The 70,551-nt window shown below is 51.2% G+C and overlaps 4 protein-coding genes across 6 annotated transcripts in view; all 4 read right to left on the bottom strand.

Moving 5' to 3' along the window:
• Positions 1-5,158, bottom strand: part of tet3 (tet methylcytosine dioxygenase 3) — a 60,046-nt gene extending 54,888 nt beyond the window's left edge. Inside the window, exon 1 of the mRNA XM_035378606.1 lies at positions 4,597-5,158. Coding sequence (XP_035234497.1) covers positions 4,597-5,004 — 408 coding nt within the window. The 5' untranslated portion in view covers positions 5,005-5,158. The remainder of the gene's footprint in view (positions 1-4,596) is intronic.
• Positions 5,159-10,292: 5,134 nt separating this feature from the next.
• Positions 10,293-20,505, bottom strand: ap3m2 (adaptor related protein complex 3 subunit mu 2). Of its 2 annotated transcripts, XM_035378605.1 has the most exons (10): positions 20,372-20,482; positions 19,838-19,892; positions 19,438-19,723; positions 17,237-17,408; positions 16,316-16,453; positions 15,967-16,052; positions 15,493-15,626; positions 14,202-14,409; positions 13,081-13,225; positions 10,293-12,439 (listed from the first exon to the last, which is right to left on the bottom strand). In XM_035378605.1, exons 3-10 carry the CDS (start codon positions 19,708-19,710, stop codon positions 12,339-12,341), a joined length of 1,257 nt encoding a protein of 418 aa, XP_035234496.1. In that variant the 5' UTR covers positions 19,711-19,723; positions 19,838-19,892; positions 20,372-20,482; the 3' UTR covers positions 10,293-12,338. The 2 variants fall into 2 exon arrangements, with proteins under 2 accessions (XP_035234496.1, XP_035234495.1); XM_035378604.1 differs by lacking the exon at positions 19,838-19,892 and having other exon boundaries at positions 20,372-20,505.
• Positions 20,506-22,729: 2,224 nt separating this feature from the next.
• kat6a (K(lysine) acetyltransferase 6A) lies at positions 22,730-60,429 on the bottom strand. 2 transcript variants are annotated; one of them, XM_035378602.1, is made up of 17 exons: positions 60,284-60,429; positions 56,175-57,742; positions 44,835-44,943; positions 44,373-44,488; positions 44,018-44,099; positions 43,332-43,446; positions 42,388-42,752; positions 41,386-41,501; positions 36,500-36,615; positions 35,536-35,677; positions 34,057-34,218; positions 33,144-33,237; positions 32,478-32,709; positions 31,368-31,563; positions 30,136-30,786; positions 29,571-29,826; positions 22,730-28,942 (listed from the first exon to the last, which is right to left on the bottom strand). In XM_035378602.1, the coding sequence occupies exons 2-17, from the start codon at positions 56,877-56,879 to the stop codon at positions 25,416-25,418; spliced, it is 6,984 nt and encodes a 2,327-aa protein (XP_035234493.1). In that variant the 5' UTR covers positions 56,880-57,742; positions 60,284-60,429; the 3' UTR covers positions 22,730-25,415. The 2 variants fall into 2 exon arrangements, with proteins under 2 accessions (XP_035234493.1, XP_035234494.1); XM_035378603.1 differs by lacking the exon at positions 60,284-60,429 and adding an exon at positions 59,676-59,993.
• Positions 60,430-70,057: 9,628 nt separating this feature from the next.
• Positions 70,058-70,551, bottom strand: part of cdca2 (cell division cycle associated 2) — a 23,409-nt gene continuing 22,915 nt past the window's right edge. The window contains exon 16 of the mRNA XM_035379279.1: positions 70,058-70,551. This exon is cut by the window's right edge and continues 1,027 nt beyond it. Within this exon, the coding sequence (XP_035235170.1) occupies positions 70,323-70,551 (229 nt within the window). The 3' untranslated portion in view covers positions 70,058-70,322.

Below are 70,551 nucleotides of genomic sequence, written 5' to 3'. Positions count from 1 at the left end.
CGTATGCAGGGCAGAATTAGGCTGATACCCATTGATAAAAAACATTTAAAAAGAGAACTTAAATTTTGGATGCATCGCAAATCAAGTCCCCAAGACACACTGATTGTCATTTATGCTGTTATTGTTGCTGTTTTTTGTATTGTGACTATGATTGTTGTTATGTCTATGCTTTGGCAATATGTATTTTGAAATATGTCATGGCAATAGAGCATTTGTGTCTGTGTGTGTGTGTGTGTCCAGCGTAAACAGGAAGCAGGGTGGACTGGCAGGGTCAGTGGGTTTCTGTAGTTCAGTTCAGCACAGGAGTGATGCGTTTCCTCCCTGTCACCACCAACATCTACAGCGAAAGCAGTCCCAGTCCCTGAATCAGGTCACTGCACTCACACACACACATTAAACACACATACTGGCTCACACACACACACGCACACACACAGACACACACACATTGCTGCGAGTGTGTGCACAGACACACTCATCACTGCCAGTGTGTGCACAGACACACACACATCACTGCCAGTGTGGGCACAGACACACGCTCACCACTGCCAGTGTGTGCACAGACACACACACACCCACGCGCACACACACATCACTGCCAGTGTGTGAACAGAGAAGCAGACACACAGCTGGTGCTCCCAGGCTTTTCAAAATGGCCTCGAGATACAGCACCTGCTGCTTAAATTATTTAAAGCATCTATGTTGCATACAGCAAACACATACACACACACACACACACACACACATACATGCACACATGCACACACACTCTCACACACAAGCACACGCATACATGCACACACACAAACACACACAAACACACAAGCACACACACATGTACATGTGCACACAAACACACACACAGATACTCAATCTACAGAAAACACTGCTGCATTGCATCTAGAATGCATCGTCTGGCCTGACTACAGTTCCCTCTGTAAAGGATATGACAGATAAACCAATATCCTTCAAAAATGGAGCAAATAATTATCTGCAAGGATGAATTACAGTACACTTGTGAAATTGTTCTACAGCATGTTTGTCATATTGGAAATAACTATTTACCCAGCCAAATCAATACATGACACATATCAGAATAAGAATTGAGAAAATCTATCCATTCTAATCTATCCATCCAAATAATATCCATTCAATAAGCAACAGTCCAAAGTAACTTTCAATATGTGGTAGCTTTTTGGGGGTATTTTTCAAAAAAGTAATGTTCTCTTGTCCAAAATAGTTACAATTGGTAGAAAAACCATAAACCATGCATAGTTTGAAGCTAACCACATTTTATGAGCCTTAGTAGAAACTATGTCCACATTTTTGCATTTTTAAGTCCACGTTTGGGTGTAAAAGTATATTGCAGGCAGTGGTAATTTTTAAAAGTTATAAAGTTATATTTTCCAAATGAACATACAAAAACATTTTTAATTAAATGGCTGTGATTTTTCTTTAAAATATGGAGCTATGGCAACATACCAGCAATGGGAAGCAGTGTGCCCATAGCTAGGAGGCTCTTTAGCTGTGCATCAAGCCAAAATACTTCAGTAAATAACCAGCTAAGCTAATGGATTATGCGTCAAATGTAAGTATCGGTGAGTACATAAGCCTGAAAATATATGTGACGGCAAAGCAAATTAGCAACGGGCATCCAATATATTTCCTGGGAAGAATTTATGAATTGCATTACGTTTGGCTCTGGCAACTGAGATATGCCCGACTGACTACTGGGGAAACACATTTCATTTTTAATGCCCTGAGTGTGTTACCAAATGCACTTTATTGATTCAGGATACAGACCTAACAACTGCCTTATTATGGGACAATAGGGGGGGTTCCACCACAGGTTGGTGGGATAAGAGACATTGGTGGCTCCTCCACAGATCATTACGGTGTTCCTGTCTCCATGCATTCCATGATTACTGGAACGAGGAGTTCTTCTCCTCGAGGACTACAAGGACAGTGACTCATGCCAAGGTGGCCAGATCCACTATCAATAAATAACCAAAGCCAATGGTTACTTGGAACATTAATTGCTTTGGCGGTGAACGGTAACCATGTGTCAACCTAAAATGTATTAGCTATTCACAAAAGTACTAAACAACATCAGACAAAAACTATTTGGCTAATCTGTGGAGCATCCTCGTTATAGCAGACTTAATGCCCAACAGCATTCTCCACATGGAAATGAATTTATCTGAAACAATAAATACTATGAGTCCGCACAAGGCAACATTCTACAGGCATTGTCACATGACGCATATGACATAGTAGAGCATTGCCACGGGAGGACACATCATTCAAATGGCTTTTTCTGTTCAGCAATGCCAATGGAAGTAGTCCCCACAATGCACCTAGAAGAGAGTTCAGTTGGCTATAATTTTGTTTCTGATGCTGATAGTATATTCCATATTCGATATATTACACAACATATAAATTTAATTTCCTTGAGGGTGTGTTGGAAGCAACCGCCTCTATCAATGGCGTTCCAGGCTACACACAACGCATCCTCCACCTGGATGGTATATATACGAGCAGCGCCGAACTTCTCTGGGAATCGGCTGAAGCATGCTGGGAAGTGACAGCACGTCACTGGAGAATCCACCTGGGGAAATCATTTTTCTAGTGGGTGTAGAAACCAGAAACAGTTTTTTTGTGGCTGTTGATGAAAACATGATATCCATCAGGCGGTAACAAGACTGTGCGGCTGGAAACTGAACACAGCCGTCAAACCCTTTCCCGCTCTTTTCCTGCGACAGCGCGCCTTCACAGGAGCGCTCTGGATCTGCTGTGTGAATCTCGGCGGTACCGATTGCTGAACAGCTCAGCCGTAGGTCTGTCATCCAGTGTCAGCGTTCGGCGAGACAAGATGGCGCCCTTTCATTTTTCCTGGAATTCTTTTTGCGCGAGTGCGTCCTTGTGAGACGTGCGCCTCGAGGTTCGAAAACACCACTGCATTTTGCAGTTTTACAACAACTGTGCATTTTATATTCAGCGCTCGATGCACTGCAAAGAAAAGAGCTGCACCAACAAAGTATCAACATGCATAAACTTTAATTACTACCACAGTACTTCTTGGTATCTTGAGTATAGTAACTGTATTGATTAATAAATAAAATGGGACTGATAAATGCAGAATGAATTAGATTGTTGTGTACTGCTCACTTGGTTACAAATACGCACTGATTGCTCTTTTCCATCCATGGTTAGACATAATATTTATTATAATTTCACAGCATTTTTTTGTTTTTTGTGCAAACAACGTCATTTTTGAAACTGTTAGAACACAGTTCTAACAAAGTTTCTGTGTTTACGTTGACGCCCGAGCTTTCCAATAATGGGAAATCATGTCATGAACTGTGCAGAACAGCGAGAAGAAGGGTGCAGCTTATGCACAGAGACCCGGGACTGACACTGTGACTCAGGCCCAAAGCGCCGCGGTGCTCCTGTGATGATTTACTGGGTGATTAACCGCCAGTCTGCCTGGGCACAGCGAGCCCGAGCTTCGCCCAGTCGTTTGGGCCCTGATACCCAGCACACTCCCCACACCCTAACCCTAACCCTAACCCACACCCTAACCCTAACCCTAACCCACACCCTAACCCTAACCCACACCCTAACCCTAACCCACACCCTAACCCTAACCCACACCCTAACCCTAACCCTAACCCACACCCTAACCCTAACCCTAACCCACACCCTAACCCTAACCCTAACCCACACCCTAACCCTAACCCACACCCTAACCCTAACCCACACCCTAACCCTAACCCACACCCTAACCCTAACCCTAACCCTAACCCACACCCTAACCCTAACCCTAACCCACACCCTAACCCTAACCCTAACCCTAACCCACACCCTAACCCTAACCCACACCCTAACCCTAACCCACACCCTAACCCTAACCCTAACCCTAACCCACACCCTAACCCTAACCCACACCCTACGCTGCAAGAGGCCAGTTCCTCCCGATAGGCAAAAAAAAAAAAATATATATATATATATATAAAAAAACGGAAGAAAGGAGGAGGGAGTTAAGGAAGATGGAGGCTGTATATTGTTTGAATTCTGGGTCACACTGGGTACAGTTCGGTGTTCAGTGGACAGTTGGTTGTTAATTTACCTTCAATAGATTTTAAGAGAGTTCAAGAGAAATCAGAAGTGCTGTGTGAGAGTAAAATCAACCCAACGGGGCTAATTTAACACTGAATGTTATACCGTGTAACATTTAAGAGGCAGAAGGCTGCAGGTAAAAGTTTGGTTTGTGAACTCACTTCTCAGAACAGACAGCAGTTTCCAACATGGATGTAGATCCAGAAGGACGGGACAACACCCCCCCCCCCCCCCCCCCAACTTGTGTTTGTGTACGTACATGTGCGTGTATGTGCGTCTGTGTGTGCATGTGATGGTGTATATGTGTTTTGTGTTTGTATGAGCATGTGTGTAAGAGTGTGTAGGTTGTGTGTGTGTGTATGCGTGCATGGGTGTGCACGTGTGTGTGTGTGTCTGTGTGTGTAAGGGTGTGAGTGTGTATGTGCATGTATGTGTGTATGCGTGCATGGGTGTGTGTGTGTGTGTGTATCAGCTCACCTCCTTGCCGCTCTTCTTCTTCAGCACCTCACACTTGCGCAGCTTGCAGATCTGGTGCCCCACCTTGCGGTTCATGCAGTTGCTGCAGCTGCCGCAGTTCTCCACGCGCAGGCAGGGCGTGCACACGCCGCACCTCTTGCGCTTCTTCTTCTGCGCGGCAGCCGCCGCCGCCGCTGCCATGGCGACGGTGGCCATGGCGGCGTCCCCGCTGGGGCGCTCGTAGGGGCCCAGCGGGGGCAGGCTGTAGAGGCCTCCCTGATGGTGCTCGGTCCGAATGTACTCGGCCAAGGGGGACGCCCTCCCCATCGTCCCCCCGCGGAGGAAGATTTTGGGGTCTTCATCGGCCTCCAGAGAAAAGTCGTAGATGTCCTCCTGGGGGGGGCCGTGCCCACCCCTGGGTTTATGCATGGCGGGGAATCCCTCTCTCCTCCACTTAGGAAGGAAAGAGGAAGAACAAGAGGAAGAACAGGAAGGAAGAAGGCAGGGGAGAAGAGGGAGCGCACCGTGAGAGAATTCTGTCTTTGCGCACCTCTGGCTGTTAACAGCCGCGTTGACGTGGTCCTCGAGGGAGGGGGGGGGGGGGGGGGGGTCGCCTCAACACTACACGCGTGTGTGTGTGCGTGCGCGCGTGCGCCGTTTAGTCTGTTAGAGTACTGGCGGGCTCTGTTCCGGGAGGCTAGGCCTGCCCACACCCGTGTTTGTGGCTTCCTGGGAGCCCTGGAGGACAGGGGTGGACGTGGTCACTGGTGTCACGGAGCATGTTCCTCACGCGGTCATCGGGAGCCCAGCAGGAGGGGAGGCCAACGGAGGGGGGGTGCCAGAGAGAGGGCAGGGGGTCAGAAGGGCCATGGCTGCAGCTGCACACCATTCAGGTCCGTGGTCAGCAGGTAGCAACAGTAACTGTGGAAACAGGAGGCCAGGCATTGAGGTAAACACTAGAGTAACAGAACAAAAAATAATTTTTTTTTGAAAAACATCCAAAAGGCTTACATATTACATCTTAATAAATGCAAAAATAATAAATCTGTCAGTACATTGCAGTTCTACTGAACTGCATGCAAAACAATGAAGGTACGTTTAAAGTATTTTTTTTTCACAACAAGAACGTTTTTACACTGTTCCTCGAGAGTGGCTAAAAATGATATTACCCCAATATTACATAATTAGAAAGATGTCTGTATTTACGAGACCCCTTGGTAATAGGCAATAAGCACTAATGCCAGTAATTAATATGTAATAAGTATTGCTATAACAGGTCCCCCCCTACGCCGTTTTGAATGGGAGGACACATCTTACCTTTAGCACCAATTAACAACAGAGACAGCCGGTGCTCGATATGCACTATTAATATTAATGAGCAAGGATTCTTTTTAAAGCACCCTCTTCAGTGTCATACGTTTACGGGTCGTCTTAAAAAGGCGCCATTGAAGTAGTTCAAATTCATTTGGACAGCCGTTCTCCAAAAATCTTTAGACAAAAAAAAAAAGAAACTAAAAAAATATCACAGACTAAACGTATACAGTACGTGCGAAGTGTGAGAAAGTGTTAGGTTAGAATGGCGAGTCCCCAGGAGTAGCGGTCTTTGTTTGCCCCTGTTTGCATGAGAAAGGAGGGCTCGTTCATGCCCGCGACGGCGCCCTTTGTTCGGTCGTTGGAGGCTCCAGTCAACCGTCAATAAACGGACATATTTTAACGCCGTCAGTAAACCCCGTCGCATGTGTCCAGCGTCTACACTGACTCGGCGTTCCCCTCAGAGTTGCCTTTCCGATTTCAACTTACCGTTAGGTTACCTGCTCGAAAGGGAATGTGTTCTTATACCAGTGAGTTTTTCCATACTTATATTAGTATCGTATTGAACGGATAAAGCACACGTCCTCTGTGATGCATTAGCTTTAAAGACTTATTGTAAAGAAGTAGACAGATAAATCAACTGCATTGAAAAAATGGCCAGACTATTTTACTCCGGAAGGCAAAATAATATAACCTAATAAATCAACACATACAAGGAGGAGCACTTGTGCGACGACTTTTAATATCACAGCGGTATGACAATGAGTAGCCCATCGTCTCGTTGTATGCATTCATAACAGAATGTATCCTATATCCAAAATATATAAACTTTTGCGTGAATGAAAATGTACGGAAAACAATTTAAATACAAAGGTGCGTTTTCTCAGAGAAAATAACAATATTATAAGAAAGGCTACAAATAAAATGTATAAGGAGCCAAGCCTATTGTCTAACAGTGAAACATCATAACACCGTAAGATTCAGTTGCTATGAGTTCACACTTTCCAATGAAATTCTGGTAAAAATAGCCTCAGCGTTGTTACCGTAATCAAGCCGTCCAGACAGTGGCATTAATAGCGGAGTCAACGAAAGTTAATTGCTGTCTCATTTATACAGTTGGAGCCACTGCACTTGCACACAAGAACCAGTCATTCGATGATATCACTCTCTGCACTTACGCATAAACGATTTTCATCAGTTTCCCGGCAACGACCAACTTCCTCAAGTTATGAACGTAACTCTAAGTACTGTTAATCCGTTTAAATAGCGTAAGTAGCCCATTCAAGACTTCATCCTGGTGTTTTTACATGTCTTTTTCAACAATACAATTAACAACACGGGCCTGTGCATCGCCAGCCAAAGCACTCCTAGGCGAGCATGAGTTGTCCATACAATAAACAGCCATTTTCTATAGTGTGATGGCTACATCCTAGACAGTTTAGATGCCACGTAGGTATAACTTACAGGCCTGTATGAAGCAAGCCTGAAGTTTTAGTCGGGAGAGCTAAAGTGTGACAGAATAGCAACACGCGCTCACTAGTCTTTTGCACGTGGCTTATTGGACATATTTCAGCCCGGTGAAGACTGTCGGCAATATGAAAAAGAGGGAGACTGATCCATAATAAAGCCCGGTATGTAAATAAGCAGTTACCACTCCCGGGGAAATAAAATGACTGTTTATTGAGAAGTAACACTTTATTTAGCAGAAGAGAGAAATTCGACACATTAGAAAGAACCCCCCGTCCAGTCCCCCCTACTCTGAGAAAACACCACCCCGGGGAGCTCTTAATTCAACAATGCCTTAACGATAACCTCGCTGAGCTAACGTTAGGTTACCTACACAAAGAAAAGGCTAAGTAACATCGATAAGGATCAATTAAAACAATTGAGCATTTGCGCTTGAACAGGATAAACAGTAGTAAAGGTGTGCGTAAACATCAGCGGATTTGTTTTAAAAGCTATAAGTTAACTCCAAATGTGTATTACACTAATTGCTTTACTGGTGAGAAACAATTCACTTTCACCCAGCGCAATACACATCGTTTTCCATTGGCATCAGTTCGCGAGTCGGGGGCTGATGGTCAAAGAACAGAAAATGAAGAGTTAAATCCACATGTAGAAACATGCTATACGTACCGAGTTTAACGGGTGGGTCTTTAAATGTCTGGTTTCTTTCCACTCGAAATGTGTGCAGACTAAATATAGCCCATAAATTCTGAGGAATATAGTTTTTATTAGCCTATATATCTATATTTTTTTAAACCTATATTTCCTACTATCTCCGACCAAGCCGGCCAGCATCAGAGAATGGAAAAAGTTGTTAAAGAATAAAAAAGGAAAAAGTTACACATGGAAATTACCAAAGCAACTCCACTCTTACGGTATTGTACAGTCAGATCTGAACCTTCTGTAAAATTGAGCAAAGCAACTAACAAAATAAAACACGGAAACTTGAAATGTAGCACTTATTTCTTCTACTTGGTCTCGGTAAAAGTCCTTGGTCTTCTTAGAGTTAAAAAAGGAGAAGAGGAGGAAGAAAAAAGGGGGAAAACGTTGTTGAAAAGAGGTTGAAGTGATCAGTAAATTGCGGAGTGGAGTTCGATCAGGGCGCTGGAACGACAGGGTTAAATTCTGTGTGCGGTGACGTCATCAACGTCCGGGTTGACAGCTGTCATTTTGAAAACCAAGTGTCATGTCATGAGTAACATTAAATAGTAGAGAAGCACAAATAAATGCACAATTAAGAAGAAATTACAATAAAAATAGGCTATTTTATATTGATTATATGGTAGAATGTTTTAACAAGACAGATTTTTACACTGTTAATAAAGCTTATATTAACATCCTATTAGCCTGTTTACCAATGTATGGGTAGGCTACACTCATATTTTTAAATGTTAAGAATACATTTTTTTTTTTTTAATTTCTTCTTTACATTATGGTTCATTTCACAGAGTACGACAAATGCATATTTTTATTCAACGCCTAGGCTACATCTTGAAGCTGACTGCTTCTGTAATGCATCAATACATAAAAAAAGATAAAACCTTTAAAAATATAAAACAGCCTAACCCATTTCAATCGTTAGTAGCTAATGACGGGACAGTTGAGGGGCGATTTCAAGAAGCTCGTAAATGTGTGAATCTGTTCAATTACAAGACAATTCTGCAGGATGTGTCATTATTGAACACTATCGCCTGCCTGACGGGCCTTTCTATAGGATGAATATTAGGCTATATGGCAGCCTAAATATTTTGTTCAGGTAAAAAATAATTAGTTTAATTAAGAGTTGGTAATAAGGTTCCTTTATAACTTTATGATTTATGGAGAGTCTATAAAACCTAGAAATCGACATACAGGTTACACAGAATCACCGGGCAGGACTTGCGACAAAACTGGATTTCATGTGATCGTTTAAACGTGCAAGAGGAAATTTCTGGGCGGTAAAAACAAAATGCGAAAGTGGACTGATAGGTACAGCCTGTTGTGATTCAGTAGATTCGCGTGAGAATTAGACAGGCTACGTTTTTAAATAGTAAAAATATTTAACAGCTCGTAGGAAATAACAGACAAAGACAACAACTCTGCATTTGAAAGTAGCCTGTAAAATACAAATATTTTCACATACTAAAACAGGCTACCAAAAATAAAAGAAAACTATTATTATACTTTTGTCGGCTTATCCAGGAAAGATTCACAACCAAATTGAATCGGTTGTCCAAACTCAGAAAAAAATATTTCTTAATTTCAGTTTACTGATATGGACTGAGGTCTGTGAACTCATCTTTTAAAAGACTTAGGCTATATATATTTAATATCTTCGTGTTTTTGTGAATATTGCACCGTCCCTTTGGTGAATTACAAATATTTAAAGGTACCCAATGAATCAGACGGAAATCTTTCAAGGCATTTAGCAAACACAATTACTCCGAGCGACTTAAATTTACACCAGCACATAAGACACAATTCTAGTTACTGTAGATACGCCGCTCTTGGATGTAATAGCAGGACACACTCTACAATCACAGTTCCCGAATCATTTTGCAGCACTGTTATTAGCTGAATTCTAACCTAAATAAATATAATAAATTATGCATTTACTTTTGGCGTTATGACATTTATGATCACAATGTTTGGTGTATAAAAAAGTTTTAAGAAGCCAATAAGACGTGAAAGTTGTGCGTTTAGACTTCAATTCAGTCATAAAGGAGGACTTGACTACATTGCCTGCATGGATTAAATTTAAATTCAGGATATAAATTGTATTTATTAATTGAATTATTCAAATCAATCACTGAATTTTAGTTCTTTTCCTGTATTGGCTGATCTGAAATGGGATTGGTCCTCAACACAGGTTGCTCTAAAACTAAAATTATGCACTCACAACACAAAAGAACACTCTCAAACACACTTATTCTCATGTCTTTATTTCCACATGACAATAAACCTTCATTTAAACTAACCTAGACACACACACAGACACACACACAAAAAACTCAACAACAAAAAATAAAACAAATGCAGACCTATTACACTCTAATCCAGGAACATTCTGTAAATTGTCTTCTGTTCCAGATTTAAAGATGTAATAGAATTCAGCAGCCGTGTCATTGTGACATCACCCAGTGCTAAGGGGCTACACCAAGGCTGTCCAGATAAACCTCTTCAGTCACTGTGACATTTCCTCCATTTTGAAATCAACAATTATCCAGTGTAAACTCAACTGTAACAGAGTACTTATGAGTCTACCAGAGTACCTGTGGTCCCTGTTTGACTCGTATAAACTCTGTCAGAGTTCGTTTAACACTGATCATTTTGTTGTGTACGTTATTGAGAGGTATGCAAAGTGTTTTTGGTCCCGATTAATGCGGCATTCATTTCAAACTTTGGGCGCATGGCAACATAATCCATGTTGTGTTATGGATACAGAAGTTGTGACGAAGCTTTGTAGACCCCACCAGCGAGATGTGGGGTGTACTGGTTGTACCTCTTCAATAAAATAATCCACACAGCAAAAAGGGCTAGTGCTAAAAAAATCTGACATTTTACTTTGATGGAGGACATCTGTGTCCCTTTTTTTTGGACTTGGTTTGACAGTTATTTTTTAATTAACACTGAAAATTGCACTGTATAGCCACATTAAAAGTTACATAAGGAGTGTTGTTTTGGTTGGAGGCAAATACCTAATAAATTTCACTAACCAAAATGTACATTCCCAACAAAAGAGAACATTTGTCCTAAATATTGGTGTGGATAACTGTCAGTGATCTGCAGGAATTGTACTTGTGCATAAAGGGGTTAAAGTTTTACAGTACCATTACTTTTGCTTAAAACCATTTCAGCGAAGGTTCAAGAGAGGATTTTGGGCTGGGGGGCCGAGGTGGAGATTGCACTGAACTAGGTTTCCCCACTTCCCCCTCTGTTCTTCTTAGTCCATCAAAAGCTAAAATTCAAAACTGATCCCAGATTAGTGCCTGTATTTATAAAGTATCAGAGCTGGAATGCTGATCTAGACACGGGTCTATTTCAGCCCCCCCCCCCCCTCCCCCCCCCCGCATCTCCCAAATTTATTCATTATGACTTCAAGTGCAGAACTGACCCCAGCCCACGTTCATGAAGACTTTCAAGAGTAGGAAGACTGATCTAGAATCAGGCTCCCCCTGTCTGCATCCTAACCTTATCCATTATGAGCTAAAACGCAAAAACTCACCCTACATCAGCGACTGCACTCATCAAACCTTTCAAGAGCCTGCAGTGCTGATCTATTTTCTGGTTCCTTTTGTAGTTCAAACTACAAAACTTCTAACTCTTTACAAAATTTCTGAATTGGTCAAAAACGGATCCCAGGTCAGGCCCCCTGGCCCTAGACGGTTCGCGTGGATACGGGCACGGGGGTGGGACGGAAGCAGCGTGGAAGAGAAGAAGAGAAGGCGGCAGGACAAGAAAAGACGAGCAGAAGGGTAGGGGAACGGAGCCAAAATGAAGAAACAACCAGAGAGGCAGCTTTTTAAAAACTAGAAGGAACATGCTTTGGGGTGGGGTGGGGTGGGGGTGGGGGTGGGGGGGTGCAGGGAGTGGGGACACAGCCCTGTAATTCTCCCCCAGGAAAGACGATAATTAGGCAGGAAAGGAGGAGGGGAGGAGGCGTGTCAGGCTGCGGCAGACGGGCGGCCGACACAGATACCAACACAGACATTCTCAGCTTTGAACACGTGACCCTGGAAATATTTACTATACATAGCACGGAGCAGGTGGCGTCCTCCCCTCCTTACCCCCCCCCCCCCCCAGTTTAAAACTCCACAGCCCTGCAGCGTGTGTGTGTGTGTAAAACCTGAAATGCGTGTACACATGTGATTCAATGCTGTCGTTCTCTCTCTCTCTCGCTCGCTCGCTCTCTAGCTGTCATTAGTGGTCGGGGTCCAGGGGCTGGAGTGATAGAGCGCTCTCGCTCCCTATGTCCGAACCTGGAATTTGCCAGCCTTGGTCATGTATTTGATGCCTTTGAAGGGTTTGTACTTCTCCCCGTACATGTCCAGCCGATTCACCTTCAAACCTGGAAGCGGGGGAGGAGGGAGAACATTTTTTTTTTTTAATGGAAAATGGCCAACATTTGTGTGTGTTCACCTGTAAAAAAAAAAATCTGAGCAAATGTCCTATGGCTCCATGAGTCTGCATGAAAAAAAAACATAAATTCCTTTCAGTCAGGGAATGACTGTGCTCACTTGCTCCACCTGGTGGGCAGTTAAGGGAGCACACTGGATAATGAGAGAATTCTGAGCATGTCACATGACACAGTGCTGAGCAAGCAAAGTCGCTGTAGAGTGCTGCTAGTACAGGCAGTGGGAGGTCATCCTGCCAGCAGAGATAGTTTATCAGCAGTAACAAGATACACCACTCTCCACACCACAGTGGACGCCCTGGAGAAGCGAAACAGTGCTGTGGAAGGCATGGACGCCGATAAGCAAATAGGACAGTTGGTAATTTGGTTCTAGATGATACACATAAAATGATAACAGCCAGTCAGTGCCAAAGTACAGAGAGGCCAGCACAGGAACTCTAACAGGAACTAGATTTCTGCAGCTGGGATTGGGGGAAGGCACTTTGTGGGATCTCTAGATGTCATTTTTGACAGTATGTAGTGCTTAGTCTGTAGCTGTCTGAAGTGTCCAGTCAGTGTGCGTGGTTGGGAAGTACCTGAGATGGCCATCTGCTGGATCTTGAGCTGGATGTTGATGGTGGGGTTCTCGTCCGGTTTGGAGGTGCCCGCCTGCAGGCTCATGGACCCCTTCAGACTGGGCAGCTTCTGGGGGTTGATCTTCCCCACGTCCCAGGACAGCAGCTGCAACACAGGGACACCGCAGGTTTGTTACCGTGGCAACGGCACGCCGGACCGCCTACCCTCCCCCCGGGTCCCGCCGGCGCCCGAGCGCACGGCACACGTGCACGCTCCCGGCTCGCAGACGCACGCCGCGCGCGGCGTAAAAAACACGCCTGATGACATCATCACACCTCCACACGTGTAAGAGGGCACAGGGATTCAGCTCCACATACTCAGAGCTCCTGGGTTTACAGGGTTCTGCCTCCAGGCTGTCAGACTATCCGCACAGCTTTAAGATCCCAAGCGTTGGCATTTTCAGGTCCCGTACCGGAGCACTGCTTGGTATTCTACTCTTTCCTTTCTCCATAACAACCACAATGCTTAAAAAAAAGCCATTTCAAGTGTTTCAATTCTTGAATAGCACAAAATACACAACAAACAGAATTCCAGTTTTAATAACTCAATTACTAACAGCAATTACTATAAGTTAATTACTTAAGACAAAAAAAAGTATTCATAATGGACATGTCTACCTTTGGGAGAGATGGATATTCTCTAGTCTGTAGATAAATGAAGACCTGAGATGAGCTGAATGTCCAATTTCAGTCACGTTCTAATTTTAAAATGTCAGATGGCAGACGATAATTTGCGGATTTCGATTCCACACAGATGCCCCAGAAAAAGATCCAAAGCAGGCTGTCATCAAGAGCTTCCAGGTTTAAATATAACCCTCCTCAGTCAACTCTTACAACTGGAAATATCTCATCATTATCACAAATGTTTTCTCTACATACACAGTTATGAAATTACCATTATGTTATTGATAATTATGTATAATAATTATTTATTGTTATTTATTCTGTTATAAAAAAAACTATATTATTGTTATTATACACAATCATGTTTTTTTGCCACCTATGCTTTAGCAACACCATGGAATATCGTGCCAGTGAAGCCCCTCAGTAACGGAACGTATCCTTGGTGAGGGGTGCGTTACCTTGGTGACCGGGTCGAAGGTGTAGGTGCCCTGTGAGGAGGTGAGGTTGGCGTTGAGGACCCCGCGGGGCAGCTGGCTGGTCACCAGCACGGACTCCACGGCCTTGCCCATGGTCTGCTTGGGCCCCAGCGTCAGCTCGAAGCGGCCCTGCGAGCTGCCCTCCCGGAAGGTGATGTTGTGCTTGACGTAGACGGGGATGGCCACCAGGCTGGGGGGGGGGGGGGGGGGGGGGGAGGGAAGGAGACGTCACGCCTGGGCAAAGCACTGTGGGAAATGTAGTCCCGCAGGGGATCGATGCTGCTGGTATCGATGTGCTCTTGAAGAGGATGTTAGAAGCAAAACAGTTCAAACTGGGGATGATGGACAGCATGGGGATCAAGCCAAAAGCTTGTTGTCCATGAAGGAAATGTCCTAAGTGAGCAGGTACACCTGGTGAAATGACATTTGCAGCAAGAGGTAAAGTTCTTCATGTGGAAATTAAACATTTAAGACAGGATTATCTTATGGGAGGAGTGATCATCAAAAAATCATCAAAGATGGGCAACAGTAACCAGCACAGCATCGTGTGAGGCGCTATGGCAACCAGAGTAATGCACAGTCTCCACCAATCAAGCGGCAGCGTGCGGTACACCTGAATGACTGCAGTAATGCGCTGGAACACTGAATAATTTACTGCACTGGGCCGTCTAATGAAGAGCAATGTTTCTGCCTCAGTGACACCAGGATGAGCTTCCAACACGGATGGGGGTTAGACACGCACTACACACGCACACAAAGTGTTTTAAGAGTGTGTGTGTGTGTGTATTGACCTGAGCATAACTGTGTGACCCAAATTTAACTGCGTGTGTGCGTGTGCACGTGACACAGTGCGTGTGACAGACATAACTGGAGTATAACAATGTGTGTGTGTGCGTGTGTTTGTGTGTGCATGTGGGAGATGACGGGAGTATAACAGTGTGTGTGTGTGTGTGTGTGTGTGTGTGTGTGTGTGTGTGAGATGACTGGAGTGTAACTGTGTGTGTGTATATGTGTGTGCGTGTGCGTACGTCCGTGAGATGACTGGAGTGTGACAGTGTGTGCGTGTGTGTGTGTGTGAGATGACTGGAGTGTGACAGTGTGTGCGTGTGTGTGTGTGTGAGATGACTGGAGTGTGACAGTGTGTGCGTGTGTGTGTGTGTGAGATGACTGGAGTGTGACAGTGTGTGCGTGTGTGCGTGTGTGTGTGTGTGTGTGTATGTGTATACGGTAACAGCGTGTACGCATGACTGCAGGACCCAGGCCAGGCACTCACTTCTGGGAGCTGACATGGTAGGACAGCAGCCGGAAGTTTCCGTCAGGCGGGATGAAGGACAGGATGCGCTCCGCCTCCCAGCGCTTGAACCGCACGCACGGGTGGAAGCTGACATCATCCAGGAGCCTCGGGTTCTGCGGGCGGGGCAGGGAGAGACCACAGAACGCCTCAGAAGAAAATAGGTCTGCTGTGTGCACACAAGCCAGCGCTACACATGTGCAAATACAGTATCAGCATGAGCAAACATAAAGAAATAAGGCCAACAGTAGGAACGACCATTTCAGTGCAAACGAGCCAACTTATCAGTTTAAATAACACGCTTGTGAGGGTGGAGTCCTGGGGCTGTGTGTGTGTGTGTGTGTGTGTGTGTGTGCGCGCGCGCGTGCGTGCGTGTGCGTTTTTGTGTGTGTCCTTGCTCAGTCTGGGCGGAGTGTGTTAGAGGGAAAGCGAGGGATGAAGGAAAGAGAGACTCACCATGAAGGAGAGGGTGAGGTCGGGCATGCCTGTCAGTTTGACGCAGGCGTCAATCACCCCTTGTATCTCCGCGGTGATGGTGGAACCTGGGGAGGGGGTGAGAGGATGAGGAGGTGAGAGGGTGAGCACCACCTGATGGGTGGATAAAAATGGCTCTTCCCAATTCTGGAAAATTTCACTTTTGTTACTGTATCCTCTTTGTTTCCTGTATTTTTTTTTTGGATACAGCAGAGATCATGGCACTTGAAGCCATGGTGACAGACAGAGATGGTTATTTTAATGCTAGCTGGCAGTTAGCACCTGGACGTGCATCATATTTAGTGTTTTATTCACTAAAATTACTATGTACCTGACTTGTCTATGATGGCATCAATCTCCTCCACAACGTCAAAGTAGGCCTCGTTGTTGGTGTATTTCACTCCTGTGCGTCGCCATGGCACCACCGACAGTTGGCCTGTTGGGAGCTGCTCTCCGACGTTTGTACTTCCTGCGTCCGAAGAACACAAAACCATCACTGTAGTTCCCTAGTCTCCCCCAATCTGAAACGCTCCAAATACTGCAGTACTCCACAACACCAGAAATTCTGCAGCAGTCCACTCCATAACTCCACTCCATTGATGAATGTACAGTACCTGTTTATTGCAATGTATGGTCCGTACCTGTTATGCTGATGTAATTTGCACAGTGCATGTAATGGAGTTCATGTATGTACAGTACCTGTTATGGAGTTGATGTATGTACAGTACCTGTTTATAGCAATGTATGGTCCGTACCTGTTATGGTGTTGATACATTTACAGTACCTGTTATGGTGTTGATACCCATTGATGTATAATACCCATTTATTGCAATGCATGCGCCATACCTGTTATGGTGTTGATATATGCACCGTACCTGTTAAGGAGCTGATAAATGCACCGTACCTGTTATGGTGCTGATATATGCACCGTACCTGTTAAGGAGCTGATAAATGCACCGTACCTGTTATGGTGCTGATATATGCACCGTACCTGTTATGGTGCTGATATATGCACCGTACCTGTTATGGTGCTGATATATGCACCGTACCTGTTATGGTGTTGATATATGCACCGTACCTGTTATGGTGCTGATATATGCACCGTACCTGTTATGGTGCTGATATATGCACCGTACCTGTTATGGTGTTGATATATGCACCGTACCTGTTATGGTGCTGATATATGCACCGTACCTGTTATGGTGTTGATATATGCACCGTACCTGTTATGGTGCTGATATATGCACCGTACCTGTTATGGTGTTGACCACGGTGCGCAGGATGGTGGGCGGTTTGATCAGCTCCTTCAGGATGTTGGACTCGGTGGCCAGAGGGAAGCCATTATCCAGCATCTCCTCCAGCAGCTCATACACCACCACCACGTTGTCCTTTATAGCAGCCTCCGTGCACACCCCAAAATAATCCTGCACAGAGGGAGAGAGAGGAAGGGAGGGAGGAAAAGAGAGAGAGAGACAGAGAGAGGGAAAGGGAAAGAGAAAGGGGTGACAAAGACAGAACACTTGAAGTCTCAGCACCACACTGATTTTTACTGTGGTTTAAAGGTTAAAGTTTTATCCATTAAACTGTATGACTCATGACTGGTATGCACAGACCCAGTAGTGCTAAGACATTGGGAGACATACACACAAGAGACACAAGAGTCTGAGGCACATCACACACACATACAGACACACACACACAAAACACAGATGAAAAACACACCGGAGACAAAACAGGATACGTTAAAACCAAACAAACTGGTTCACCCAGTCTCTCTGTCTGTCTGCCTGCCCCCCCCCTCCCCCATCCCATCCCACCCCACCCCGCACACACACACACACACACACACACACGCACTTCAACTGAATCAAATTTACTGATATGACCTGAACCTGTTTGCACTCACACAACTGACAATCACAAGGGCAAACAGAGCGGGCGTTCCTGATTGCTCTGCAGAAGCAGTTTCAAAGAGGCGTGCCACTACCTCACACACCGCACACCCTTTTGAGTCCCTGAGAGAAAGCGTGTCGCTCTGGGACTCGCACACGCCCAGAGAACTCAGGCAACCTTCGGCTCAGCAACCCCGACGACTGGCTCGCGAACACGCGGGTTTAGCTTTCCACCGTGACTTCCTACGACCCTTTCTTTCTCACACACGGCTCTTCCTCTGCGTCCGTCTTTACCTCCCTCCTTTCAAATTCAAACATGCTTTATCTTCATTTGCGTGACAACTAAAAACTTGTGCTGTTAAATGTACTAAATACATACATGGCAAGTTGGCAACCCCCCCCCCCCCCCCCCCCCCCAAATAAAAAAAAAAAACATATAGCCATCTCTCTCCCTTTCACTCCCTTTCTCCCTCACGCCCCCACTCCCTCCCTCCCTCCCTCGTTCATTAGAGATCCGTTCTGCTAGCAGGCGCGTGCCTGACCCCACAGTCACATGACGGTGATATCCCGGGGGGTGTTGGGGGGGGGGGGGACAAGGAGCAATCTGTCTGGAACAAAACTGGACTGGCCCCTCATTAGGAGTCTCAGCCGCACTGTTAAATGCACTGTGAAGAGAGAGCGGTACATGCATTTGTTTGCTCCATTGAGATAGATTAGTTAGCGTGTGTGTGTCCATTAAAACAAATGATGGTCAGAAATGCCATGAGTGTTTTTGTTAAATGATACAAACTATGGGCATTGCAGACAAATGAAGCTGGTGTTAAACCTTTTTAGAAAGTTTGGAGCTATATGGAAGGAATGTTATTATATTGTGGTTGGCGGGGGGAGGGGGGAGCAGCTAAGCTTGATCTGATTGGTGGAAGTGGGAGGGGAAAGTGGAACCAAAGACTGTCACTCCCTGCCACAGTATTGTCACCACATCCATAAACATCCAAACATTTTCATTTTGGTGAGGCAGAAGGAGCAGCAATGACAGCTCTTCCCAAAAAATACCATCCTTCCAGACAGCTATAATCACTACTCTCAGAAAAGAGTTATGGCTCAAATTAACTAGGAACAAACAACACAGATTATATAGACACACCAGACAACTCAGCTCCTGTGTTAATCTAATCCATCCCTTTTCAACTTTTTTGGCGACAGGAGTTTCTGGTCCTCTATTACGGTATTACACTTGCATCAACTTGGAATGTTTCAGCTTCCTCAGTAGGAAGACAAATTTTCACTGTTAAATACACAGAGCTGAGTATTAGGTGGGTCTGCAGAATCTGTGGTGCTTCTCCATGTTAGCCACCAAACTGCTGCCATCCATTGCATGGACTGTGTGCAAGCATTCATGCATAGTGGATAACCAGAACAGGGTGCATCTATCTTTGGAGAGATCTGAATATACACAAAACGCCAAATAAACAGAAAATAGCATCTGAATGTCCTAAAAGGGAAACCCAAGCTCAGACAGACACCAGCGAACACTCAGGCACGCGCATAACTGTCCACGCACCTGGAACGTGTCCACTACTCTGTGCAGGAACTCGATGACGAAGAGCGGCGGCACCTCGCTCTGGATGACGGCCACGAAGTAGATGCGGTGCCGAAGCACGCTAATGAGGTAATGGTGAGGAGTGGGGATGACGGGAGGCACGTTCTCTGGCTCGCTCGCCCTCTCCTGGGCCTCGAAGAAGTAGTCGCACACCGAGCGGCTGACCACGCTCTTCCAGTGCTTCTCCAGGAAGATGTCCCCCGAGGAGTTCACCAGGAACAGGCTGTGGATCATCCTGACGGCCGGCCTAGGACACGGGACGAGGACCGGACTGTGACGCTTGGACCTCAGGGATCTGACACGATATCACTGCCTCTCAGTTCAGATAAACTTTTACAGAGGTTTGTTACTGCCTGCTCACCGTTTTGGACTTTTTGTCTCAGCAGATTCAGCTAATCTGAATAGTCAGGGGGTACCTGATGGGTAGGAGGTGGGCGGGGGAGGGCCCAAGGACACAAAAGAAGAGCATCATGAATCGGCGGGGGAGGAAGGACAGAGAAGGCTAGCCGACATCTGGTTCTTTAATATTCATCAGCGATATCAAGTTCGCAAAGATGGAGACATGTCAGGTAACATCGCCTACGACGTGCGCAAGCAAAGACGTGTCGAGCAGGGAATTCAAAGCAGCTAACTGCTAACTAGCTAACTGCATTGTATATACTTTTCCACTGCTCCATCTGAAAATAACTTGCACCCGATTGCGTATCTGTTGGTGCGTCCAGTTCTCTCCTCCCTATTTCCTCACACGGTTGTCTTGTGACAACGATAACACGGCCACACATGATAGACAATCTATTCTCTATGAAATAAACATTTTACTCGAGCAAGGTCAGTAACTCGCTGTACTTAACGGTCAGTTATATTCTGGTCTTTCTTATGAAAAGGCAGAACTCACCGTTATTGGCTCCGTAATACCTTTTATCCGCGTTTTCTTCTTTCAATGGAAAGACTAACAGGACCGTCGCTTCCTTCTCCGTTATTTGGACCGAAGCAGCGATTAGATAGATGACATCCACCAGAGCCAATCAGAGAACTCTGAAGGCTAGGCTGCCCGGCCTCCATTCGGCATCTATTGGTTAAGGATGCGGAAATAATGAATTCGTGCGCAACCAACCATCATTGGACAGGGATCGGTAAACAGCGGCTATCACGACCTGGTATTGGCTTAAGGAAAGGAGCACAGAACTAAGGACATTTTGTGTCAACGCAACATTGTATGGTCTCACACAGCGGCGGATTTCATTTTGTAAGATGCGCAGCAACAGTCATTTCAAGAGACATTATGCCGTGCGGCAACCGATGTAGATAAGATCCTGTACGATGCTATAAACGACCATCACTCAAGCAAATAGGCTACTAATTAGTGCTGTATACATTTATGATCGATTATTTATCCTATAAATATGCCACATCGGATTAAAGCCACGATTGTTGTATTTTAAACTGCTGTCTGTTTGTGCTGTAGTGTATGCAAGCATTATTATACTGAAGAATGTCTGTTACATTTCAGGGTTCAATTAATATTTAAATGGCGTAAAACGTTTTACATCATTCAAATTTTTATTGAACCCGTTTTATTCTTTGAAAAGATCCTGAGATCCTTTCTCGCGAAGGTTTGCCTGCCATTTCTTGGGCAAACCCTGCTTAAATTATGTTGCTGGCAGGTTATAAATGTACACGTATCTTCATCAGCGCCCATCCACGCGATGAGTATATTAGTGCATCTACAGCGCATGCTCTGAACTGATCCCAGCAGAGCGTTTTCATATTGGCTAGGGTGGTTGACGGTGTGCAACACGACGCACTGCGCTGCTATCTTCGCTCGGTCCGTCTGAAAGCGCGCATTTTCACACAGGCGGGCACGATTCCTAAAAAGTCCCCTTTGGACTGATATTGTGGGATTCACTCGCTGTAGCCTACATCATTTACTTGTGCTGAAAGATTAGCTCCCAGAAACGCATCTAAAATCATAATGATTTATGCTGTATAACATAACGATATAGCTTGCAGTAGCGTTCACTGCTTGCTGGTTAACAGCTTCAAAATTAGGTTAGATAAAGCGCACAGTAGCTTATGACGATGTGGAATGTTAAACCACGGGGGTCTGAGATGAAGAACAACTCCTGGGCTCCTGACAGGTCCAGAACTGGGGATTAATCAAAGCCACTGAACCACAAGACACTGCATCCAAGATACATTATCACAAGAATGGCCATTTGCAACCAATTGTCACAGATTAGTGATGCTCAAAAATGAGACATTTCTGTCAATTAACATAGAAATTCTGTATCTCAGATTAAACACTTAAAACTGCCACCTGAAACATGTCTTTACTGACGCTGGGACTGTCGACGGCAGCAGCAGGGTGAATTCTGAAGTACGGAAACCTCTGCCCAGACCCAACCAATTGTTCAGCGCTTTACCTTGCAGCAGGACAGTGACCCCCAAACACACTGCTAAAGCAACCAAGGAGTTTTTCCACAGTCAAAAAGTGCAATGTTCTTGACTGGTTAAGCCAATCACCTTACCTGAATCAAATTGAACAAGTGTTTCACTTGCTGAAGACAAGACTAAAGGCAGTAATGCCCTGAAACAGACAGACACTAAAGACGGCTGCAGTACAGGCTTGGCAGAGCATCACCAGGGAAGGGACCCAGTATCTAATGATGTCTATGAGTCGCAGACTTCAGGCAGTCATCAAATGCAAGAGATTTGCAACCAAGTGCTAAATGACAACTTTAAGTTACATTTGTCCAATTACTTTTGGTACCATAAAATGGGGGGACTATGTATAAAAAGGGCTGCAATTCAAACATAGTTTACCTGATATGGATGTAAAGTACTCACAAATTCAAGCTGACAGTCTGCATGTAATCCTTCGTTTCATTTCAAATCTAATGTGCTGGAGTACAGAGCCAAAACAACAAAAAATTGTGTCAGTGTCCAAATACTTACTGTACAGGCTACACTGTCGGACTTGACACAGTCCAGACTTTGTTATTGCAAAAATATGCTACATGCAGACAGAACCCTATAATTCTAAGCTCTCAAAATGACAATTGTACTACAAGTAATTAGCAACAGACTTCCAAAATGAACCATCTGTGTAAAGCGTGACAGACATTATGATAGACACAGATGCGCATGGCGGCACAAAATTTCAGTCAAGTCTTCGCACAAAATACCCAAGATATGGGGAAAAAAGAAAAACCAAAAAACAAAAAAATAAATTCGCAAGAAGGGCGATCACAACTGAAATGGCTCAACATAATTTATTTTCGTTTTATGTTAAAATGTACAGAGTTCTTTTGAAAGTACTTGCTAAGAAAGAAAAAAACGATTAAGTGGAAATACATACAGGGACCAAAAAACCAGAGAGAGGGGGGGTGGGGGGGGGGGTTCGGTTTTTGCTCCGCTCTCTCCGTCTTGCGCTCTCTCTCTCTCTCTTAGCTTACGACTCACCATGTACAATTACAAAGGATACAAAAGGAGGAAGCGATATAAACAGACAGAAATATGAGCTCATTTTACATGCCTCTCAGACGCAAGGAATCCGTCCTATACACACACAAAAAAATCGAAACAAAAAAAAGAACGCTAAGTGACCTTTAGATATTTGTTTTTTTTTTTTCTCCTTTTGTTTTAAAATAGCGTTAATATACTACACAAAGATAGAAAAAACTCTAGAGATGAGATGGAATGGAGAGGTTAAAGGCATCTTAAATTCACTAAAAGTGAGTTTTAATTTTTTTTAGTTTTGAATTTCTTATTAATATTACCCAAGTCGAGCTAAAAAATACCTTTTGTTTTTTTTTTCCTGAAACAGAAGTGAAAAAAATGACAGTACCAATATCAATGTCAGAATTTTTCTTTTTTATATTATAGAAAAAACATTTTCTCTACAATAAGTTTCTAAAGTCAAAAAGAGTCAGCTTGTGTCATAAAAGAAAGCTGCCCAGTCTGATAAAATTCAGAGGAAAAAAAAAACAAAAAACAAAAACACAAATAATATATGAAAACGTCAGGTCTGTAAGAAAAGTAGCCTCATCAGATTTTGAATACTGGAACAATGAAAGTCTGGTACAATGTCTACACCCCTCATTCCTAACACAGTTCTGGACAGCATATAATCTCACATCTACATCTCGGTGTGTGCGCGCGCGCATGGTGTGTGTGTGTGTTTGGGGGCGTCGGTGGGGTGCACGAGATCGGATCACCTCTGTAGCCCACTGTTCCCACGGTAATACCCTCGTAGAGCTGCCCTGTGTGCTAGCCAGATCCGTAAGGCTCTGGGTTGCAATTTTTAAAAAATTTAAAAGCAGGCTCTTCGGCTGAAGGGAAGACCTCTATGCAGTGCTGTCGAAGGCTTGAGACAGGTGCCCACACTCAAAGAGAGTGAGGTGGGGGGTGTGTGTGTGTGTGTGTGTGTGGGGGGGGGGGGGGGGGTTAAAGAATGAAAGAGTCGATATGCTGAAACTGCTTCATCTCCCAGAAGCCCCCGTTTCCTTTAGTGTTGTTCCACCCGCCATACTGAATGACCCCCCCCCCCTCTCTATCTCTCTCCCTCACTCTCTACTTCTCTTATCAGTGGTGCTCTTGTGACACAGGGAATTTTTGCCCCTGAATCAAAGGCAAAAACTCAACAGCGAGTTCCTGTGCTTGTGTCCGTAGGGAGACTGGCTCGGTGAGACAGGGGGTGGGGGGGGGGGGGGGGGGGGTTATAACCAGAATATCAAAGTTGAAAATAATAAAAATAAAAAAGTAAAAAAATAAAAATAAAATTCACAACAGTAACCATAACTCAGCTTAAACCTGTCGGGTTATTTTTGGGAGTGCTCGTTCTCTCTCTCTCTCAAGAGGCGACGATCCGGGACGTCTGACGTTCTGGCGTGCCGTTTGCGGGACTGCGCCCCGACACGGTGTCCCGCGCGAGGAAGCGCAGATCCCAGGAGCGGGGTGCGCTACTCCACACCACCTGCCCGCCAAAACCTCCACCCACATCAAACACATCAAGTGCCTCCACATTGACTTCAGTGGCTATAGAGATATGTGTCTGTATGTCAGTGTGTGTGGGCGTGTGTGTGTGTAAGTTTGTTGTTTGTGTTGGAGAGGGCTGAAAAAACCACCTTTCCAGTAAAACACACATAAAAATCAAACGAATAAAACGGGTCGTTTGGGACTGCACACAAGCATTTCAACAGTCAAAAAAAAACAAAAACAAATTAAAAAATATAAAAAAGCAAGAAAGTCCATCTACAATTTTTTTCTGTTTTTCTTTTTTTTTTAGGTAAGGCTTTCCTATGTCAATTAAAAGATTGTGTGCATGGTTTAATATATATTTTGTTTGTTTGTTTCTTGTTAACCACATTTTGACTTTCTCAGTTTAAAATGGTCAGGTCCTCCCCGCCCCCCCCGCCCCTGCTCTGAGGAGGGGAGGTGTATGCCCCCCCCTTCGCCTGTCCTACCCCCAGTCCCCTGCCTGGTTTAGGACAAAGAGTGTGGAGATGGGGGGAGAGGGGGGGGGGGGCGGGCAGGGGGGGGGCAGAAGGGTACTGGGGTTGCTGTGAGCTGCCTGCTGAACGAGAGGTCCGTATACCACCCCTACACGCCCCCAAAATTCCGCCGTCCCGCCGCCTCGCACCCACCGAGCCTGCCTGGGACCTACCGAGGGAACGCAAACCGAAACAGACGAATGCACTTACAAACGAAAAACGAAAAAAAAGAGGAAACAGTCCCTTTCTCTTTTTGCACGCTCTCTCTCTCTCTCTCTCGCTCGCTCTCTGTGTCTCTGTCTGTCTGTCTGTCTCTGGAGAGGGTGGTGAACACTTTTAATACAGTGAAAAGGAAACCGGAGTCCAGCAGGGAGGACGGAGAGACGGACCGCCCGTCTCTCTCTCTCCCCCTCCCTCTCTCTCGTTCCCTCGCTCCGCGGTCGGCACTCATCTGCTCATGTAAGGCGATTGCTTGGGGACGCCGGCGTTCATGTAGCTGTGGTGGGAGGGGCCCGTGTACATCATGTTGCCGTGGTGATTGGGCTGCATAGGCTGCTGCGGGTAGGCCTGACCCCCCATCATGCCCATCTGCATCTGCATGGGGTACTGGGCGGGCTGGTTCATGTACGGGGGGTTGCCGTGGTAGCCGCTGTTCATCATGGGCTGCGGCATGCGGTACCCGGCGGGCATGGCGTTGAGCGGGTTCATGTTCATGGAGTTGTAGGCGGCGGGCGTGGGCATGAGGTTGGTCATCATGCCCCGCTGCACCGCCAGGGTCCGCGGCGAGCCCTGCATGGCCGCCGCCACCGCGCCCGAGCTCCGGCTGTACATGGGCTGCTGGTGCGGCGCGCCGGCCGGCAGCTGGGACGCCTTGGAGCGGATGGCGATGTGCGCCTTGACCGTGGCCATCTGGCCCTGGAGCCGCTGGGCGTGGGACGGCGGCGCCAGCCCGATGTTGGCCCCCGGCGGCATGTTGCACTGGAGCAGGTTGACCGAGCCCGAGCCCAGGTTCGGGGGCGGGGTCATGGTGGGCTGGGCCTGCGGGGGGAGGGGCGGGTGGGGCGAGGGGGCCAGCTGCGCCAGGGTGGGGTTGGAGAGGGACACGCTGGTGGCGTAGGAGGTGACGGAGGCCGAGTGGGAGTAGGGCATGGCGTGCGGGTCCATGATGGTGTTGGTGAGCTGCTGGAGCTTGGCCAGGCTGAAGGTGGCCGAGGGCTGGGGGTAGCCGCCCGCCCCGAAGTCCTGGCCCATGCGCTCGTACAGGCTCCGCCCACCGCCGCCGGCCCCGCCCCCGCCCGCCGACTCGGGGATCTCCATGATCATGGGCGTGGAGGCGAAGCCGTTTCCCATGCTGCACTGGGACAGTGCCTGCTGCTGCTGCTGCTGCTGCTGCTGCTGCTGCTGGGGAGGGGGCGGGGGGGCCGAGGGCGGGGGCTGCGGGTTGGGGGCCTGCTGCTGCTGCTGCTGGGGGGGCGGCGGGACCTTCTTTTGGGCCTGCTGGCTGGCGCTGGGGGGCCTCTCGATCACGCAGCTCTGGGGCGACTTGATGCCGCAGCCGGGGGTGTTGGAGGACGGGGGAGGGGGAGGGGGCGGGGGCTGGGGGACCCCGTTCCCGCCTCCCCCGCCGGCCCCGCCCGCCGAGCCGCCGCCCGGCCCGGCCTGCTGGATCAGGCTACAGCTGCCCATGCCCAGCTGGGCCCCCACGGGGCCGCTGGAAGACGTGAGCCCCGGGGCCGCCACGAAGGAGCAGCTGTTGGCCTGCGAGGAGGAAGAGGAGGGCGCCGCCGCCGCTGCCGACCCGGAGGACGAAGAGGCGCCCGACGAAGACGACGACGAGGAGGAAGAGGAGGCAGCGTTGGCCGCCGCCGCGTTGGCGGCCGCTACCGCCACGGCGGCGGCGGACATGTTGTTCCCGCCGCCGCCTCCGTTCCCCCCTCCCCCGCCGTTGCCGCCGCCCCCGCCCCCGCCGCCCCCCATGGTGGAGTCGTAGCTGCTGGGGTTGTCGTAGTTCTCGGTGGTGCTCTCGATGCTGCCCAGGTCGCTGAAGCCGCTGTCCACCACCTGCTGGGAGTGGTCCGACACCGACGGCACGTCCATCATGGGGGACGTCTCCATGTTCTGCAGCGAGGGCGCCGACAGGGAGCCGGGGTGCTCGGGGGTGATCTGGGTGTACCCCCCGGCCCCGTTCCCGCCGGCCCCCACCGCGGGGCCCGCCGCCGGGCCTCCCGCCGCCCCCGCCGGCCCGGCGGACTCCAGCGCCAGCCCGGCTGGACTGCTGACCGAGCGAGCCGATTGGCCGGGCAGGGCGGGGAGCTGGGGGCCGGAGGGGCCCCCGCTGCTGCCCGGCAGGGGGCTGCTGTGCTGGGACGTCCCGCCGCAGTCCTCCACCAGCGCCAGCGCCTCCTCCTCGCCCTCGGCGTGCTGGCTGTAGCTCTGCAGGGTGCGGCAGGCGGCCAGCGTCTCCTCGCAGTCCTGGTAGGCCCCGTGGGGCTCGGCCTCCTCGTCCTGGGCCTCGCCTTGCGTCAGCGACTGGACGGCCTGCACCGTCTCCAGGTCCAGCTCGCTGGCGTGGTGGGGGTGGTGGTGGGCGTGCGGGTGGTGGTGACCCAGCTCCTCTTTGAATTCGGGGTGCGCGTGGTGGGGGTGCGGGTGAGGGTGGGGCTCCAGCAGCAGCACCCCCTTGGCCTCCCCGTGGATCGGCTGGAGGTCCAGGGTCTCTGGAGCGGTGACTGCGGAGATCGCCGTGGTGACCGTCTCCACGGCGGCGGCGGCGGCCGCAGACTCCTCCTGCTCCCGCCGCCGGCGCTGCTCATCCTGGGTGTCCACCCGCGTCTTGGCCTCCTCCCGCGCCGGCCGCTCCTCCACCTCCTCCGCCTCTTCCTCCTCCTCCTCTTCCTCGTCCTCCTCCTCCTCCTGCTTGCTGACGTAGTCCCTCGTCACGCTGCCCTCCGTGTCTAAAAAACCTTCGCCTCCCTGCGGCTCCTCCTTGACGGGCGGGGAACGCGCTGGCGAGGCCGGCTCTTCCTCGTCCTCCTCTTCATCGTCGTCCTCTTCGTCCTCGTCTTCCTCGAAGTCCTGGCTCTTCCTCTTCTTGCCGGCGCCGCCGCTCTCGGCCTTGCCCTCGGGACGACCGTCGCCCTCGTCGTCGGCGTCGTGGTCGTCGCCGCGGCGACCGGCAGGCCCGGAGATCAGCCTCTTGCCCGCGCACTCCTGCTCCTCCCTCTCTCCCGGCTCGGGGCCTTCCAGCTCCGTCCGGGGCGGGGGCGGGCGGAGGAGCCCGGCCGGGGCGGTCGGGCGGCTCCTCTTCTCCTCGGCCCACGCCTCCTCCTCTTCCTCCTCCTCATCCTCGTCGTCCTCCTCCTCGGGCTCGGAGACGGGGGGCGGCGGCGGCGGCTTGCTGACGGGCGGCGGCGGCGGCGGGGGCAGGGACGCGTTCTTGGGCGGCCTCCCCCTCCGCTTGGGCTTCTCCTCCCGCCGCTTCTTCACGTACTCGTCCTCCTCCTCCTCCTCCTCATCCTCTTCCTCGTCCGAGTCCTTGCGCTTGTCGGGCTTGCGCTCGGCGGTTCGGGACGTCCTCTTGGCGGCTCTCTCCTCCAGCTGCTGCTGCTGCTGCTGCAGGAGCTGCTTCCTCTCCAGCTGCTGCCGCGCTTCCTCTTCCTGCGCCCGCTGCAGGTAGTAGCTCCGCGGCTTCCTGCCGGGCTTCAGCCGGACCTTGGCGGGAGGGGGCGTGTCCGTGCAGGAGGAGGGGGCGGTGCCCTGGCTGCCGGCCACGCCCCCCATCTCCGTGGCGACCTGTCCGGCCCCGCCCCCCGGCTTCCTGCCCGGGCGCTTGGTCCAGTGCAGGGGCTTGCGGCTCTTCCCCTTGGGCCAGCCCTTCTTCTTCTTGACGGGCGCGGGCGGGGTCTCGCCCGCCGATTCGCCGGCCGGCTCGGGTTCGCGCAGCGCCGACGCGGGCTTCAGCGCCGGCGTGGAGTCTGGAACCAGAGGAGAGCAATCGATCACCGATCGTCAGGTCAGATCAGGTCCCCTGATCATTAAACACCAACTTTCAGTCAAAATCTCTAAACCACAGGCAGATAACCTGGGTGTGTCCTAAGCACACACGTCAAGAGTGTTAGCTCTCTTTGACAGCTGACAGCAAGAGAGGATGTTTAACGATAAAGCCAAACATCAGTGCTGCCCGAATACATTTAGGGTCCGAAAATCAGCATTTCCTGATTTATCAAGAAAAATGACATCACTAGAGGCAAGAGTAGAACCAGGTCACCAGTGCACAAGAGTAAAAATGTATCGTCTACAGTAAGGCCAAGATGGCTCCTCCAGTACTGTCGCAAACACACTGACAGACAAACTACAGCCCTACCTCACTCCTTATTAGGTATTATGAGAAACCCAACGGCAGAGTCCCATTAGAGTAAATGGCTAATTGCGCTCATAAAAATGAATAGTAAGTAATTACAAAGAATGAAGTAGCAATCGTAAATGGATTCACTACATAAATGTTCACGGAACTGGTTATGCTTCGAAGCACACAAGACTTTTTCAAATATGGCCCTGAAACAGGCCTTCCCCAAATGAACGCGCCCCCGTCCCGATACCCACCCTCGTCCTCGGACTCGGAGAGGTTGGCCCGCCGGCCCCTCTTGGGCGCGGGGGCGGAGGGCCGGAGCGCGGCGCGGGGGTAGCGGCGGAGCGGGCAGCCCAGCGGCGACTCCTCCTCCAGCCGCGGCATGGGCCTCTCCGTGTCCGAGTCCACGAAGGGCTCGTCCAGCACCTCGGTGGTCTCCGAGATGGTCTCCGTCACCACGCTGCTGTGCGGGTGGCTGCGCTGCCGCATGCGCCGCTTCCGCAGGGGCTTCTGGGAAAGAGACCGGGGCAAGCGTGAGCCAACGACGGGAAGCTACCCAGCTCAGAGTAATTCCAAGTTCATTAAACAATATCATTTCTAACACATTTGTATGCATACATTCTTGTTGTACTTATTTTCATTTTAACATTCCTTTACCCAAACTAAGTTCACCCAAGAGGGATGCATAGGCTAGCATGGCCTAGCCTAGCCTAGCACAGCACAGGACCTAATACTGCAGTGAGGACTCATAACTCCAGTGTGTAATTCCAGCTGTGTGTGTGTGTGTGTGTGTGTGTGTGTGTGTGTGTGTGCCCTTACCTTGCATTTGAGCCCTAGCGTGGGCTTGGTCAGGATGGGCGGGGAGCGAGGCCGCAGCTCTTCGTCGTCGTCCTCCTCATCCTCGCTGCTCTCGCTGAAGCGGCCCCGGCGGACTGGGGCCAGCGGCTCGCTCAGCCGGGGGGCCGGGGGCAGGGCGGGCGGGGCCTCCCCGGAGCCCTCGCTCAGCCGGCGCTTGGGGCCCCTCTTCTTGCGCGGGGGGCGCCCCCTGCTGCGCGGGGCCGGCGCCGCGGGGTGGCGGGCCGCCTCCTTGGGCCGCCCGGCGCCCGAGTCGGCCTCCTTCTCCGGACCCAGGAGGGCCGCCGGGGAGAGGGAGGGCGCCGCGGGGTCCGGGCCGTCCACTCCGTCCTCCTCCTCCTCTTCCTCGGGCGGGCGCGGTTTCCGGGGCCGTCCCCGGGGCCCGTCCTTGGGCCGGCCCCACAGCCAGCTTTTGGGCGGGCGCCCGCGGCCCCGGCGCTCGCCGTTGGCCGGGAGCGGGGGCCTGTCGGGGCTGAGCTGGGCGCCCCGAGCCGGAGAACGCGTCGGAGAGATCTGGCTGTTCGGGAACGCCGGGAAGCACTTCCTCTCCTCCTCTTCCTCCCTCTCGGGCCGTATGTGCCAGGGCAGCGGAGACGAAGTCCGGATGGGCTTACTCTGCGGGACACGGGGGGGGGGGAAGCTGTTTAAACACACCTGGGGCTAACACATCGCCTGCATTTAAACACACCTGGGGCTAACACATCACCTGTATTTAAACACACCTGGGGCTAACACATCACCTGCATTTAAACACACCTGGGGCTAACATGTCACCTGTATTTAAACACACCTGGGGCTAACACATCACCTGCATTTAAACACACCTGGGGCTAACATTACCTGCATTTAAACACACCTGGGGCTAACATGTCACCTGTATTTAAACACACCTGGGGCTAACACATCACCTGCATTTAAACACACCTGGGGCTAACACATTACCTGCATTTAAACACACCTGGGGCTAACACATTACTTGTAGTTAATCACACCTGGGGCTAACACATTACCTGTAGTTAATCACACCTGGGGCTAACATGTCACCTGTATTTAAACACACCTGGGACTGGCAGACACCGTGTCAAACTGTCTGGTTGTTTTCCTACAAAGTGAAACTGGACAATCTGAAGTCATCAGACCCCTGGCTGCAAACCGGAAGCCTGTACAGGTGAGTTCCGTCAGCAGGGGGCGCTCACCTCCTTGCAGGTCTGTCCCTCGCCCTCCTCTTCCTCCTCCTCCTCGTCCTCCCCCTCGCCCTCCGACACCACGGTGTTGGTGACGATGACGGGGGTCCAGCGCAGGCAGTCGGGGTCCACCTCCAGCTGCCGGGGGTGGGCCCTCAGCCGGGTCATGTGATTGGACACCAGCTTCTCTCTGCGCACCAGGACCAGCCTACAGGGGGCGACAGAGAGGCAGGATCAGCAGGAGAACAGCGGCAGCGCTGGGAGCGTGACTGGGACTGCCGGTACATCTGTGCAGCAGACCTGTGACATGGGGCTGTTTGAAACTCTTTAACCTTATTGACACCAGTCGTTCTCATATTACCAGCATCTGACCACTAAAAACATCTCATATGCACCTGACCCTGGCCTAACAAATGCTGAATTTCCGAGACTGCATCAGCATCACTGTACATACAAACCAAAAACGAAAGTAAGAAGGAAAAAAGTGAACTTTAGCCTGCATGTCATAATGAACTTTGATTGGTCTATTTGTCTACCTTCTCTGTTGGTTTTCCAGCTGGTGACTCCTGGGAGCTCCATTGAGTTCAGTCTACTTAACAAATTAGCACCTGTACACCTGTACTTGTTCCCCCTTCCCTGGAGACCTGAGCCTGAGGCTTTATTGATTTTCCTCTGATGTTTGCAGAGGTGCAGCGGCTCTGCTGTTAACACCTGAGGGTCCCAGACCAGACACAGGTAACCATCTGCCAGACAGTGTTCCTACTGCAGCTGCAGAACAGCAATAACGCCTGAAAGAGTGGGCGAACGAGCAGGGCACACTGAAAGATAAAATGTGTGTGCGTGTGACAGTGTGTGCATGCACAGGTATGTATGCGTGCGGAAGTGTGTGTGGGCACGTGTGTGTGTGTGCACTGGCGTATGCATGTGTGTATGCGTGATTGTGTGTATGCATGTGTGAGTGTATGTGTGTGTGTGTGTGTGTGTGCATGTGTGTATGTGTGTGCGTGTGTGTGTGTGTGTGTGTGTGTGTATGTACGTGTGTGTGTGTGTGTGTGTGAGCGTGTGTGTGTGTACGTGTGTGTGTGCATGTGCGTGTGTGTGTGCGTATCTGGGCAGGCGTACCTCTCCCCGCGCTGCTCCAGCATGCCCAGGTGGTGCAGGGTGGCGGTGATGTCCTGGGGGCAGATGCCGGTGATCTTGCTGAGCCGGCGGATGGTGAGCTGCCGGTCCCGCACCTCGTGCAGGCACTCCAGCACCACGCTGCGCCAGTACGCCATGTAGGACAGCCGGCCCAGGTCCGACAGCGGCTTCTCCGGCGAGCCCGGCTGCCCCTCCCGCTTGGAGAGCAGGTAACCTGGGCAACGAGAAACCCCAAAACACTTAGAAACCCCACAACAGCATTACATTACAGGCATTTAGCAGACGCTCTTATCCAGAGCGACTGACACAACATTTACACAGCATTTTACATTGTATCCATTTATACAGCTGGATATATACTGAAGCGATTAAGCAGGTTAAGTACCTTGCTCAAGGGTACAACGACAGTAGCCTACCCAGGAATCGAACCCGTGACCTTTCGGTTACAAGCCCAGTTCCTTACCCACCGTGCTACACTGCCGCCCGGACAGAAAAGTTTCATTCTGCGCAGTGCACCCCGACTTTTCGGCCAGGGGTACCCAACCCCTTTTCTCCATGACTTTGTGGGGACTTTTAAACTGAAACATTAGGGCGGGATCATCATGGAGGAGGGAGGGACCCACGGGGGGGGGGGGGGGGGGCTCTTACTGAAGTCGATGAGGAAGCGACCAAAGCCCTTGCGCTGGTACTGCGGAAGAATCATGATGCAGGACACATTGTACTTCTGCTGACAGTGTTTTTCCTGGGAGAGATGGAGAAAAGGGAGAGAAAAAGAGGGAGGACGGGAGGGAGGGAGGGAGGGAAAGAAAGAGAGAGAGAGAGACAAAGTTGAGGAAGTGCCAGAAATGCAAACTTTCACTTCTCAGTTTTTGACAAGTCTACGGTACGTTGGGTCTGTCAGACGTTTCAGACGGCTGGGATTCTGGGCAGGGATTTTTTTTTTTTCCGTTAGAACACCTGTGCTTTACGAGGACGTGAGACGCGTTTCACAGCAGGGGGTCCCAGGCTTCCTGAGCCCAGAACCCACGTAAGAGTTTAGTTTAGTTCAGTTTACAGGCATTTAGCAGACGCTCTTATCCAGAGCGACTTACATCGTATCCAATTATACAGCGGGATATATACTGGAGCAATGCAGGTTAAGTACCGTGCTCAAGGGTACAACGGCAGTGTCCTACTGGGGAATCGAACCTGCGACCTTTAGGTTACAAGACCAACTCCTTAGCCATTATACTACACTGACGCCCATACGTTTCCTGCTACCCCCTCCTCCTGTTAAAAACACAGCCAGAGAAAAATTCCAGCACAGCAAAATTACTGGAGTTAAATCAACTCCAGCAGTGTTAAACCAACTCAAGAGTCCAGCAGGGACAGTAAACACCATTAGATTCCAAAGTACTCTATCAGAGTTGATTTAACACTGGGTGCGAATGATAGTGTTGAATACATAGCTTAGTTAATTTAGCTACAGCATGTAGCCTACAGCAGATTGGACCCCCCGCCATACAACCGTGAATGTGCTGTACCAGTACTGCCCACCAGGTGGCGCATGCCTGAGGCCTACCTTGGAGAAGTAGCCCACCAGGTGGCAGCCCTTGCCGTCGTTTTGCGTCAGCACGTAGAACAGGAAGGGCTCCACGTCGTAGTACAGGGTCTTGTGGTCCAGGAAGAGCTTTGCCAGCAGACACAGGTTCTGGCAGTAGATCGTACTGACGTTCCCATCCACCTATCACAGACGACCACACAATCCAGCCCACCAATCAGCAAAAGACCTACACTGCACGATGCACACCAAAAATGACTTCCAATTTCCAACTAATCTTTGAAAAATACGTTTTCTGGAGTGTTTTTTTCAACATTCTAAGTCAGTGTTCTTGAACTCCATTGCTTTCAGTCACCGGTAGTGATTGATACATCAGCACTGGAATGTTCAGTAATTCTAATCACATGTGTGTGGCCTTACACCTTAAAGGGTTAATGTGGGGACCCCAAACTCCAGTCCTGTGGGGGGCACACCTTGTAAACAAAGTCCAAATTTGCTACAGACTGAAAGAAAACCACAAAATCTTGCAGACAGTTTAGCCCTCCAGGAGTGGAGTTCAAGATCCATGCCCTAATGGATCTACCAAAAGACCATTTCAAAGTGCAACAAACCCTTCATACATAAACTTATGTTAAAACTGGAACTGTGCGTGTAAAAAGCACGGACATGCAGTCCGTTCACCAGGAAAACACTTTGTCGGTCCCAACAGCCACAACCTTATTCAGACCGTCTCCACTTCAATTCTCTCCTCTCTTGTGCGCAGACTCCATCCTGACCATCGCTGCAATCATCTCATCCCTAAGAGCTCAATTAAAAACGGCGATGTCTCTCTTCCCTGCGATGGCTTTGGGCGGGAGCGGGCAATTCCATTTACCGCCATCGGACCCGGGTCAAGCAATCATTTGAAATACTTCAAGCCTTCGGACGGCGGCGAGATTCCTGCAGAATCTCTGGACGCTCCAAAAGAAAGCACCAGTGTTTTCAACGACATTCTGAATCAGATTCATTTTGGTTAACAACCTGATCAATGAAAATTCCTCTGCATCTGCAGCACCACCGGAATCAAAACCATTAAAAGGGGGGAATTTAGGGAATTTACATTCCACGGACGCTCTCATTCAGAGCGACTAACACATCGTATGAACAGTTCAATACGGCTGGATATTTTAACCGAGTGATTGGAGTTTTAAGTACCTCGCTCAAGGCTACAACGGCAGTGCCCCAACCTGGGAATCAAACTGGCAACCTCGAGTTCTGTAACCAAAACACGTCCACTCTGCCAGCAACATTTGAGCCGGCGAACCACAGGCGCACACTCCATCTCGCAGACGGTTGTGAGAGAGTGCCTCTCCGCGCCTGTCCTGCCAGAAGGGATCGAGCCGGTCCCCTTACAGCCTGCTCAGAGCGCTGCCTCAGCCCGTCAGACGGGGGTTCGGTAAGGGGGGGGCCCTGTCCCTCCGGCCCGTTCGCAGACGCGGGGCGCGGTCCGGGGGCGCTCACCTCGAACACGGAGACGCTGTCCTTCCTGTAGATCTCATTGGCCGGCGGGTGGAACCAGCCGCACTTGCGCATGTGCTGGAACAGGATGCTGCGGCTCTTCATGTAGCGCAGGCAGAACTCGCACAGGTAGAGCTTCGGCAGCCTGGGGGGGGGGGGGGGAAAGGAGGGAAGAGAGGAGGGAGGGAGGGAGGAATGAACAACGGAGAGGGAAGGAGAAGAGGAATGAGCAAGGGAGAGAGGGAGGGAGGGAGGGAGGAGAGGAATGAACAAGGGAGAGAGGGAAGCAGGAGAGGGATGAGCAAGGGAGAGAGGAAGGGAAGGAAGGAGGAGAGGAATGAGCAAGGGAGAGAGGGAGGGAAGGAAGGAGGAGAGGAATGAGCAAGGGAGAGAGGGAGGGAAGGAGGAGAGGAATGAGCAAGGGAGAGAGGGAGGGAGGGAAGGAGGAGAGGAATGAGCAAGGGAGAGAGGGAGGGAGGGAAATAAAACGGGATGAACCGGGAAGAGGGGGGATGGGGGGGAGGGGAGTTGGAGAGGTGTTAAGCGGTGCATAATGCGGCTCTCTGTTCGGGTCATTGTACACACGGGCGTGCGAGCGCCCCGCCTGAATGGGTCTTCTGAGCGGGACGGGCTCTCCGCTGCACCTCCCAAACGCCCCGCGTTCCTGAGTAAGCCCCCTCGGCCCGAAGCCGGGTTCAGAAGTTCGGATCACGCGCTCGGGAACAGAGAGCGCTGACATCACCGCGTTCACAGCCGTCTGTTTTTTTTCGTGCTGGGTGTACGGGACAAGCGTAGCCAGAGGGAGAAAACGCACAAACCAACAGGAACTCTACCATCTGGCATTACAGAGCGCAGTGAGTGATTTTACAGCCTCACACACACTGAAAACAGAGCACTGCTGAGGTGCGTTTTAGGGGTGCAGTGGAGCCCTAAAGCTCCTGTCCTACGCCGCGGGCGGGACGGTTACCTGCTGTACTCCTGCGGGTACGGGGAGGAGTACCACGTCTGGATCTCGTACTTCCCAAACTCGATGACGGACGGGCAGCGCATCTGGGGGTCCGGGGGTCCAGTCACCCCGACTTTCTGCTCGGGGAAAGAGACGGGAGGCGTCAGAGAGGCGACAGAGAGCTGGGGGAACAACAAATTTTACTACAGCAGCGTACCCCCACAGTGAAGGGATCGGACAGTGTACTCCACAATGAAGCAGCTGCACGTGTATAACTACAATTTTTTATCTTCTTATTGTGAATCAACAGTGCCAGATATTTGTATATTTTTCAACATCTCAATAAGATCATCTGGTTAAATAAAAGTAAACTATTTTAAAAATAGAAGAGAGGCCAGACTGGTCACACATGGCGACCCAGCAACCTCTTATCTGGGCTTACACTGGTGTTTGTTTTTTTTTTGTCCACTTCTTGCATATACCGTTTACTGCACAGGAGTGGGATTAGGAGCAGACAGGCAGATTACTAATCTGGGATTACCAATCCTCAACCCACTGACTCTGTGGTGGGGGGCTTCTCTGGGGCTGCTGGGGGGCTCACCCTGTTAAAGCACGAGGGATTACTTAAGAGCACTGACAAATACAACAGCGCCTGCTGGCTGCTAACGCTGAGGCCCAGTTGGCTCAGTCTGGCGAGCGTGGCGGGGGAAACGTGGAGGACGCCTCTGATGTCAGCAGTTGGTTGATGGATGCAAGTCTCCGCCCCTTTCTGTGAAATCTAGGCGGTAACCACACGCTCGCTAGCTAGCTAAACTTGTCAAGGCGCCAGCCGCCCTTCCACCAGACTGGGGGGGGGGGGGGGGGGCACGCTTTCTTGCACCTGTCAGCGCAGCCAGACTGGGGTGGAGGGGGGGGGAGGGTGCTTTGATGTCTGCTTATCTCATGACACTCACGCTCACGCTCACTAGATGCTTTGTGGGAGAAAATCGTCTAGCGAGTGTAGCGTTCATTCATACACGACAGAGATATGCTGCACAAAGCAGCCTCACGGAACTCATGAGCGTTTCAGATCTGAGAGACAGGCCAGTGTGAGATCAGCGCTCACCTGTCCCTTCACCCACCCATTCACCCTCTCCTATACCTGCCCATTCACCAGTGCATTCACCTGTCCTTTAACCTGCCCATTCACCTGCCTATTTACCTGTCCAATTCACCCATTCATTCACCTGAATTTCACAGTCCATTCTCGTGTGCATGTAGGTCAAACAGGGAGAGGATTCTCAAGTGAACATTTGGACCTTCCACACAAAAACCAAACCAAGCGCACACACTTGCCCTGTGTTTCACATGCGTACAGTACTGAGTACAGTAAACCCTTTGCTACGTCCCAAAGGACAGCCTCCAGAAATGGCTGAACACAAAACAACAAACAGCACTACTGCAGCCAATTAAAAAGCCGTTTCTCTCTCTCTCTCTCTCTCTCTCTCTCTCTCTCTCCCTCTCTCTCTCTCTGAGCCCCACAGAAGCGCAGGGTTAAAGACCTGTGCACAGTGCTGCCCGCGCTCGCCGTGTGAGCCTTCCTGCGTTCCCACGGCAACACCAGGCACAGCGCCGGGATACGGAGAGAGGATACAGCTGGGGGGGGGGGGTGAGCGCGGCGCGGCACGATGAACGTACCAGCTGCGCGTCACCGCTGAATTTAACCACACCTGCGCGCACCGAGCTCACGCCCACACGCACGGCGCAGGGGAACGAGCACGAGAGCACAGCAGCTCTGAAATAAGAGAGCTTCTCTAAAAGGGTTGCCAGGTATGAACCCCAACTGTGAGCATGAGGGTAGAAGTTCTGAAATAAGAGCGCCTTCTCTAAAAGGGTTGCCATGTATGAACCCCAACTGTGAGCATGAGGGTAGAAGTTCTGAAATAAGAGCGCCTTCTCTAAAAGGGTTGCCATGTATGAACCCCAACTGTGAGCATGAGGGTCGAAGTTCTGAAATGAGAGCGATTTCTCTAAAAGGGTTGCCAGGTATGCATCCCCCGCTATGGGAGTGAGTAGAAGTTCTGAAGTAAGAGAGCCTCACAGGATTAAGGCTAGTCTATACATCCCTGTATAACAGCCCTGAGGACAGACTGCGACCCTCAGGCCAGGCACTGGAGGAATCTCACGCTTTACTTTAAAAGGGTCCGACCGCTACAGGACGGCAGCCAATGGCGTGAGCGGCCGGTGAATCGCACCAAACGGCAGAAAAACCAAAACAGAGCCGCCCGCGAAGGAGGTCAAAGGGCACGTGCCGTAACACTCGCCACGATCGCCATCTTCCTCCGTAAATCTGCCGCTGAACGACGGCGATACGAAGTGTGGAAGTTTTTTTTAAAAAAAAAAAAGAAAAAAGTAAAATAGAGAAGGTGGAGGGAAAAAAAAAAAAAACTGTGACATGCTGTGACAAAGAAGAATACTTAGAAGCATAATGGTGAAAAATGGCCCCTCTCTCTCTCTCTCTCTCTCTCTCTCTCCCCTGTCTCGGGGAATTCAGCCCTTTCCGGTCAGGCGGGCCTGTCTGTCGCTGCGGTTAATGGCCAATCGCTGCTCACTCAGCCACCACCTTCTCAAGGTCCTTCTTCTTTTGGGCTTTCTGTTTTTTTGGTTTTTTTTTTTAAAGCAGCCGCTGTGGTCAGGTGGAGCGGCGCCGACAGCTAGGGACTGGAGGACATTTGCATTGTTTTGCGTGTGTGGCGTGCGTTCGCGCGCGTGCACGAGTGTGTGGGTGTACGTATCTGTGAGCGCGTGTATTCTGTGACTGAGCGTGTGTGGGCGTGTGTGTATGCGTGCATGTGTGTGGGTGTATGTATCTGTGTGTGCGCACTGTGCGATTGAGCATGTGTGTGCGTGTGCGTACGCATGCGTGTGTGTGCGTGTGCATATGTTCATGTGTGTGTGTGCATATGTTCATGTGTGTGTCGTTTGGGTCGTTGTGTTCCTTGTGGTGTGTGTACTGGATGCATGCGTGTGCGTGTGCATATGTTCATGTGTGTGTGTGTGTGCATATGTTCATGTGTGTGTCGTTTGGGTCGTTGTGTTCCTTGTGGTGTGTGTACTGGATGCATGCGTGTGCGTGTGCATATGTTCATGTGTGTGTGTGTGTGCATATGTTCACGTGTGTGTCGTTTGGGTCGTTGTGTTCCTTGTGGTGTGCGTACGCATGCATGTGTGTGCGTGTGCGTGTGCATATGTGCATGTATGTGTCGTTTGGGTCGGTGTGTTCCTTGCGGTGTGTGTACTGGATGCATGTGTGTGTGTGTGCATATGTTCACGCGTGTGTCGTTTGGGTCGTTGTGTTCCTTGCGGTGTGTGTACTGGATGCATGTGTGTGTCGTTTGGGTCGGTGTGTGTACTGGATGCGTGTGTGTGTGTGCATATGTTCATGTGTGTGTCGTTTGGGTCGTTGTGTTCCTTGCGGTGTGTGTACTGGATGCATGTGTGTGCGTGTGCATATGCTCGTGTGTGCGTGTGCATATGCTCATGTGTGTGTCGTTTGGGTCGGTGTGTGTACTGGATGCATGTGTGTGCGTGTGCATATGCTCATGTGTGTGTCGTTTGGGTCGGTGTGTGTACTGGACGGCTGGCTGCATGCGTTTGATCTGCTTGCCTGAGGCTGAGAGAATTAGTGCAGTGAGTCGAGCCAGCCTCCCTCTTTCCCTCCATTACCGTTCCTCCCTGTCACACTCTCTCTCTCTCTCTCTCACCTTCCCTCCCTCTGACACACTCACTCTGCCTCCCTCTTTCCCTCCATTACCTTTCCTCCCTGTCACACACTCTCTCTCTCTCTCTCTCTCTCACCTTCCCTCCCTCTGACACACTCACTCTGCCTCTCTCTTTCCCTCCATTACCTTTCCTCCGTCACACACACTCTCTCTCTCTCTCACCTTCCCTCCCTCTGACACACTCACTCTGCCTCTCTCTTTCCCTCTCACCTTCCCTCCATCTCTCCCTTTCTCTCTCTCACCTTCTCTCCCTCTGTCACTCACTCGCTCTCATTCCCCCCCCCCCCCCCCAGTGTCACATTCCCCCCCTCTCTCATCCCATCTCCACACGCCCTCCCTCAGGCTCTCTCTCACTCCCTCTCCCTCTCTTCCTCCCTCTGTCTCTCCCCCGCCCGTCTCCCCCTCCTGCAGCTGCAGGAACTCAAAGGGACGGGACAGAATGTGGCACGTCCCATCAGGGTTACTGAGTCGCACTCATGCTCTTTGACAGGGGTGAGAGTGTCAGGGTGGGCTGGGTATTACCGCAGGCGGACCCTACACAAGCTGCCCACTGCAAAACGGACCTGCAGTGGAGGACAGTGCATGAGGCTACGGCTACAAACAGACACACACCTGGATCCTAGCACCGGGAAGGGCTGTCCTCTCTGATCACAAACAGAAACACTTGCGCACACTTATTTATTACATTTATGCGTTCTAGGTTAGTGGGGCTATTTGATTTGTAAGTTATGGGTTTCAGCACTGGAGTGTTGTTTTTCTTTTTGATTTCTTTATTTTTTTTGGTCCCGGGTATTCTGCCAGGAAAAAAAATGTACATGCATTGCTTAACGGCTAAGCTTGCCATCTGGATTACCCGAGAGAGCAAGATTAGGGGGTTCGGGTCTACAGACCCAGTAGAGGCGGTAACAGGGCTAGTAGCTGCTCAACTCAGAGCTGACCATGCACACAACAAGCTAATCAATAACCTGGGAGGCTTTTAGGCACATCTGGGCTGTTGGGCAGTGTTGAGTATAGCACAGGAAGAGGGATGTTAATTTTTTTTCTTCCTGATGAAAAACACTTGTGTTTTGTATGCATTATAAGCTGACCTTTGCACTAGTGGCAGTAGCTTAATAAAGGGATTTTCCAAACTCTAAAGACTCTCACCTGTAGTGCCAGCTCCTGGATGTGTCGGAAGAGCTCCACGTCTTTCTCCGTCAGGTTCTCCTGCCCCGGCAACCGGTCCTCATCCTCACGCCACTCGTCCCCACACTCCTGATTGTCTGCGAGGGACAGACGGACAGACGGGGCGTCCAATCAAAAAGATGAACGGTCGAGGCAGAGGACTTTGACGTGTCGGCAGGCACACGCACACAACAAGAGGCCAGCATCCTTTGACAGCTGACAACAGGAGGGAACGTCACGCAATGAAGCAAAACACTAATGCGCCCCACCCCCCCACCCCATCATTATCCCCGGGGGAGAAAGAAGGCCCGGGTCATCTGCAGAGCAAGAATTTAACTGTCAGAATAAGGACAGGAGCTAAACTGGTCCAGTAATGACTGTCATTGAGAGAGGCACTGAACAGCGTTTGACCAAAACTGCAGCCCTACCTCCCTCCTCATCAGGGTTATATGAGGGCCTGAACCTCAGTGCAGTACTGCGGGACCACCACCGGCGCTGTCCCATAAGGCCCGGCAGCTCGCACACAAACTGCTCCGCTTCAGCGCACAGCACGAGCAGGCCAGTGTAACGGTATATGGAACTGGTCACACTTTAGCAGTGCACTTAGTGAAACTCTCAGTGCGGTTTCAGAAGAACCGCTACAGCACTATTCCATAGACAGTGAGTAACACTGCTAAAGGAGAAAACAGCAAATATAAAAAATCATAACCCTGTTAAATTGGACAGACAGACACAACCCTGGACAGACAGACAGACGGACACAGAGACGGACAGACAGACAGACAGAGAAGGACAGACGGACGGACGGACAGACAGACACAGAGAAGGACAGACAGACAGACACAGAGAAGGACAGACAGACAGACGGACAGACAGACACAGAGAAGGACAGACAGACAGACAGACACAGAGAAGGACAGACAGACAGACAGACACAGAGAAGGACAGACAGACAGACGGACGGACAGACGGACGGACGCTCACCTCCCGTCCGCTCCTCGCCCTCCCCCTTGCGGCTGGCCTTTTTGCGGATGCGGTACTGCTGGGAGTAGTCCACCACCTCGGCGCGGGCCTTGCGCCCGTCGGGGGACGGGGTGAAGAACTTGGTGAGGGCGTCGATCAGGCCCTTGGTCTTCTTGTTGAAGCGCAGCCCCCCGCCGGTCGAGTCCTCCTCGCGCAGGGAGAAGAGGAGGCGGTCGTCGCCGGGGTAACCCTCGCAGGAGGAGGAGCTGGAGGAGGACGGGGGCGAGGAGGAGCCCTGGGAACGCCGGTCGACCCCGCCCATGCCGCCGCGCCGCCTCCGGCCACGCCCCCCCGGACCCCGGAACTTCTTGAATGGCCTCTTTGACCTGGCGGCCGGGAAGGGAACAGTCACGGCCTGGAGCTCCGCCCACAGAAACTGAATCCCCGCAACGACCCCACTTCTAAAAACAGCGTTTCCTAAACTGCAGACTTTCAGGCGCGTTTGAGCATTTAAGCACTAAATTCAAGTCACCGATTGCCTAAAGAGATTCACACACCTACTTTCCAAGGCATAAACCAGCTGCAGACTGAAAGGAAACTAAAACAAGCAGCAGGTACTGCAGCCTTCCAGGGATCCAGGAGTTTGAGATCCATGCAATAAAGCCATGACATATCCCAGCAGAGCAGCTCTGGCTCAGCTTAACACACACATCCTTCAGCTAACAGCAGCTACCGCGGGACAGCTGCAGGTCCATTTGCCTGCTGTACACAGGGAGACCAGCTGTTCTGTCTCTCTGAATGCACACAGGTGTGCAATGCCAGTGTCCCAGAAGCCAATGAGAGACTCTCGGACGCCATATTTGGAGTCGATTTTCTTTGGGACAGGCGAGGGTAGATGCAGAGGGGGGGGATCAAAGGGTGTTCCCTAAATGGGACCTGAGAGCGAGTGAGCGTGCGCCGCGTACCTGTTTTTGGGACGTCCCAGCGGTGCGTTGTAGCGCCGTTTGATTTGTGCTGCTTTTTCGTGTAAGAGCTTTCTTCCCTTTCTCCTCGGTCGGCAGATCTGACAGATCCACATACCTGCGGGAAAAAAACCAGAGACGAACGAACAGCACCCATAAATAACACCTCCGTGCAAATCCGCTGTTGTCATTATCACATATAAATCATTACACAATCGCAGCCAAGCTCACACACTGTCCATTATCTGTGACCGAGCGATCGCGTTATTGGCAGCAAATGCCATTACATCACAACCAAGTTGGCAAATCATCGCGACAAAAGCTGGCTCAAAGCAGGTGGGTTGCCGTGGCGAAGCTGTGCGTTATTGTGACATGATTGGCCCGTTACCTCAATAAAGCCGTTACATCATCGCGACCGAGGTGTTAGATTATTGCAACAGCGTCGTTTACGCTATCATCCTGTCCTATAGCTTTAACAAAAAAAAAAGTCTTCACACAAGCCCCTGCAATGTTATTTAATGTTATTGCATAACCACTCCAATGTTATTCTTATAGTGCTTCAGTTCCAATGATGCGTGAAGGTGTGGCTGCAGCGTTTGGACTGGTCCTCTGGGGCAGCCGCATGCATCAGAGGTCTGCGGGGGGGGGGGGGGGGGGGGGGGCACGGCGAGGGTGGGGGGGGGGCTAACCTTTTGGCATCCGCATCAGTGGGGGGTCACAGCACTCCATGTGGAAGCCCCGGTCACATGAGTCACAGAACAACATGTTTTCCTGTGGAGGGAAGGAGGGAGGGAGGGAGGGAGGGTGAGGGTGAAAGAGAGAGAGAGAACGTGAGAGAGAGCGAGAGAAAGAGAGAGAGGTGTCAGTCAGCACGGGCCAGCCTGCAGGCACTCGCTGTCCACGGCGAGCAGACGCACTCTGCACTCCCTCACGCCTTTCACTTCTGACTTTTCGATCAGGCATTACGACAGACAGCCGTCTCGGAGGAAGGAACGCAGACCTTCAGACATCAGACTTTCGTGTTGCCAAGCGAAGACCACTCACCGCGTTTTTGCCCTGGTCCTGGCAGGAGCTGCAGGTCTTGCACTCGATGCACTGCCACCACAGGGCCTTGACCCGAACCGTGAGCTCCGGAGAGAACTTCAGACATGACGGGTGGCCTGGGGGGGGGAGGGGGGGGGGGCAAGAGAGAACATCACACATCAAAGCGGGCCCTTTCGCTCCAGGTGGATCTAAACCCCCCCCCACCCGAGCAACACTCACTACTTCACAGATCTTTGCCAAAGCCACAGCATACACAGCAGTAGTATAAAGGTTAAGTAGTGGCAATGGAGTCTGATCTTATTAGTAAGGGGGAGGGGCTGAAAAAGATCCTGTCACTCACCACTGTTCACGTAGTAATAATAATAATAATAACAATAATAATAATAATAATAATAATAACTATAATAATAATAGCAGCAGCAGTAGCGGCTGTGGAGCGGGAGAGGTGATGGCGGTGCTCACCGCTGTTCCCACAGTCGGCACAGGAGATGAGTTCCTCCGCCTTCTTATCGCGATTCTGCTCCTTCGTCCCCAAACAGAAGCTGCAAATGGGAATGGGCTCTGCTACCGGCTGGGAGAGGGGGGGAGAGGGAGGGAGGGAGGGAGGGAGGGAGGAACAGAGAGAAGAGAGAGGAGGTGAGAGATTAATCAGATCACCCGTACAGTGCAGTATTACCTGTCCGCGTTGCAGGGCGTATATACATGCCTGCGTATAACAGTGTAATGACACGCCAATAAAGCTGAGTGAAATTGAGAGACCGAACGAATGAGCGTGCGAGAGAGAGAGAGAGATAGAGAGAGAGAGAGAGAGAGAGAGAGGCGGGGGGGAGGGGCAGAGAGAGCGGGAGAGAGAAGGAGGGGCAGAGAGAGCAGGAGATGGAGGGGGAGAGAGAGAGAGAGAGAGAGAGAGGGGCGGGGGGAGGGGCAGAGACAGCGGGAGAGAGAAGGAGGGGCAGAGAGAGCAGGAGATGGAGGGAGAGAGAGAGAGAGAGAGAAACTCATCAGCTCAGGCGTGTGGGGGAATGATATGTCCAGGAGCAGTGGAGCACAGCTCTGTGAGTCTAGGAGCGAGAGCTCTGCCCAAATCAGACGAGCCTCCAAAAGGGCACTAAACAGTCCCCCTGCAGGTCCGTCCTGATCCACCTCTATTATTCCCCCCAATACCACACAGGTCTAGAGTGATTTACCTCTACCCTGCCCAATGTAGGTATACATTTCCATAATGCAGCGGTAAAGGTCAATCCTGCAGTCCAAACACACCCTTCCTCCGTTCTAAAGAGTGCGTAAGGTGAGCCAGGAACGGTGTTAATCACGCTACCGCACACCACAGCTCGCCCCCCCTCCCCCCCTCCGGTCGCCTCGCAACGGCGTCTCCACGGGGGCCCGCCGGACACCCAAAATCATCACCCTGTCCTGTCCTGGTGCGCAAAGGGAAGGCCATCGCACGCCACAGACTGGAAAACCCACCTCCTTCAGAGAACACCCGAACCAAGCACTGATCTACCCTGCACTTACCCTCAATTAAATTAAAACTTCTCCAAACACTACTCACTTCCATAATAATCCTTTAACACAAACTGAACAAAACAAAATTTGCCTTCGAGAGCTTTTGATTTGCTAAATATGTGGGTATTGTATGGAGATTCAAAGCAAAGTCACTTGTGGGGACAGTCAGTAACTTGTGGGGACAGTCAGTCACTTGTGGGGACAGTCAGTAACTTGTGGGGACAGTCGGTAACTTGTGGGGACAGTCCCTCCCAGACTGGTGTGTAACCCAGCAGTTTCCCGGGTAGGGCTCAGTGTGGCCGGAGCTGTGGAGGTCTGTCAGCGCTGGCGGTAACGGCTCGGCTGGACGCCACTCCATCACCCGCTGAAGCCCCGTCTCCCGGGGTGACGGGACAGACCGGGGGCAGAGGTCAAAGGTCGGAGGAAAACGGCCACATTCGTTTGCCCGCCGGACAAAGGCGGCGGCCAGACCGACCTCGGGTGAGAGCCGAGACCAGACTGCACTGGACTGTGTGTGTGTGTGTGTGTGTGTGCGTGTGTGTGTGTGTGCGTGTGTGTGCGTGTGCGTGTGCGTGTGCGTGTGTGTGTGCGTGTGCGTATGTGTGTGTGTGTGTGTGTGTGCGTGTGTGCGTGTGTGTGCGTGTGTGCGTGTGTGTGTGTGTGTGTGTGCGTGCGTGTGTGTGTGTGTGTGCGTGTCTTTCTCGCTCCCTCTGAGGGTCAACCACAGCCCAGACTTCTCAAATCGCCACATTACATGACATCATTTGTCCAGCAGCCGCCCTTGTCTAGAATAGCTTGTGCTGCTGTACATTATATCCACTTGCACAGCTGGATGCTTTGCTAGAAGAGTTCAGATTTAGGACAACAGCAGTGCTTTACCTGGAACCTGCAACCTCCACAAGGCTGATTCCCTAGCCGCTACACTACACAGCCACCCTTAGAGGAAACTCCGCTTCACCGTGGTTTCTAATGAGCTCAGCAACATCGGAGACACCCTGCAAGCCTTTTTAAACAATCCGCTAATTGCGATTAATCGTTCATATCCCCTTCCTATCAGAACCCGTTCAGCAGATCAGCCGACCTCAGCCTCCAATGAGATCGCAGCTCAGCGCAGTCAAACCAGGACGCTCGGGCGCGCGTGAGACACGAGCACCTTAATTCACACGGCCGCCAAACCCAGGCAAGGAGACCCGGGATGAGAGTAATGTACGGAAACGCACTACATCAGGATACACGCCGCTTCTCACAGGAAGTACATCACACCTCCACAACACTCGACCCTAAATGCAAGCAGAACGCTGGCACAGTGGACTTTTCATTTTCTTTTCTTTTATGGATTTCCCTGTTCTTCGCCGCGGGTCAGAACCGACCCGGCGGGGCGTTTTCCACCGGGCCGAACGCGGAGCCGCGGTACAGCCAGCGGAGCTCGCCAGGTCGGCAGTGAGAGGGACAGGGGGACTGCGGCGCGCGGCGGCGGCGCTCTGCCCTTACCGCCATTCCGCGCGGCGTTTCCTGCACAGAGGCAGGGTTTTCAGCGCAGCGCACCTTCGCCGAACCTCATAAATCTCTCCGAGGAACAAAGCGGCAGCGGCAGAAGGCCACCTGGACAACGCGCGGGAGAAACGCAGGAGACACGCAGGAACACCGCAACCGCGCGAGAGACGAGGTTTCTGGGAGTTTTTAGTGGTAAAGACCACTCCCCCCTTCCCCAGGAGTGTGAGGGGAGAAGAGCAGGATGGTCTGGGGGAACAGGAGTGTGAGGGGGAAGAGCAGGCTGGTCAGGGGGAACAGGAGTGTGTGCGGAGAAGAGAAGGATGGTCGGTGGGAACAGGAGTGTGAGGGGGAAGAGCAGGATGGTTGGGGGGGAACAGGAGTGTGAGGGGAGAAGAGCAGGATGGTCTGGGGGAGCAGCAGTGTGAGGGGAGAAGAGCAGGCTGGTCTGGGGGAGCAGCAGTGTGAGGGGAGAAGAGCAGACTGTTTGGGGTGGGGGGGCAGGTGGAGAGGCATTCCGCGGGGGCTGCACATAGCTGAGAGCAGGTCTGGGCAGGGAGGAGAGGGTGATTTATAGCCTTCATTTCTCTGTGAGGCAGACCGAGCCCAACGAGGGGACACCTCTGCAGCCAGGGAGGGAGGGGGCCGGACCAAACCCCCCCTCCACACCCCCCCAAACAGCCAACACCTCAATCATTCCTGCCAGTTAACCCTCCCCAACCCGGGACGCTGTTGCACTTCACTGCCCACTGAAGCTCAGCCATTTTCCTTCAGTCTGAAATGCAAACTGACTGTCTGAAGCACCCGAAAAGCCCTCCCTTCAGCCATTGGCTAACCCTGCCTCGGTCTGTGGGCTCTGAAATTTGGGGGTACAGACCGGAGCCTGGTCCTGAAGAAAACGTCCTGCGCCGAAGGGCATTTATTTTATTTACTTGTTTTTTGTTAAACGGTCTCTTAACATCCCCCCTTAACCCAATTACGATGGCAACACGTGCCGTCGAGAAGCGACCGGTTGGATTTCTCAGGGCTCTGGACAGAGTAACTGTACAGAGGGGAAAAACCGCGATGCGAAACGTGAAAAAGATTTGCATGCATCACGTTTTCACTTCCAATCCAGAGAGAGAGAAAGAGAGGTATGAGCGAGAGAGAAAGCGAGGGAGGGAGGGAGGCAGAGAAAAAAACAGAGTGTCTTTGGAAGCTGTGGAGTGTCCTTTTATTGAGTCGGTAAAGGTGGCGTCAGGCACAGCCAGCTCATCTTTCATACCGTTATGGTCTTAGATCACACGGTCTCTGTCTGCCGCACACACACACACACTCGCATGCGCGCACGCGCACACACACACACACACTCTCATGCGCACACGCGCACACACACACACACACACACACTCTCATGCGCGCACGCACACACACACACTCGCATGCGCACACACACGCACAGACACACACACACACACTCTCATGCGCGCACGCACACACACACACACACACACACTCTCATGCGCGCACGCACACACACACACTCATGCGCGCACGCGCACACACACTCTCATGCGCGCACGCACACACACACACTCGCATGCGCACACACACGCACAGACACACACACACACACTCGCATGCGCACACACACGCACAGACACACACACACACGCGCACAGACACTCAAACACAGGCACACAGACACATGCATGCACACACACACACAGGCACACAGACACATGCACGCACACACACACACACACACACACACACGTACACATAAATGGGTATCCAGAGTGTGCTTCTAACATAATTGTTTTCAAATTTTCATAGGCTTCTCATTTCCAGTAATGACAACAGTTAGTTACCGATGGCGTTGTTGCTTTACATTGTTAATGTAAATCAATGTGATCAATATGCCTCGACATCCAAAGTGGACATCAGCAAGAGAAAGGGAGTGTGTAAGGATGGAGAGAACGAGAGAAGATGAAGGAAGGGGGGGGGAGAGACAGCAAGAGACAGAGGGAGAGAGAAACAGAGACAGAAGCAGTCCTGCTGTTCTTGCATCTTCTCCAGGATCTTATTAACATGGGAAACCCATCTCTCCCCCAACAAACCCGACCCTGAAACACAACAACCACACTCATCACAGTACAGCAACACACACACGGTCACACACACATGCACTCTCTCACATACACACACACGCTCACACAAATACACGTGCAAATACCGACAGACACACACTCAGACAAACACATTCTCAGACATGCGTGCACACACACCGGCAGACAAACAGACACACAATCCTTGTGTGCACGCGCACAAAAAAAGATATGCAGGTGCCCGCACGCACAAACACCCACACAAACGCAGGCACGCACACAGCAGCCAAGGAGCGGAGGAAGAACAGGTGTGCGAGAAAGTCTTCTGACAGGAGAAACACAATCTTAAGCTTCCTCCGTCTCCGCATAGCAACGGAGCCTCGCCGTGCAAGCCAAGACGCAGGCTTGGGTTTCTACAGACGTCCCTGACAATAGCGTCCAGTCCACTCAGAGAAATACCAATACATCAGGGCAAAACAAAACCGGCCACATTTTCACCGTTCTGAAAGCGAAACGATAACACTTCAATTCAGACACACAAACATCAGAGCTGGCCTCAAAATGTTCTTACTGCAAGCATTCCGACTTCCACTCGGAAACGAGACCGGTATGAAAATGTGGTTCAATTGGCGGACGCGGCTAAACAGCCCCGCTCGCCCGGCGTGGAAATGAACGGGTGTCACGTTAAACGCGGCATCACTGGGGGGCATAGCTGGGGGGCACAGCTGGGGGGCATAGCTAGGGGGCATAGCTGGGGGGCATAGCTGGGGAGCATAGCTGGGGGGCATAGCTGGGGAGCATAGCTGGGGGGCATAGCTGGGGGGCATAGCTGGGGGGCACAGCTGGGGAGCATAGCTGGGGGGCATAGCTGGGGGGCATAGCTGGGGGGCACAGCTGGGGAGCATAGCTGGGGGGCACAGCTGGGGAGCATAGCTGGGGGGCATAGCTGGGGAGCATAGCTGGGGGGCATAGCTGGGGGGCACAGCTGGGGAGCATAGCTGGGGGGCACAGCTGGGGATCATAGCTGGGGGGCATAGCTGGGGGGCACAGCTGGGGGGCACAGCTGGGGAGCATAGCTGGGGGGCATAGCTGGGGAGCATAGCTGGGGGGCATAGCTGGAGGGCATAGCTGGGGGGCACAGCTGGGGAGCATAGCTGGGGGGCACAGCTGGGGAGCATAGCTGGGGAGGCCGGCCGCTGAACGCACGGCATCCCAAAAGCGCGGTCTCTCCCGCCCCGGAGCACGGACGGCCGTGACCCACCCTGCGTTCCCAACCCCGCCATTCAGCGCCGCGGGAATCAATCCCACCCTGCGTTTCCAATCCCGCCATTCAGCGCCGCGGGAATCAATCCCACCCTGCGTTTCCAATCCCGCCATTCAGCGCCGCCGGGATCAATCCCACCCTGCGTTTCCAATCCCGCCATTCAGCGCCGCCGGGATCAATCCCACCCTGCGTTTCCAATCCCGCCATTCAGCGCCGCCGGGATCAATCCCAGCCTGCGTTCCCAATCCCGCCATTCAGCGCCGCGGGGATCAATCCCAGCCTACATTCCAGCTCGACCTGGGCTAAATCCAACCACGGGGCGCGTGTGCATGCGCGTGAGGATGGCTACACGTGTGTGCGTGCATGCTTGTGAGAGAATGGCAGGACGTGTGTGAGTGGCCGGCTAGATGCGTGAGTGCATTAGTGTGTGTGTGTGTGTGTGTGTGAGTGCATGTGTGCATGTGTGCGTGCAAGCATGCATGCAAGAATGGGTAGACGTGTGACCCCTAGATTCCATTACACACCCCGGCTACTGTTACCAGTGGGAGGATGCGCTGTGCTGCAGATGTCACATTTTCCACGCGTGTTTTGAAAGGTTGCTTCCGCCCATACAGCCAGCCAGAGGCCTGACACACCTCACCCCCCTCAGGTACAGACACCTGTACCGGCCCACGGCCGAGGGGCAGCCAAAACCACGCCGGAGGGGTCAGCAGCCCTGGACCCAGAGCCAGAGCCAGAGCCAGAGCCCCAGCACCTGCAGCCCCGGGCCCTGGTGTGTGATTAGACGTAGCCATCCCGTCCCCCTAAAACCGTCCCGACCTCAGGTGACGCTAGCGCTAACTATGCCACCCATCTGGGCGTGAGGGCCACAGAGGCAGCACTGGCACGGTCCAAGTTTAAATACCAGACCACAGAGCGCACACGCACGCTAGAGGCATCGCTAAAACAGCACGAGCCCCCCAGCAGCCCCTCGGTCTCAGGGCTTTAAAGTGAAACGGAAACGGGCAGCCGAGCCGCTCTCCAGCACCAGGACTCCAGAGCGCCGCTCCCCGGCACCGCACAGGAACCGCCTGCAGCACGGACCCGAAACCAACGAGGACCCGCGCGGCGACCAGGAACGCAGCACTGACGCGCGGGAGGGGGAGAGAAAGCGGGGCGCCCTGGAACATTTCCCAAAACCGTTGCCTTGGAAACAAACAGGGAAAAATGGGTACGGCCCAACAGCAAGAGAGTCTGACCCCCCCAAACACGGAGAGGAGAAGGTCGCAAGTGGGAAATGCAGTACTGAGATAAAATACATTTCCCATGAGTCAATGCGTTTACAGAGATACCACATTTTATTTCCCTGATTCTCAGATTTTTCGGAGATGATTTTATAATTCTTCTTTCGGAGCGAAACGGGAGCCGACACCGGCGCGGGTTTGGCGGGCGCAGCCCGTTTAATTTGAGTGCCACGGAGACGCCCCCCTCCACACCTGCCGTGGCACGGACTCCGGGCGCGGCACCAGGTTCCGTCTGGGCGGGGCCCTCGGGGCTCATAAAGGTCACACGTGAGCTGCGGAAACGGCAGGAAGTGAACGCTGCGCGCGGCGAACTCGCCGTAAAGCGGACCTGATTGTCTCGCTGTCTGTACCTGCTCTGTTACCTGCAGGGAAAATAACTGCCAGGTGTGTCTTGTTTACGAGGTGCGTGATAAACGTCCTCGAAAAGCGAAACAAAACGCAGGGCAGGCAACGAGAAGCGGACGGGCAGTTGAGTCCTAAACAGGTCAGCGGTCCTGCCCAGACCATCATCCTCCTGGATGGGGCGGGGGGGAAAAAATCTGATCAGACCACTCGCCCCATGTCATATAAACGGCACTGGAGACTTAACCCTTACTCCATGTAAACCATACTGGCGACTTAACCCCTTATTCCATATAAACAACACCGTTGACTAATCCCCTTCCCCATATAAACCGCACTGGGGACTAATCCCCTTCCCCCATACAAACCGCACTGGGGACTTAACCCTTACACCATATAAACCGCACTGGTGACTAAACCCCTTACACCATATAAACCACACTGGTGACTAATCCCCTAATTACATACAAACCACACTGGTGACTAATCCCCTCTCCCCATATAAACCGCACTGGTGACTAAACCCCTTACACCATATAAACCGCACTGGTGACTAATCCCCTCTCCCCATGTAAACCACACTGGAGACTAATCCCCTTCCCCCATATAAACCACACTGGTGACTAATCCCCTCTCCCCATATAAACCGCACTGGAGACTAATCCCCTCTCCCCATATAAACCACGCTGGAGACTAATCCCCTTCCCCCATATAAACCACACTGGAGACTAATCCCCTTCCCCCATATAAACCACACTGGAGACTAATCCCCTCTCCCCATATAAACCACGCTGGAGACTAATCCCCTTCCCCCATGTAAACCGTGGTAGTAGAGCAGAACTGAATCCTGAGCCAGCGCATCTGGCGGTAAAAGGCGAGATGGATCTTTTTCCGCCAAACGCAGACTCCCACACAAACCCCCCGGGTGCAGAGAGCCTGGCCCGTCCCTCCCCATGGAGGAGCCCATCCTAACTGCTCTGGGAGGGCGGGGGGCGGGGGGTGGTGGTGGTGTCCGGAAAAGAAATGAGATGTGGTATCTATATATCCGCGACCTCTGTTTGACTCCGTCCCCCCCCACCCGTGGCCCGGCAATGACCCCCTATTAGAGTGAGCGAGCGAGCGAGAAAGAGAGCGAGTCAGGGCTGTGTGTGAATGGAGCACAACAGCATAGTGCACACACACCTCTCTTTAGCGGGGGCAGGGCTGCAACTGTGGATGGACGCAGACGCCACCCCCCCCCCCCGCCACCACCCTAACCACGCTGCACCTGCGTGCAGCCTGCCCCCCCCCGGCCGAAACGCTAGCCTGCCTCCATACCAGTTAAATACGCTTGTTTCATATTTTAAACGGAGCTCTTCAAAACGCATTCCACTGCATTACAGGTACAATTAGGCATTTAACTGATGCTTACACAGACTTACAGCTTGCAACATTATTTTAAATACTACCATTCCTACAGCTAGATATCTTTTCAGAAGCATTTTCGTTGAAGTACCTTCGCTTATGGATAAGGCTGTGCCCCACCTGGGAATCAAACCTGCAACCACCGAGTTACAAGCATCGTCCGGCACTGTATTACACTGCCACCCAAAGCAAAGTGAGCTGCCGAAATATGTGACTACTGTTCCAAACGTTTTTTTCTTTCTTTTTCACGATGTTGTGAGTAGTTTCACCGCACGCTTGACCTCCCAGGAGCCGGACTCTGGAGACAGATGGTTCGGGGCGAGGCCTGTGACAAATTAAGGCCCCGGCAGTCGCGCGGCGGTTTGGGTTTCTCCCGACTGTCTCCGGCTGTAAAGAGTCTCATTCCGGAAAGGCCCGTCTGTCGAGTTTGAGCGGGCCGGCCGGCGTTCCACACGGCGAAACGATAAACGTGCGAGAGTCCGAGAACACGAATCCGCACGGCGATCCCCAAACAGCCCTTTCTGCAGGGCTGCCGACAGCCGAGCCTGGAAAGAAGCCAGCGGAGACCGGACCGAGGATCTGAAAAGAGGGAGGCGGCCTTTTTTTTTGTCCTCCGGTTGCGAGTCAGGGGAAGTGTGACCGCGCGCAGGACGAACTGCGCAGCTGCGAGGGACCTGCGCAGGAGGGCTTGCTCGGGACGGCGGAGCGCAGACGCTCTCCGGACTCTGAGGCCGCGCGGCCTGCAGGAGGGTCTGGGTGCAGACGGCTCAAAGCGGGCGCGGGAAATGCGCGTCGCAGGAAATGCGCATGCGTCGCAGTAACGGGCTGCACACGGCTAAGCAGAGCCGCTGACACTCAATATGGCGGGCGTCTGAGCGCCCGTCCTCCCGCGGGCTCTGGGGTTTGATTGGCTGAGGAGACGAGCGTGTGGGCGGAGCCCCCGGCAGCACAACTGTCTGCTGGATTTTGGCGAGCGGGCACGCCTGTTGGCGCCGTGTCTGTGCGGGGGGAGGGGGGGGGGGGGGGGACAGTAGACAGCCCTCTTCCTGCTTCGCCTCTCTCCTCCCCCTTTCCTCTCCTTCGCGCTCTTCCCTCGTTCCCTGAAAGGGTGCTGCCATGTGCTGGGCGGGGACCGCGGGCGTCCCACGTGACTCCGCCCCCCCCCCCTGATTCCTATTCCTGGACTGCAGCCCTGTCGACCGGCCACAGCCTGCCCTGCTCCTCGCTCTCTCACTCGCTCGCTCGCTCTCGTGCAGCCACGGGCCTCTGTGAGAAAGGGAAACCAAAACTCCACACGCTGGTCTCCCGCTAACGCTAACGCTAACTCCGCTCGGGTTCCCCCGGAGCTCCGCTCGGTAAAGAGCCACGTGCCGTTCTTCCGTCGGAGAGACACGAGACTGTCGACGACAACAAAGCAGGGAAGCCCTCAAAAACGCGCCTTTTCACAGCGTTTGCTTAAAATGTACACAAAGAAAATTTACTGCTGAGACGTTTTCAAATTTCAAAGGCCACTGCTGTGAAGAAACTCCAAGGCATTTATACGCCTAAATAAAAACCTCTACCTGTACTTCACAAGAAAATCACAAAGACTTCAGAGTTACGCACCGACTGCTCAGTCAGACAGGGTATGAAACTCGAAGTAGAGTATTTTCAATAAACACATAATTGCATCAAATCCAGCTCCTTGTTCTCGCCGAGGCAAACAAAGGAGCATTCAATGGAGAAGGGCTACACTTTCCATTGATAGAACAACTCAAAAGAGCTCCATAAAAATTAGGCAAGCGGCATGTCTCAGCAGGACTCCGCAGAAAGCCATTTGGAAAAGACGGTTTCACGCAAAGAAAGCCCAGAATAAAATCAGCCTGCACAACAGGCCACAGAGAGTGCGTCACCAAAACGTACCATTCAGAAGGGTGGCTGGGAAAATAAAAATCCCTTCTATTCGAGACCATGACACCGACGGTGCGATCGCCAGTCATTACCTGAGGGCCGAGGTTATGCTTTAGCCTTGTTTATGTCATTTGATGCATATCTGTTGAGTGTGCTCAACATTGCTTACCTACCCGAGATGGTCTTAATCTGACCAATCACATCAAAGTTTGTGCTGCTGAGCCTTACTCCCACTGTAAAAAACTTCAATACACACAAAGTTTCCCTAGTTCCACTTTCAAAAGTGCCAAGAGTCAAGATTTCCAGCTAACGGTGTCGATCACAATTTTGCTCCTGAAACTAGCCCGCGAGCGCTAACAAACCGTACAGCGGACCTGGGAGTTCCACCTGGACACTGAAAGGAGGACGACTTCCTGTTTTGCAGCCTCCCGACCTGAGGAGGCGGGGCTTAGTGTGAAAAGAGCGTGCGGAGTCACAGGGTGAGGTGAGGCGGGGCGGTACAGGGTGGGGGGAGGGGGTGTTTTTGGCCTCTTACCTTGTCCTTCTCGTGTGGCAGCAGGCGGACGGGCGGGAGGGAGTCCAGCGACATGTTGAAGGGCCCCTCGGGCTGCGGCCCCCGGCCGCTGAGGCGGTACAGGGGCCCCTGCTTGAGCAGGCGCCCGTGCGCCATGGCGCGCTTGACGGCCACGCGCAGCTGCTGGTGGAACACCACGGGCCCCATGGAGCTGCTGCCCGACAGGTAGGCGGCCACGTCCGCCTGGCACTTCAGGAAGCGCTCGATGCTCTTCAGCGTGGAGCCGCCCGGCTCGTGGAGGCCCTCCAGCGCCCGCTTGATCAGCTTGTTCCAGTCCAGGCCCGGCTTCCGGCCCGGGTGGCCCCCGCCCCCTCCTCCTCCCCCCCCGGGCCCGCCCCCTCCCCCTCCCCCGCCGCTCCGGGGCTTGGGGAAGGCCAGGCGGCCCGGGTTCTCGGGGTCCTTGTAGGAGTTGAGCCCCTTGTTGGAGACCTTGAGGATGGAGCCGTCCTTGACGCTGAGCTCCAGCTGCTGCAGCACGGTCTTGCGGTCCAGCCCGTGGGACATGGACACGGCATTGCAGATGCGCTCCTCCGAGGGCCTCTGCTTCTGCTTCTTCACCTTCTTGATGGCCTCCAGGATCCAGTTGGTGTACAGCGGGTTGGCCAGCTTCACCATGGCTGACGGTTGGCTGCTGCTGCTGCGGCGTCGGCCCGACGACACGCCCATCCAGGAAGCGTCCCGCGTCCCGCGCCCGGGTCCCGCACACGGGCCACCCGCTCCTCCTCCTCCTCCTCCTCCTCCTCCTCCTCCGCCCCTCCTCCTCCTCCTGCTCTCTCTCCTCCGCCGGGCGACTATCCTTTGTCCCGGGGACGCACTAAGAGTCCCTCGCAGCCCGGCAGGAAGCAACTCACCATAGCACAGGCTCCCCCCGCCCTCCCCCCCCCCCAAAAAACGCCGACCGGACCGGCACCGCCCGCGCCCCCTCTCCCAGCTGGGCCGGCGGGAGGGCTCGGGAGAAGACGAAGAGCGACGGGGCTCTGCTCTCCGACCGCCGCCGCTGTGCGCCGTGCGTGTCCCCGAAAAACCCCCCGCTGGCGGGCCTACGGGCAGGCTGCACCAGCGCTCTCCCACAATGCAAAGCGCCTGCACACAGGAGCCTCAGGCGCCAAACCGCAAACCTGCGGCTTTAGTTCCCCTTTCTTGGCGACAGGAGAAACTGTACCAAAACAAAATATTTTTTTTTTTAGGCCCGATGTATTTTAGTGCTGACTGCGAAACGCGGTTTCAGAACCCTGGTCTCCGCTGGGGGAGTTTAGGGAGGGGCCGCAGTCGGGTGGAAGAAGTCGATTCTGGAAAGTTCTTGTGCAGGTTCCCGTGGAGGAAGTTGATGGAAGCGAGTTCTCTCGGCGCGGCGCTGGGTTGCTCCGGTTCTCCTCCTCCTCTGCCTCCTCATCCACCTGTCTCTCTCTCTCTCTCTCTCCCTTCTTTTTTCTCTCCTCTCTTGGCTGCTGTGGAACAGATATCTCACCCCAGGGAGCAGCGTGGGCTGATCACCTTCATGCCGACTGCGTTTCAGCAGCACGCGTACCCTGCAGAAACACAGCAAGCACATACCGCGGTCAGTACTGCACGCAAACATGCACGCACACAAACACAGACAAAGACAGACAAAGCACACAGACACGCCGTGAGGCCAGTAACGCATGCATGCATACGCATACACAGACACACAAACCGTTGGGTTAGTAAGGTGTGAACGCACATGCACACAGTCACAGACATAGACCACAGGGTTAGTCTCACACACACACACACACACACACAGGTCTGTAACTCTGCTCATCTCTGGCTGACGTAGTGCTTGCCTACCATGGGAAACACACTTCTGTAAGTCCCTTCAGTGACTGCCAAAACAACCACATTGCAAAGCGTAAATACAGAGTAAACTCAAGTTACTTATTCAACACAGGAGCTGTCCATCCCTCCACACAGCAGGGTCAGGTTCACCAGACTCAAGTCACACGCCCCCCAGCCTGCCGCTAGGACCCCACAGTCTCAAATGGGAACACTCCGGAAAAGTCAACAGTTTAACTCACATGCTGAATGTGGTCCTACTCATTTTTTAAAAAAGCAATACCGTCTGCAACTTAGGAAATTATGTGCTACGTTGAAGATCTGCATGCAAATCTACAGGTGACACCGTCCCAAACATGCAGTCAATGCCCCCTACAGAACAAAAAAACGCGGCACGCTCATTACACCCAGCGAAGGGACACTGAAGCAGCACCCGTGCAGGAGCCGCTTGCGGAAGCAATCAATCCGGAAGCACGGCGGACACAGACCCCGCTGCATCACCTGGAGCAAGCGTGGTTCACCGCACGTGCCCGGACACCATCGTCCTACCACCCCATGGCAGGTTCACGGTCAGCTCACATTACTGCCCATGCCCGGCTCCTGTCTGCAAAGAGGGCGCTTTTTCCGTGCTCGCCCTAACCAAGTTCGTTCCCCTACCCGTCTGTTCTGCATGCCACACCTGCCCTGCTCATTCACTTCAAAGGAGCACCTTCAGCAGGTTTGTGCAGGTAACTAGGAGACCCTGAACTACATTTCCCAGACTCCCCAGTGGACATAACTTCTTAGAAAGCGTCAATTTAACAAAACACGGTACCAGACAACTATGAATTGCTCAAACTAAAACAGTTTCATGTAAAGGCAACAGATTTTTTTAAAAGCAACACATACACACAAACACACATGGCAAATGTTTTGTGTACTTCATCGCAATTTGTGAGGTCACTTCCAATAAAATTGCTACAACCCTACCGGCTGACAGCAAACCTAAATGCGTCCGCTTTCAAAACCTGGACAGCAGCCCTATGAAGTTCCAGCGGCGTTTTTAAATCTGTCACAAATCAAAACAGTAAAAGCCCACGTATTTGTCTGTTTGTAGTAGGGAAATGGGAACCGATTAATGACTAACCAGCAGAGCATGGCTCACTTGTACTTTCAATTTCAACTTACTGGTCATCAAAACAATATTGAGCTGCATAATAATCGTTTTAAAAAAAAAACACTAGACAAGATCAAGGAAACAAACCTTCTCAAAATCTACAGCTGCACGTCTGAACATTGTTCACAACGGTAATCTCTAGCCCGTGCACAGCTAGTCGTGTGGCTATATTTACAAACCCGCTTGTTTTTTGGGCTTTGGGCTGCAAGTGCAATATTTCTGTGACTTTACAAAATAACACAGCTGTCTATGACAATCACATGCATAATCGAAAACACAAACACAACAAAATCGTGATTTCTTAAATCTGTTTTCATCGTCCTCTACCGGGACGATGGGTCTACCATGCACATACACGCACACATACACACTGTTTACATATTGCCAGCTAGCTAATGTTACACTTCTAGTCAGATAGCAGGCTACTAACCTTTCGAAACAAGATTCAACCCATGCGAATTAGCTATCAAAAATAGAGGGAAACGTGCAGCACATGATCGGAGAAATAGTACCTCGATCCAATCAACAATGACGTGATTCCAACAACGCCCGAGGTTTCAAACAATAACAGGCAACCCTCGCACGGGCAGTTTTCCATTTAGCTTAGCTCGCTACCCACTGAGAGATCGCGGTTGCACGGCCTACAAAGACACAATGTACTGGTGGCCACTGAAGGTGTCTGCCTGTTCCAGAAAAATACGGATTTCTTCTAAACTAGCGGCGGACGATATGGTGGTTCGGCCTCGGTCTAAGCCTCGGTTATGAGTACAAAACCTGCCCGCTTGTCGCGTCCCAGCACACGGCTGGCTAACTCCCCCCTCCTCCTTCCACTTCCTTCCTCCCTATATCACCCACCCTCCCACGTAGCGCCTGCGGTGCGGTGAAGACAAGGCCGTTGGAGCGAAGTAGGCCTCGGCTCACTCGCGCCCCCCCTCTCCACCACCGCCACAACCACCACCGCCAACCCCCCCGCGCCCCCCCTCACTCTCTTCATCTCTCCGTACCCCTTTCCCTCTACCTCTCGCGGTTCCCAGAAAGCCAGGACGGGTCCAGCTAAGGTTTGTAAAGGGTAGGGTCGGAAACCCCCCGAGAAATATGCCCCCCATCCCTCGCTACTCACCGGAATTTCGAGTCGAGTTGCCGGGGAGGATGTGCCAAAAATCATTCGAAACAGAGACAACAACAAGACCAAAAATGCAGCCAGAGACCAGAGGCTCCAAAGCTGACGCCATCTTTGAGTGAAACAGGAGCTCGGCTGGTGGGGGAGGGGGAAGCAGCTCGGGCCAAGGGAGCGTCTGCATCGTACAATCCGTGCACACAGTGGAGAGGCCAGGAGAGAGGTAGCAAGGGGCGGGTGTGGATAAGGAGGCTGTAACTGTGAAGGGTGAATATCTGTTGTACACATGAAATGGAAGAAAAGGACAGATGGTGAAGCGGAAAAAAGGATAGGTGTCTCGCTTTCTCTGGTGTGCACGCACACAGCGATACGGGAACGTTAGGGACCGTCTGAATTTTTCCTGCAGCTGGCGACGTGGTAAGAAAAAAAATCAAAGCAACGGATTGTGGTTTTAATGTTAGAGGGTATTTAAAGATCAAAGGGAGCCCCCTCCATTCCTTCTGTTTGGATCGACATTGCATCGCAGACATCCCTCTTTTTGTTAGAGCTAGCGAGTGAACTGATGCCTCCTTTAAACAAATAGCCCGCTTGCTCAGTAAACAAGCTTGCTAACTGGCGTGTTTATTAAAGTGAGCTCCCCCGCACACATTTAAGGTCGGTTTGTTCCATTCAGACGGATGATAATGTGCAATACCTGCTGTGTGCAATACACACACACGTCCTTTCCCGCCCGTATTCCGCATTTCACAGGCGTGCCTCTCAGGCATTAGCTATCTGAAGTGATAAGATTAAACTAATTAGATAACTGCTCCACATGCTATGAGGTCAGGGAAGTGTCTGAAACGCTCTTTAATCTGGTGCGTGCGTTATCTGAATAAATATATAATCAATGTTTACATATACCAAGTTCATTAAATATCCTACATTTTGAATGAGGTATAGGCTACTATCAATTTGATATTTTATTCCCACTCAGAACATTATACCAGAATGCGTTTTTCTTGCTGATGTAGCGAAGGTCAAAGTATATAAATAAATATAATGCATTATTATATAATTGTGTTATATATTACTATATAATATGCATAGTACAAATTTAACAATCACTATGGACACATACAATTAAGTGTTTTTTATGTTAATAAAGCTATCTTTGTGTTAACAAAGCAACAAATAAACCATTTAAATAGGCTACATGAATAATCATGAATACAATGTATTATATTCTAAGGATTTTGGAAATAAAGCATAATTTGTTCTTGATTATATAAATTGGTGTATAAGTGTTACTGCATGTTACTTGCTTTTGTTTCAAATACTTAATACACGCCACTTGTAGTGACTGATTTTCTCTGTTGATAGCACTCTTTGCATGACAATGGTTAATGATTTAATAAAATTCATAAGACTATATTCTTTGTGTGCTTCCAGAACCGTCTGTCACTTCACTACCCATTAATAATACCAATACTACTCTAGAGAAAAGCTCTGAGTGCAACCACAAAAACAAAGTATTGAAGGGTTGTCTGAATGAATGGGAGATCATCTATTAGGCTCTGATTTGTATCACACACACAACTTACGTGTTGTAATTAAGAGAACTGCATCAATGCACAGAGAGCTAATTTGAATGCATACCACTTCCTACAGTTTTTAAGTTTCATAACTACGCATTTCAATGCATTCTAAAATAAAAGTATGACATTAGTGGAAAATGCTTAGTCCACACCAGGATATCCCTCTGGCCATCCAGGAAAACATCCGTATGTGTGGTTTTGTTGCTACAACCAAATTCCTAGTTAATTAGGTTAATTGAGCTTTTTATTTGAGTAAAAAAGAAAAAAAAATTAATAATGAAGCAGAGGACCCAAAGCTCTAGGGAAAAGACTGTTACTGTATCACATTTCAATTTCATGCAGACTCACGCATTTGCTATTTAATTCATTGGATGCTAGTGTAGTGCCTGCAACAACTTAGCTCAGAAATGACCAGGTTCTCTTAATGGCGGGTCAGTGAAGGATGATTGCTGGTCAGTTGCACCTACATAGTAACCAGCAAAAAGGAAATGGGTTTGAAGGCATCGTTAAACGGACCGTAAAAACAGAATTGTGCACTAAACAGTAATAATTACTTTGTCATTTGGTTAATTGCAGTTAGTTTTAAAAAAAAATCGTATTAGCATTATCGCCTTTGTGGTATCCATCTTTGTGCTTCACAAATGTGCACTATAATGTCATATCAAGGTAATCTCGGTCATGATGGTGTACTGAATAAGTGAGTGATTGCAGTCAATCAGTTCAATGTTGCAGAGGGACAAATTGTGCACAGTTCCTGTTGGGGGGTTGGGAAGAGGGGAGAGGTTTTTGTTGAGTGCTGTGCAGATAGCTTGGTCCGCTACGGCTGCTTTTGTCCGTGTGAACCAGGGAGCTTCCTGCTGTGACTGGCACACCGCCAAGCCCCAAAACCCCAACCCCACCGCTAGCTCTCTCTCCCTCTCTCTCTCTCTCACACACACCCATCCTGGAATGGGCTGAAACACACAACGGAAATTTCCAGGCCTGTCCAGCTTAGGCTGAAACCCCCCACCCCCACAACCACCTCCCCTCCCCAAAACACCCCCACCCTCACCCATCCCCCATTCCCTTCCCCTCCTCAATCCAACAGGGACAGACAGCAGCTGGAAGGTGAAGTGCGTTCGGCCTGCAGGAGACAAAAAGCCTGGGGCTCGCCTGGACACTGACCCTCCAGCCTGAGGTTTGGGCCAGCTCTTATCACAGCTGAAGTGCAGAGAGTACCACCTTTCTCCACCCACCCACATATGTACAATCCCCCCACAAAAATAAGTGCCCTTCAACCAAGTTCTTACCAAGTCTTTTGTTAGCATGGCTCTTAAAAAAAAAAAAAAAAAAGATTACATAATCTTATACAGAAGTGCCTACAAGTGCACTCTTTTGAACAAACGTCTCACTGAAACACAGGAAGGATTGAGTAATAGGAAACTGATTGTTTATTTTTGTATCCTGTTACCTTAAAAGAACTCATAAATATATTTTCAATCCATAAGCAGGCAATTGGAATTATAAAAGAAATGTAACAAAAACTAGCAGTTCCTGGTTGCTTTAAGGTCCTAAGGTCTTTGTTGATAAGGTGAGGAGTGGTTTTACGCAGGCTTCAGTAACAATGACAATGGCCTACTTCCTTAACATGATAGTCTCCACAATTCTTTTAGCACACCTACTTTCTCTGTGAAAGCGAACAAGCTCATATTCCTCTTCTCAGTGACCACATGGTATCAAACTCACTTGGCTCACACTAATCCCATAAAATGCCCAATTACAATGTACTACTTTTTTTTTTTTTTATCACACAGGCAAGATACTTTTTTTGGCATCTGTAAGACCAAATCCAGCCAGTGGATTTTATTTTGCCTTAACGGTCTCTCTTCCACGAGTGGAAACTCTTGTCAGTTGGTCACTACCCACTGCAGGCATGTATCTCTGAGACGGGGCTAAACCACGTAGCAGAGGTTCCGCATTAATGCAGATTGTTCACGTTGAAGTGCAGAGAGGTCGTGGCGTTCGAAAAGTTCAAGAGGACACCGGAGCACCGTCATGCTACAGTTCATCCGTAGTGCAGCAGCCATGCTTTACCCTCAGGTCACCCCCTCAACCCCCCCCCCCCCCCCCCCCCGCCCCCCCGCCCCCCCCACTCCTTGTCCAGTCAGGTTGTGAACTCTGCTCACCCTGTCCTTTGCACAGTCGAGCTGTGGCCTCCTTTGGCCTCTGCGAAGCTGAGAGCGAGGCGTGAAGTGTGTCTGGAGAAAGTTCCGGAACAGAAGCGGCGACTTTCCGCGCGGAAAGGGCCGGAATGGAAGCGTTTGCCAGGTGGGGTGCACCTGAGGTGACACGGCCGGCTGGACCCCCCCTTTCTGCGTGCCACGGGGGCAGCCGGAGGGTGCGTGTCCTCCGCAGCTCAAGCAGGCACCAGCTGGTCACTCCTCACTCCCTCCATCTCCTTCTGGGTCACTACCCCCCCCCACCCCCAAACCACAAATATTTTTCTTTCCAATGACTTAACGTCGCACCCCCCATTCCTCAAACAGCTCTCTGTTCAAGGTGCCGTCTTGCAATGGGCAGGTTCTTCTTTAAACCGAGGTCTTTAATCTCCCTCTGCTCTTAAAAAATGCTTTTCTCCACGAATTTGCAACACCCAATGGCATACAGGCTCGCTCATGCTGCGATCTGTGCGAATGATGCGCGAGAGTGTGGACGAGCACGCGCTCTCCTCTGAAGTACGATGTCGCCGGCTGCTTCTTTCCATACTGCAGCTTTGCTTGCGCAAACACGAGTTGGTGACAGGCACACCAAGAGCCAGACCGCAGACGCCCGCTCGACCAACAGGGGTCGCTAGAGAGGGCGACACAACCACCGGCTACGCGTCGCCTTGCGGCGCTGCCGGCTGAGGACCCGCCCAGCAGCGGAGGACTTTAACCGCAATGTCTGCCGCCAGCTCTCTCCGCCACACCGAGGAGGGTAACCGCGACCCGAGACCCGAGAGTGCAGCAGCTGCCATTTGCGCGAGGAGCGTAGCACAGTGGGTAAGGAACTGGGCTTGTACCCGAAAGGTCGCAGGTTCGATTCCTGGGTAAGGACACTGCCGTTGTACCCTTGAGCAAGGTACTTAACCGGAATTGCTTCAGTATGTATCCAGCTGTATAAATGGATACAATGTAAAATGCTGTGTAAAAGTTGTGTAAGTCGCTCTGGATAAGAGCGCCTGCTAAATGCCTGTAATGTAATGTAATGAGCGTCAACTCACTCCTTTCAAACGCGGCATGAAGAATCTTCTCTCTCGCCATCGCTGCAGTCTCACCCCTCGCACAACACATCATCGGCCGACCCACATCATACCAGAACACAGTTCAAATGCGTCCCTTCAACAGAATGAGGGTTGGCCTATACTTACCTGTCAGTTCTTTGCACAGACCGTGTAGGCCATACGGTGATCTCTTGAGTCCGAGGGGTTTGGGGGAAAACGGTGGCTTGACTGTGTTCAATAGCATTAATCACCTGGTCTATTGGCAGCAGAGGATGTGAACTTTTTTTTTAGAGAATTCACTCTCTTTTTGCGAAGGAGAGGGAATGAACTTTTCCTGTCGTTTCACTATGACGAGCTTCCAGACCACCGCTGGTCTTAAGATTTAAACCGGCAGGAAGGCAAGGACCTGGGCCGCATCCAGGTCCTCCGAAGTGCTGTCCTCCCTTCCGTCTTCATTTGGCTGATCTGACGTGACCCCTGACTGTGGAGATGAGGCATCTGCCATATTGCCTTTCGCCTGTCACTGCAGACTTCGGTTTCTGGATGCAGGCCTGCAATTCTGAGAAGAAAAAATTTTCACCAGCTAAAAATGTCACGCCCAACAGGAGCTGCTGACCCGATTTAGAAGCCCTGCGCGAGACACAATCGGACACTTTTCCAGAGGGTTGCCAGTTTGAATCCTGGGTGACTTACTGCTGTTGTTACCTTGCTCAGTATTCTTAACCTTATTTGTGTTGCTGATGTATTCGTGAAGCCTCTAGTTTCTATTGTTCATTAAGTACATACTTTTCTTACTGTGTACAATGTGGCTCTGAAGAGGGGTGTGAGCAATTATTATAAATGATTGAAAAACAAACTCTCAACCACATTCAACACGAGTATTATTTGAATAGGAAGTGTTTGAGTGTCAATATTGGTTCTTGAAACATTGTGTGATCTCTCAGCTAAAGCCTCATTTACACTGCAGTTTGATTAGCCTGAATAATGATTTAATGTGCGCATTGTGGAATTATTTATTTTTTATTACGAGCTTTTTACAAACGATTCCCGAACTGTGGACCACTGGAGCAGTTTAAGAGGGTCATGAGATATTACATGTGCTTAATGTGCTTAACATTTCATGTAACTAACATACTGTAACACTAGTTCAACACGAGTTGCTAAATTGTACACACAGTTGTTTTGACACGCGCATAGTTTTTAAAAATCTCAATCTTGAAAACATTAAGGCTGCAGTTTAATAAGGTCAGGGGTCACAGACAGCGTTCGCTCATTAAGTAGGTCACGGCTTAAAAGGGCTGGGAACCATCGCCCTGTAACATGCCTACAGTTGGTTTAGGGATTTCCTTCTAAATTAAACCATCAAAGGTCTAAATCCTTTTAAAAATAATAATAAAAGCAGTGTCTGCCACCGGGGGAAATGGTTATAACACACGCCAACAGTGTTACACTAGCATTTTACTGCACCCCCCCCCCCCCACCTGAGTTACTGCAAAACCAGAGAGACACGAATGCTCGTCTACAAGCCTGGAGTCCCTGCGTTCACTAATCGAGGTTCTGCGCATTATCCTACGAACGTTTCCCCGACTCTTAAGAGACGGACGTGCGTGAAAGTGCCGGAACACTCCGCTTCCTTCCAGCGGCGGCGCGCGATAAAAACCTCGCAAGGTCAGCGATGATCGCAGAAGCGCAGACCGGCTGATTATTCGTGACGGGAAATTTCATACTCGCCCTTATTGGCCGGCGAGTGTTAAACGGTCAATGAACCACACGGGACGAGCAGATAGGCACTCCATTTGCTCCTGCTTTCCTAATTTTGTTTTTATTTCACATCCTCAACCACCCCACCTGCCCCCCCCCCCACCCCCCACCCCAATCCTAATGTCTAACCAGGCAAAAAAATAAAAAGAAAAACAAGGCAGGCCAGCGTTTATAATGGCGCTCATTAATGTCGTATTTTAAGAGCCGTGTGCTCTTTATGACGCGAGCGATCGCTGGCGGGATGGCGCTACCGTCGCTCAACGGTAACGGCGGGAGATTAATCCGCCGCTCCCTCTAAACGGGCGGGGCGCCGCCGGCCCTCGATCCCGCCGGCATACGCGGCGAGCCGCGTCACGAGCTCCAATGCGCAAGTAAACACCGCCATCAGGGTCAGGGCTAGTTCACTGTACAGGTTCACTGGCTGGCTGGCTAATGCTACTCTTTGGCATTTCACATAGGAACACATCAGCACAATTATCACCCCCCCCCCCCCCCCCACCCCGGTTGGAACCATCGCCCTGGCCTCTTTACACCCACCCGCCCCCCCCCCCCCCCCCCCCCCCCCCCACCACCACCCGCTCGTCACACGCATGCTGTGCGGAGGCAGAATGACGCTGCCTTACACATTAATAATAGATAAGGCTGCTCAACCACCCCCCCCCCCACCCCACCACCCCACCACCATGAAAAAATGAGAAGCAGCCTGTGGACGAGGCGGAGCGCTTCACCCACCAGCTGTGTGACCGCTCGGCCCGTTTCCCGCGTCCCCACAGCAGGCACGACTGCAGGCCGCTTCGCACGGACCGCAGCGATCGAGCGCAGTTCTGAGCTGCCATGGTCAGGACTGCACATATAAGGGAAAAATGGGGAAGGTTCCGGTGCCATGTCACCGGATAAGGGCCAAGAGAAGATGGTAAAATATTGGAAAGGAGCCCCCCCCCCCCCCCCTCAATTAAACAATGCCCCCCCAATTCTGCAATAATAGATACCAACCCCCACCCCAGGTCCATGGTCACAATCAGCAGTCAAGGGTGAGCCTGGCCAGGATCATATGAGAGAAATAAGCGTAGCTCCGCCTCCAACACACTTTCTCTTTAGGCGTTACAGTATGTGTGGTGATGTCAGAGGGCAGGAGAAATGGGAAAAGGTCACCCTGATTGGCCCCTGGGGAGCGACAGGAAGTGCGAGCAGGGACCGTGGGGGCCCCCCCCCCCCCGAGCCCTGACGGCGGGGGGGGGGGGGGGTTTCAAGCCCTGACTGCGAGGTCCATTTCAAAATGTACGGCTGCAAGTTTCACCTTCCTGGCCAAGAACTCTACCAAACACACCAAAAAAGACTCACTTTGAAGTTAATACATTTTTATTTTTTTTAAAAAACAGCAGATCTACACCCCATTTAATATTCCGCGAGACAAGTTCCACCATTTTATACCGAAGTTTCTCTGAAAGGGAATCCCTGCGTTTGAAGGCAGATACATTTTCTGTTTTTAAATGACATTTTTTTAAATATCCGTGGCCTCCCAGCGTCAGAACTTCATCTTGTGCACATTGAGGTTTTTAAAAAAAATTAAAATTTTTTTAATAGAATAAAAATAGGTCTGTGGTACATTAGTTTGCAGGTGTGTGAGTCTCCTGCTGGCCCTGTAGACGAAATTGACGGTAGTTCTGCTACCCCCATGTCCATGTCCGTAGGTCTTGGGGACCGTGTGGTGTGTCAGATTAACAGACTCGGGGACAGCTGGGGAGTGTGCGGGACGATGCGTGCGGTGCAGACGGGGGGGGGGGGGCAGCCAGTGACACAGAGAACCACAACAGAAAGAACTGGACCCCGGCCTTTACACACACACACACACACACACACGCGCACACACATACGCACGCACGCACACACACACACACAAAAACTCTTCTCCCTCCAGCTGTCAGCTAGCCTTCTATCCCATGGGGGGTTGCCACGGTGACAGGAGGCCACATGTCTTGGGGGCGTCGTCTTGGTCAAAGGACCCTATTGTTCTTGAGCTAAGCCGTCTTCGCTGTGCCCGTCTGTTGGGGAGGTGGCGGGGGGGAAAGGAGGGGGTTCACACCCTGACACACACAGTGAAAACACTCACACTTGTGAGAAGATACTGCAATACGACTCACAATGACAAAAATTCACCACGGAGAAGCACAGCCACAACAAAAGAAAACCAGGACGCACTTTTAAAGTTCAATAGAAAGAGACGATGATGTATTTGTATGTAGGACACATTCCAATTAAAATATCAAGTAACGCTGATATACATAAATTAACCCACCCAACCAACTACAGCCAGCAGTCCAGTGTGAAAATGAAAATGGCTTCAGAACATTTCATAATTTAAAAAAAACTAACAAACAAAAAAACCAATAAAAACAAAACTTTCAACTGGGGAAGAGGGGGACAATGTCACCTCAAGGGGGAGACAAAAAAAAAAAACAGAAAATCACAGGGAGATTTTGATGCAGCCCATGCAATCTCACCGTCTCCACCAGATGGAGACACACCACCACGATTGTGCTCTTTGGGATGGCCGTGATCAAAACCTAAACAAAGACCGCTGACAAAATAAAACCAAACATTTTAGAGCAGAAAAAATGTAAAATCTGAACTGAAGGGTGAACCTACTGGCCTGAACAGTCCTCACCTGGTCCACACACGTCTGAGTTCAGCGCTCCCACGTCCAGCAGCGTGGTCAACTCTAATTTTACAGTTCTGGCAAGTAACGACTGAGAGGTCTCCAGTCATGGCCTCAAATAACTTCTGGGGAGGGCGGGGGGGGTGGGCGGGGACTGTGTACACTAGAGAGAGAACTTCAGTAGTGCCTAAGAGACTTCACTAGACAGGGACAAGCCTTCTGGATAGAATAACATTTTATGACTCAAATGATTTCCCCAAAAACATTATTTACCACTGAAGCAGGTTAATCAAACACATCTGTCTGCTAGCGCTGTTCGTGAGAGGATTGAAAACCGGCTGCATTTTTTCAGTCGCTGATAAGCCAAATCGTTTAATGCTCATTTAAAACCATTTGATAGGCTTATGTCATTCACTACGCCCACGTTAGCCAACCCGTGCACTTGCAATAAGGGCTACTGAGCCTCTGCTAACTGCTAAATCACGGCAGCTGTTTCAAGTGCCTTTTGGACAAAACAAAGCAGTTCCCCCCCCACCCCCCCCCCCCCCCACAACCCCCCTCCCCACGCAGATCCGATTTCATGGACGCGAAACAAGCACACTCTGCCAGAGACTGTTATCCATCACTTCAGCTCTGACTCACAGTCCGCGCGACAAACTCCCTCCCGCCACAGAGCGTCCGTTGCCGTGGCACTCGTGCTGAAAAACTGCAACAGTCAAGTGGGGTTTTTTTTGTTTGTTTGAAATTTATTTACCAGAGAGCAGAACTGTGGTCTTTTAAAAAAACGAGCCGCTGTAGCTTTAGTTTTTAACAGCGTGCCTCGGGGGGGGAGGCGTCCTCGGGGAGAGTGGGCGGGGCGTGGGCGGAGCTACGGCGTCCCCGGGTCCGCCTCCGCGCGGGTCTGCGGTCGGTGGGGGAGGAGCTGGGCACCCAGGCCAACCCGGTGGCCGAGGGGTCCTGCAGGCTCTGGTTCCTCAGGCTCCGCCTCACGGAGCGCCGCCCCCCCCTGGGCGGGGCCTGCAGGACGTCCTCGATG

The sequence above is a fragment of the Anguilla anguilla genome, chromosome 10 (genome assembly GCF_013347855.1).
Source record: "Anguilla anguilla isolate fAngAng1 chromosome 10, fAngAng1.pri, whole genome shotgun sequence".
Classification (NCBI taxonomy): domain Eukaryota; kingdom Metazoa; phylum Chordata; class Actinopteri; order Anguilliformes; family Anguillidae; genus Anguilla; species Anguilla anguilla.
This window is presented reverse-complemented; position numbering and strand designations above follow the sequence as displayed.

What these genes read in the sequence shown, in the direction of transcription:
- ap3m2 (XM_035378604.1), bottom strand. Translation starts at nt 19,710, where the DNA reads ATGATCCACAGCCTGTTCCTGGTGAACTCCTCGGGGGACATCTTCCTG. An exon ending in CGTGGTCAACACCATAACAG is followed by an intron (nt 16,454 to 17,236) that starts GTACGGTGCATA and finishes CTTCGGACGCAG; the next exon opens with GAAGTACAAACGTCGGAGAG. An exon ending in ACCTCACCCTCTCCTTCATG is followed by an intron (nt 15,627 to 15,966) that starts GTGAGTCTCTCT and finishes CCCCGCCCGCAG; the next exon opens with AACCCGAGGCTCCTGGATGA.
- kat6a (XM_035378602.1), bottom strand. Translation starts at nt 56,879, where the DNA reads ATGGGCGTGTCGTCGGGCCGACGCCGCAGCAGCAGCAGCCAACCGTCA. An exon ending in CTGGGACGTCCCAAAAACAG is followed by an intron (nt 42,753 to 43,331) that starts GTACGCGGCGCA and finishes CCCGGCCGCCAG; the next exon opens with GTCAAAGAGGCCATTCAAGA. An exon ending in GGGCGAGGAGCGGACGGGAG is followed by an intron (nt 41,502 to 42,387) that starts GTGAGCGTCCGT and finishes TGTCCCTCGCAG; the next exon opens with ACAATCAGGAGTGTGGGGAC.